This window comes from Spermophilus citellus (genome assembly GCF_964194105.1).
Source record: "Spermophilus citellus genome assembly, chromosome: 5".
In the NCBI taxonomy this organism is placed as follows: Eukaryota; Metazoa; Chordata; class Mammalia; order Rodentia; family Sciuridae; genus Spermophilus; species Spermophilus citellus.
The window spans coordinates 68963169-69035257 of NC_138186.1; the positions used below are offsets into that span (position 1 = coordinate 68963169).

The window sequence follows — 72089 nt, forward strand, 5'->3', positions numbered from 1 at the left end:
CCAGCAATCAATCAATTCAATTCATTTCTGACCCTGTCTAACTGTAGATAGCATCAGATCGCATAGATTAAGTTCTCAGCCTCAAAAGACTGCTCCCACTTCAAATTCCAATCTAAAGTAGGAGGGTAGAGCTGGGGATATGGTCAAGGGTAGAGCACTTGCCTAGTATGTATGAGGCTTAGGATTCAGTCTCCAGACCACCCCTCCATACACACACACACACACACACACACACACACACACACACACACAATAGTAGGGTGTCATCTGTACTTCTGACCAACTGGTTATAAGTCAGGGTTCCACCAATCCCTCTTTAGATTTAATCACTTGCTAGAATGGCTCATAGAAACATTTGTTTATGCATACTGTTTTATTATAAAGGGAAATAAAAAGGATATAGTTGAACAGCCAGAATAAAGATATACATAGGGGAAGATATGTAGGAAGGAATGCAGAGCTTCCATGCCATTTCTAGTATGCCACCCTCCAGGAACAACCATGTTTTCAGATATCTGGCAGCTCTCCAAACCCAGTACTTGTGGATTTCTATGGAGGCTTCACTCTGAAGGCATGTTTGATTAAATCATTGGCCATCAATGAGTAGTTCAACTTTCAACCCCTCTCCTCTCCATGGAGATAGAGGTTAGGCATTGGGACTCAAAGTTCTAACCCTCTATAGAATTTTTTTCCAGTAATATACTTTATAGCAGTCTTGATCTTTCTAGTATATTCAGGTCCTGCATCCTGAATATATACACACCCCCAGCTACCAGTTATCTCATTAGCATCCAAAAGGCACATTTGTCACTCTGGAGATTCCAAGAGGGTTTTAGGAGCTGATAGGAAATTGGGACAAAGACCAAATACATATTTCACAACATTGTAACCACTTGCCAACTTATCTCAAAGATCAGGTACTCACCAGGTTGAATGCTTCTAAGTGTTTTACTTGGAGGAGAAGGAACCCATAATAGCCTCTAGTGCAAGACTGTTGGGGTTGAAATTCAGGTTTTGCCGTATTCTAGCAGTGTAATTTGGGCTGTTAATTATCTTCTCTGTACCTCAGTTTCCTCTGCTATAAAATGAGGATGATGATGATTTTATCAGTCTCCTATGGCTATTGTGAGGATTACATGATTAAATAGATATAATAGAGTAAGCGTTCAATGCTGCACATACAGATTTGTGCCAATAGGTCATAAGGTTTATTCACACTTGGGAATAGATTCTGGAAGGTTAGAATAGCACCTGCCAGGTTTTATCTGTTATGGCAAAGGAAACTCCTAAAAGGGTTGAGGATGGTGAAAATAGGCTCCTGTTCTCACAACTATTCTAGATTTTTCAAAACTCTTGTTGTCAAGACAAAGACAGCCTAAGGAACTGTCTAAATTGAAAGAAACTAAAGAGGCAAGACAACAAAATGCAGTTCATTATCTTGTGTTAGTTCCCAAATTGCTATAAAGTATATTATTGGAAAAATTGGAAAAATTTGAATACCAACTATGTGACAGATACAGGTACTATATCAATTTTAAATGTTTCTAATTTTGATAATTGTCTAAGAGAATGTATTTGTTCTTAGTAAATATATGAGGATTTATTTAGGGGAAAAAGAGCATAATACTTGCAACTTATTCTCATCTGATTCGGGGGGAAAGGTGTGGGCTGTGTATATTTTCACATGCCCTTTGAGAGAGAAAGGGAGAGAGATGAAAAGGGAGATATTGAGAAAGTGAATATGGAAAAATGTTAACATTTGGTGAATCTGGGTAAAGACTATAGAGCTTTTTTACAATTTTTCTATAAAATTGAAATTAATTCACATTTAAAAGTGAAAAAATACTCCTGAGTTTTGATTTGGAGATTCAGTATTCCCATTGCAAGATGAATGGATTTAAATTTATGGGGATTAAGGAGTGATGATAGTATTTGTTAAGTTGCAAATTGGGACATTTTTGAGGAATCTCTTAATTTTTTAAATATGAAATTCCTTCAAATTGTTTAAGGCACACAAACAGATTTTTTTTAAAAAAAGAATAAAAATGTGAGAAGAAATCAATGTTTAAGAAACTACATTTATTGGTTAGAGGTGAATTTTGTTATATCTATTTAAAAGTCAGTGGCATATTGACCACTTGTGTGTTTTGAAGAATTCAGTTTCCTCAAAATTTCCTTGCAAATATCAGACTAACGGAGCGAATTATTGTTGAGTTTTCCAATTCATCCAGAATTCTTTTTTAATATTTATTTTTTAATTGTAGTTGAACACAATATCTTTATTTTATTTATTTATTTTTATGTGGTGCTGAGGATTGAACCCAGGGCTCGCACATGCAAGGAGAGTGCTCCACCACTGAGCCACAACCCCAGCCCCTCATCCAGAATTCTTAATCTAAAAATATTGCTTTTTTGTGTGCCCAAACATGAAAGGATGAAGTCATATTTTTTTAGGTCTGAAATGTATTCGTATATTAATATCAACAGATAAATTTTATCATCTCTGATATATAGCTTATTTTTTTGTGTTACATTCAGTTTATAAGTTTAAAATCATGTTACCAAATAGCAGAGAATGTAAAAAACATGACAAGTTGGTTTCCAGTTTTAAATAGAATATACTCCAATGCAACCTCTTTTAATTTTATATATCTAGACTCATGAATATACTGAAAAATGATGAATCTACATACCCATAAGACTAGAGATGAAGCTTGAGTGGCAGCCAGAATCTTGAAGGAAAATCATTAAGTAAAAATCTTACAAACCTTGACTGAAAATCCCTGTCAGACACAGTCAAAAGCTCTGCCCTAAATGTGAAAAGTCTTTTTAGAAGTTGAGAGAGGCTTCTGTCTGCTCCCTAGTTCAGGAACTCAAGAGGGTTACCAGCCAGAAATCTGGGGAGCCATTTGTCTGCTGTGAAGGTTAAAAATAAAAGATAAACAATATGAGGGAGGAAAATGGAAAAAAAAGGGAAAGAAAAAAGACAAATATAGTAATATTGGTGTCTTCCAAAGCAAAGACAATTTGACAGAAAGTGGATCATAGTGTAATTGATCATAGTGTAATTGACAAAAGATATAATCTACAATGAAGATGTAAAATTTATGACCCTTTATGGGAATATACCCTGAAAATAAATTTTTAAAAAATGTTGTATTTTGCAACAATTGAAAAAATGTAGACTGAAAAACAAATTAACTATTAGACACATATTGAATATTGAATTTTAGAAGTGGAAAATATACCTTTTTTTTATGAATCCATAGACTATTTGTAGCAGATGATTATATTCTGGGACAGAAAGGGAATTTTCTTATATGATAAAAGTAACATGTACAGGCCATACATATATGTTCAAAACTAACATACACTAAAAAAAAGTTTAAACAAGCAAAATTATTCAATCCATGAATTATGTCTAACAATTTCCAAAATGGAAACTTATGTTTTTGAAACTTCCAAGTGTTTTTATAATCTATAGGAGGCTATATACTATAACACTGTTTGTAATAACAAAACTGCTGAAAATAACCCAGATGTTCATCAGTAGTGGAGAACCTGGAAACTATAAATGAGTCTTTCAATATGCTACTATCTCTATATGCTCTTTAGAGAGAGAGAGAGAGAGAGAGAGAGAATTTTTATTTATTATTTTTTTTTTTAGTTTTCGGCGGACACATCTTTGTTTGTATGTGGTGCTGAGGATCGAACCCAGGCCGCACGCTGCCAGGCGAGCGCGCTACCACTTGAGCCACATCCCCAGCCCTCTCTATATGCTCTGAAAGATGCATTGTTACATGAAAAAAAGCAAGATGGAGCAAAATAAATAATATGTTAACATTTACCCAAATGTGAGGCCAATGTAATATTTGCTTACATTAAAAATCCCAAACAACAACTAAAAATAAAGGCATAATAAAACAACACTAAAAAGATATATAGTTACTTATACTGGGAACAATGTAGAGGAAACATGGTTAAAAGCAATTTCTGATTACATCTCACTTTGTAAATTTGATTTTGAAACCATATAAATAAAGATTTTACATAATTCTAAAGTCATATTACAATTTTAAAGTAATTCCTAAAAAGCTGAAAGCAAAATCAAAATTACTGTATTAAACTAGTAGCTTAACTGTATGAAGGAGAATTATTTCAAATAACTTTTAAAAATAGTAATTTAATGTATAAACCTAGTGGAATATATCCTAAGATTAAATAGAATTGGAAATACACCTTAAGCTATTTTTAATGATAATTGCTTTTATATTATTATCACTGTTATTCTGAAACTATGGTATTGCAAATAAGTAATTATACTTATATTATTAAGAACCAAGATGTTATTATGAAAAAAAAGTTGTAAAAGAAAGCATATAAGCTATATAATTCCAAATTTGAATTGAAAACATTGGTGTGCCTACTTTTTCTTCTATTAGGTGTAGGATCTCTGTACTAGTGCCTAAATCTTTGATCCACTTTGAGTTGAGTTTTGTGCAGGGTGAGAGATAGGAGGTTTAATTTTATTTTGCTACATATGGATTTCCAGTTTTCCCAGCACCATTTGTTGAAGAAGAGACTATCTTTTCTCAAACGAATGTTTTTGGTACTTTTGTCTAGTATGAGAACACGGTATTTATGTGGATTTGTTTCTGTGTCTTCTATTCTTTATCATTTGTCTACATGTCTGTTTTGGTGCCAATACCATGCCATTTTTGTTACTGTGGCTCTGTAGTATAGTTTAAAGTCTGGTATTGTGATGCCTCCTGCTTCACTCTTCTTGCTAAGGATAGCTTTGGCTATTCTGGGTCTCTTATTTTTTCACATGAATTTCATGATGGCTTTTTCTATTTCTATGAATAATGTCATTGGGACTGTAATAGGAATTGCATTAAATATGTATAACAATTTAGGTAGTATGGACTTTTGGACAATATTAATTCTGCCTATCCAAGAACATGGGACATCTTTCCATCTTCTAAGGTCTTCTTCAATTTCCTTCTTTAGTGTTCTGTAGTTTTCATGTTAGTTGTCTTTCACCTCTTTTTTTTTAGATTGATTTCTAAATATTTTAGAATAGAAACCCTGCACCTAATAGAAGAAAAAGTAAGCCCAAGTCTTCACTATGTCAGCTCAGGATCTGACTTCCTTAACAAGATTCCTAAAATGCATGATGTAAAATCAAGACTCAATAAATGGCATGAATTCAACTAAAAAAGCTTCTCAGCAAAGGAAACAATAAAAAAAAGTAACAAGGGAGCCTACAGAATGGAAGAAAACCTTTACCACACACACCTCAGATAGAGCTCTAATCTCCAGGATATATAAAGAACTCAAAAACATAACACCAAAAAAAAGTAACCCAATCAATAAATAGTCTAAGGAACTGAACAGATACTTCACAAAAGAAGAAATATAATTGATTAACAAATATATGAAAAAATGTTCAACATCTCTAGCAATTAGAGAAATGCAAATCAAAGCTACTCTAAGATTTCATCTCACTCCAGTCAGAATGGCAATTATTAAGCAATAGTAAATACTGGTGAGGCTGTGGGGAAAAAGGTACACTCATACATTGCTGTTAGGACTGCAAATTGGTATAACCATTTATGGAATGCAGTATGGAGATTCCTTAGAAAACTTAGAATACAACCACTATTTGACCCAGATATCCCACTCCTTGGTTTATATCCAAAGGACTTAAAATCAGCATTTTACAGTGATGCAGCCACATCAATGTTTGTAGCAGCTCAATTTACAATAACTAAACTATGGAATCAATCTAGGTGCCCTTCAACAGATAAAAGGATAAAGAAAATGTGGTATATATTCACAATGGAATGACTCAGTTTTAAAGAAGAATGACATTATGGTATTTGCAGGTAAATGGATAGAGCTGGAGAATATCATGCTAAGTGAAATAAGCCACTCCCAAAGAACCAAAGGACAAATGTTTTCTCTGATAAGTGGATGCAAATTCACAATAAGTGGGGCAGAGGGTTGTTGTGGTGGTGGTGGCGGTGGTGGTGCTAGGGAAGAATAGAGATACTTAGCATTAGGCAGAGGGGAGTGAAGGGAGGGGAGGGAGTATAGGGTAGAAAGAATAGTAGAATGAATTGGACATATATGATTACATGACCAGTGTGATTCTACATCATGTACAATCAGAAGAATGGGAAATTACACTCTATATATGTATGATATGTTAAAGTGCAGTCTACTGTCATGTATAACTAATTATAAAAAATAATAGAAAAATACATTAGTGTGAGCTCATGAGGTATTTTTCTCTTAATGAAACTTGTTTCCTAGCTCTCTTTACTAAAAAAGCTTAGAAGCAACAACCAACCCAGAATCAATTGTCTTCCATAGCACCCAGGCTATATCTAATCCTATTTCCTTGCAAAGTTAGTTAATTCCAGGGCCGGAAGCAAAAATTCAAGTAGGTTCTTGTCCATATTTTATAACAAAATATCTGAGATTGGTTCATTTATAAAGAGCAGAAATTAATTTTTCTCAGTCCTGGAGTCTAGGGGCCCAGGATCAAAGCATTGACAGATTTAATCATCTGGCAAGGACCCAGTTTCTACTTCCAAGATGGTGAGCTGCTGCTGCATCCTCTAGAAGGGATGGATACAGTGTCTTTACATGATGGAAGGTAGAAGGACAAAAGAGCCTTAGTTAGTTTCCACCAGCCCTTTTTCCAGGCACTGATTTATCCTATTCTCCCTCATGACTGAACCACTTCCCAAAAGCCCCTTCCCCCAGCATCACCACAATGTGAATTAAGCTTCAACATATGAACTTTGGAGGAGATACATTCAAACCATCAGTCTTGGAACTTATTGTCATACTGTAAAGCAAGAACATTTCAATGACCACCAAAGTGATATCAAAAAGGACTCAGAATCCAATTTGAATGCCTAGGCAAATTTTATAGGCCAAAAAAATTGAATGATGGATTAAGATATATTCATATGCATGAGTTTTTAAAATTATTCTTGGTGATCTATCTGTACAGGGTTCTGGGAAATCAACTCATAATTCTGAAAATTGGTAATTAAAAGGAAAGGATTAAGCATTTTATCCTATTTTTCCTGTACTAACTGTACTACAGGGTAACCAAATAATTGATGGAGTTGTTTTTTATAGAACTACTACAGCTAGGCTGAGGATGTGGCATAGTAATAGAGTGCTTGCCTAGCATGTGCAAGGTCCTGGGTTCAATTCTAATACAGAAAACAAAGCAAAACAAAACAACCTACTGCTAATAAATGAATAAAGAGTGAGAATTAGAACATTTTCATGCTTTAATGAAATAGTGGGCATAAGCACAAATTTCTGGCATCACACAAAGAAAGACAAATTGGCATTAAATATCTGCTATTGAAAGTCTTGTCACTATCACCAATGATTTTTTTTGGCTAAAATATCTACAACAAGACACTATCCATTAGAGAGGGTGAGAGTGCAGGTAATTCAGGAATGGTGAACATATGGATACAATCAGCAAAACCCAAAGAGTGGAAATTCTACAATGCAAACTGACCCAGTTTCATCACCATATAAATGGCAAGGACTAAGGAGACAGGGAGAGCTACAGATGCCACTGGTGCCTGTCCATATCCTTAAGTATCTTTCACTGTACTCAGCCACCTCCCAAATGTCAGTAGCCACCTCTCTAAGAGCTTTTTTTTCTTTTTTTTTTTTTTCCTGAACCATGGAAAGCCACTCCTCCCAATTTTGGAAGGTCTGAAGTGCCAAACAACCAGTGTTCTCAGAAGCAGTCCCTACCCAAGATTTGGTGATGTGGATGATTAAATACCCAAGCTCCTTTGAATCTCAGGGGGATAGTTCAGAGGTTTGTATGTGTGTTTATACTTTCCCCAAGAATTTCCCAAAAGGATTATGCTTCAGTCAACTCCTGGTAAGTGGTTTAATAGTTTACCTGGTGTCGGTTGCTTTTTCTTCTCTATCATTTTCTGTCTCTTATGATGTCCCTTGCACTTCTCAAATAAGCAACACATACTTGAATCCTTATCTTAGTGTGCATTTCTAGACTAATTCAAACCAAGATGGAGAGTGAACTTAGACTAAAAGGGACTTCAGAGACTTCGATCCAAAGCTTTTGTCTACAGTATTACTGTGTGTATAAACCAGTACTACTTACAGTCACATGGCAGAAAGCAGAGCCTTGAAGAAATGGACCACTGACCACTCTTTATTGACCAGGCCATGGGCATCTAGGGGTGGAGGCCAAGGCAGCCACCAAAATAAGGTGGAGCACTGAAAGAAGCTGAGGAAATAATAGTTTTCAAACTTCACATTTCCCCCTCAATACCAGACCACGTTGGAGCTTGTTTAATTGTAGAAATTAGGCAGCCAGACAAGTCTTTGGGGCAGAGAAATTTTTGTTGAAAAGCTTATTATTTCTTCTGGTTAGACAGTTTTTCTCAATCTAGAATCTTTTCTTGTGTGTACTCTGTAGAATGTACTTGTTTGAATGGGGATATGTTTGCCATAGGTCTCCACATTTTGTTTTAGTTTTCCTCTCCATGTTTCCTAATGTCTCTTTTTTTCCGTTGATCTATCCAGGTATGAAAGAAACCCCTTTTCTCTAGAGTTAAATATTTCTGATGTGAGTAATACTCTGTTAGGCAGGAATGTGTAAGATCTGGTTATAGTAAAACCAGGCAGAACATGAATGACTCCAGACACGGAGGCAAATTCTTAATTGTCACTCTTCATGATGTCTTGTTCTCTGATAGTCAAATAGAGAAGGAAGATGTTCAGCCTTTCATGGCTTTTGGCTGGTGTCCAGCTGTCCTTTTCCTAAGTACCAAGTCAGCATGATCTAGACCAGGATCATTTGTGTGTAAGATTAAAAAACAAACCAAGACTAGATCCAGTAATGGAATTAATGGGGAGGGAGAATGGTGTCTTGAAATCCATTTGCAGAAACTGTATCCAGGTGTCCTGGGAATTTCCCTCCCTCGTGTTGTCTCCCAGAACTGCCCTCTGAGCTTTCGTGGGACTTTTTCAGGAGCTACCTTACACAACTGCTTAAGTTTTTTAAAAATAGTTTTCTTTCTAGCTTCGAGGGATGACATAAAATACTGGCAATAAAAGTCATGTTCATTCACATTCATTTTTTAAATATGTATTGGATCTTATGCTGTATAACTTTTTTCAGGCAAGTGTAATTGTTACATTGAGACTGGATAATCAAGTAGATAATGATAAGGCACTAGAATCCCAAAGAGTTTGGGAATCACTATTGTTGGAGATAGTCAAGTATTCATTTTACCACAAGGCATGTGGCTTCAAGCCAGTATGCTTCATGGTTCATTCTCCTTTATTCTTTTCACTACTTCCTGACTCGTTTTAACCCCTGAGTTTAACCAGGATAATGTATAGTGTAAGATACTTTGACTTACCTTTTTCTTCTCTTCTTTTTTGGCAGTGATAGGGATTGAACCCAGGGCAAATTCTAGGCAAGTATTCTACCACTGAGTTATACCTCCAGTCTTCTACTTAACTTTTTAACATCCAAATAGTTATTTCTGAGATACATGGCAGCTTGTAAGGGTTATGTGTGCTTTTAAAGTTTTGGAGTCTCCTCTTCATTCTGTGTCAAGTATTTGACCATAGGCTAGAGTCATGAAGATCAGACCCAGATGGTAAACCAGTGCATTGTGAACAGCTGTATGAAGGACTATGAATCTGAACAGATTTAGAGTAAGAGACTAAGATCAAAGATATGAAAAGCACATTTAAAGGGAATAGAAACATAAAATACAGTATGTGGTGGGGGGAGAATGAAATGAACTTGCAGTGGTTTTCATTCTGATAAATGCAGGTTAGTCACTACTCTTGCTATAACTATGACCCTGCTTTATTATCCACACTGCTATTTAAATTTCTAGAAGTGGGCCTTGATGAATCTTACCTACTCCCAAAGAGTTTGGTCAAGATAATATTGGGAGTTTCTAGGATGGCTAATGTTGGGCACCAAAAGGCCAAGAGCCAGTTGCAGTGGCACATGCCCATAATCCCAGCTGCTTGGGAGGCTGAGGCAGGAGGATCTCGAGTTCAAAGTCAGCCTCAGCAAAAGAAAGGTGCTAAGCAACTCAGTGCTGGGGATGTGGTCAAGTACTCAGTGGTACTCAGTGGTTGAGTACCCTCCCCCCCCCAAAAAAAAAAAGGCCAAGAAATGCCTGTAGCTAAAGGTCATTTAGAGACACAGATATAAGTAGTTTTTTCTCCCCCTAGAGGATGCAGTAAATTGCAACAAACATTTGGATGAATCCCTTCAGCCATACTTGAAGAGATTTGTGGCTTCAAGCCAGTATACTTCATGGTCTAGAAAAGTTTGATTAGTCCTGTTATTCCAGGGTCCCTCATTTAGAACTTTTTGGTTCTAAAGCGAGAGTAGGACCAACATTTCTGGTTCACTTGTGCATGACCCCAGAGAATGAGCTATGTGAGAGAAAGATACAAATTTTATCTCTTTGGGGGGAGTCTCTTTTAGCATTTCAACTGCTTGGTTTAATTAAGGCATATGAAGTCTAGTTTCTTTGTAACATAAAATGTATCAATTGATCAATTGCTGGGCATGAAAATTATAGTATTTAAGACCTCAGAGTTTAATGGAAAAGTTGGATAGATATTTACAATATTATAAGGGCAACAATAAATCAAGTACAAGATATAAGGACTTTTCTTGGGTTTGTGTTGAACAAACTGTCTCTGTGAGGTCCATTACCTGAAGGCAAATATGGGCCTAATTCCAGCTCCAGCTATTCTAAAACAGACCTGGGTCTAAAGATTACAGATTATCTCATCATGGAGGCATGCCCACTGTCCGAAATTTCCCATTGGCTACCAAGCTATTATTCTGATGCCTCTAGGCCCACTAATTATCATCCATCCTACATTGCTAGATCTTGAGCCGACAATCAACAGGTAATGTTAAGCAAAGTATAGTGTATGTTTATCAATGAAACAGGCCTGTTTCCAGCCTGATTGTTGCCAGAAAACTGATACCTTTTCTTCATAATTTCAACCATACTGCTTCCTGCTGTTTGGAGAACTCAGCAGGTAAGAAAAGAGTAACGAAAACACCTGAAGCTCAAGAAATGAATGCTAATTGCTAAGCACATCAAAATAATGGATGATTTAGCATTACATGAAAGTAAATGACGTTTGTCATTGGGGACTGTGGTTATGCTGGATAAATATACTATCTCTTAACAGTTCTTTTGTGCTAGTATTTGGGGGAAAATAATTCTTATTGCATGCAAAATTATAAAATACATTGTTAAGAAGATGAGAAAAAATGCTTCCATTTTAGAAAAAGCCTGTGAAAGTTGAAGGATTACTTATTTGTTGGCAACACAGAGTTGGTGGCTTAAAAATAAGAAAGATAAATGCTACAGGTATTCTTCCCTTCTCGTTTTACTTTAAAGCACATCTGGAGCTTTTTTCACTTAAAAGGGTAATTTATAGAGATATTTAAAAGAATTACTAGATTAGAATAATGTTAAGCAACCTAAGGACAAATCCTCTTCTTAGAAACAGATGCTGTATTCCAGAAATTTTCTGAATACCACGCAGCATTGAAGAAGTTATAGTCATTGTCTTGGACCTTGATAAAATAACAGCTAACATATTTAGGTGCTTATTATAGTCAGGCAAACTTTTACATGCTCGCTCTATATTATTTATTATCACAGGACAGAAAGGATCATCAGACCCTTCAGTTTCGAGTGTGCTCTAAACCAAGTTAAACTAGAAACAGTAAAGGAAAGACAGATTCAGTTAAAAAAAAAATAGCCAACATATTATATAGATGTCCCTATGGCTTAGTGGTAAAGGCTGATATTTGTGCCCTTAGGGGGAAAATGATGGGGTCAGAACAGACTAGGATAGATCAAGCCTGGTGCTTTTGCTGCAAAGCCTGAAATCAAAGATGATCTGATAGAAAGCCAGGTAGACAGTTTAACTGAGGCATTCATTTCTAGGGCTTAACCCAAAAGATACTATTTGAGTTGAGATTATGGCCTGTAAGGTCCAAGTGAGTGGACTGGGAAAGGAGGTAGATACAAGAAGCAGGGTCTCCAGCACTATTTGGGTACAGCCTTCTGTGGTTTGGTGACCCAGGAAAAGGAGGAGGAAATTTATAAGAATGGCAAATGTAGTTGTGCTGAATTTTATTCCTACATAAAACATGGTAAAAAGAGTACTTTTTAGCCCCTGCTTTAAGCCTTAGAAAGATCTACTAAACCGTAATTTAGTTCTTTCTTTCCTGTCAATTTTGGGATTTTGACTCTCAATAGTACTGATTTTTGGCATCTCCATTCTTATGATTAGTAGAGCTTTCCAGTTGCTTTAACCCTATTTGGCTTCTAACAGTAGGTACTAATGCCAAGCTTGTACTGCTAAGCTCACAGGTTTGTCAAAGAAATGATGATGCCAAATGATTCATTGCAAGTTACTGCCTGTAATCCATGTGTAGGGTGTTGGTGTCTTAAGGTGTTCTGTAGTTCCTAATTCCCTATGTAGCAGTATAAATGAAGGTTGGCAAACTTTTCTGTTAAGGGCTCAACAGTAAATTTTTAGGCCCTGTGAGCAACACTCAACTCTGCCATCATAATGAAAAGAAATCATGGGAAATAAAGTGAGTAAGTGTGGCTGTGTTTCAACAGAACTTTATTCACTTAACAGGTAGAAACTGAATTTGGTACATGGGCCATCATCACTGACCCATGATATAAATGAACAAACAGAAAAATAAATTTCAATCTCTCCATGAGCATTTTTTTCCTTTTAATTGTATTTTCCTAAAGAATAGGGAAAAGTAGGAACTATTTTACTTGCTTAGGGTTGTAAGTCACTACCTTTTCCCTCAGATCTTCCATTTATAACTTGGGAAGCAAATATCCCTAACTCACACTTCTTTCTTACTTTTAAAATAAAGAAGGGGATTGATCATCCTATTCTAGTTTTTCTTGAAAGAGGAGGACCATTTGTTACTCTTCTCCCATCTAGTAAAATTTTTTTGTACACAGCAGGCCCTGATAGGAGGAGTTCAGTAACTTCTCCTGGGTGCTTCTGTTCTTTCTTTGTTCCGCTTACACTATCAATAGAAAACAACTAAAGAGTCTTTATAATTTTACCTTCTTTGTGGTAGCTTACACACAAAGAGTTAATAGATTTAACAGTGTGGAAAATGTTATTTCTTCTAAAATATGGTGAAATGCCAAAGTTAAAGTTCAGCAAAAAACTACTATAACAGAATTATCCTTGCCAAAATCAAGTCCAAAGGTAAAGCATATTTGCCTTCCTTATCTAAGGAACAAAGATGCTCCACAAATGGGCAGAACTTGATCAACTCTAAATTCTCTTTAGCAATTAGTAGATTTACCACCTGGTTAAACTGGTGTGTTGAAATCTGTATTTATTTATTTTAATTAGGTATATATGACAGCAGAATGCATTTTGATACATTGTACACAATTGCAGCACAACTTTACATTTCTATGGTTGTACACTATGTGGCATCACACCATATGTGCAGTCATACATATAAATAGGGTAATGATGACCATCTAATTCCATCATCTTTCCTGCCCCCATGCACCCTCCGTCCCCTCCCTCCCCTTTGCCCAATCAAAGTTCTCTATTTTTCCCATGCCTTCCTTTTCCCCGGATATGTTGAAATCTTAACCGTTGGTACCTGAGAATGTCACTTTATTTGGAAATAGAATCTTTAGAGATGTAATCAAGTTAAGTTGAAGTCATTAGGTTGTGCCCAAATCCAATGTGACTGGTTGTTGTCCTTGTCTTCTTCCTCTTCCTCTTTTCCTTTCCTCCTCTTCCTCCTTCTTCCTCCTCCTCTTCTTCCCCTTCTTTTCCTTCTCCTCCTGCCCTCCCCCTCTCCTTTCTTATCTTCTTCTTCTCCTTCTCCTTCTCCTTTTCCTCCTCTTTCTTCCTCTTCCTTCTTCCTCCTTCTCTTCCTCTTCTTCCTCTTTCTCCCCTTCTCCTTCTTCTCCTTCCCCTTCCCCCTCCCCTCTTCCTCTTCCCCTCCCCTCCCCCTCTTTCCCTCCTCCTCCCCCCCTTCTACTTTCTTGTCTTCCCCCTCCCTCTTCTCCTTCTCTTCCTCCTCCTCCTTCTTTTTTTTTTTTTTTTTTTTTTTTTTTTTGGTATTAGGGATTGAACTCAAGGGTGCTTAACTACTGAATCACATCCACAGTTCTCTGGTTTTTTAATTTGAAAAAAATTTGAGAAGGAGTCTCCCCAAGTTGCTGAAGTTGATTTTGAACTCGTGATCCTCCTGCCTCAGCCTCCTGAGTTGCTGGCATTATAGGCCTGTGCCATTGTTACTGGCTGGTATTCTTCTAAGAAGTGGGAAATTTGGATTTAGATACACTACAGAGAGAGGAAAACACCATTTGAATAAACAAAAGTACATATAGAAGATGGTTATGAGAAAACAGGCATTGAAATTGGAGTGATGCATCTAAAAAACCGAGAAACACCAGGGATGGCTGGTAACCACCAGAAGCTTAGGAGAGAAGCATTCTTCCCTCACAATTCTCTAGAAGGAACCAACCCTGCTGACACCCTGATATTGAGCTTCTAGCCTCAAGAATTATAAAAAGAATAAATTTCTGTTGTTGTAAGTCACTGGTGGTAATTTCTATCGTAGTTTCAAAAAACTAATATACCACCCAAGAACTGAAGTGAAACTTTTTTCCTCTGCTCATTTTTATTAAACATCTTGTCCCTTGCTATTTAAACAACTGAGTAATGGAACAAACTTCATGAGTGTCATGCACAGGCTACCCTCTGCTTTCACTTTAATTTCTTTTACTTGGACAAACTGGGACTTTTAAAGTCAAAAAGCAAATTATTATTCTAATACTTATTCTCTTTTTGTTATGTGAATTTAGGGCCTTTGCCAAGGGCAGTTTGGCAAAGTGTCAGCAACTTATAATATGATGAAAAACCTGATATGTCAGCTATTGTTCTACTGTATTAGCTTCTTTGGGTACTATGAGCTCATGAAATATAACAAAGCACTGTATTGTATAAACTCTTCTGAATATATGGCTAGTGTTCATGTAATTACTATTGCCTTAGTTTGTGCCTGTCAAATGATAATTCTCTGATATCTTTGTTTTCTTTTAGAGATTTTCTACTTAATTTGATCTATATTTAATGACATGGCTATAAAGAACAGCATGTACCTGGGATAGCAGAAGGACACAAATGCACTGCTAAAAGCCATGTTTCAATTTTGCACTGTTACCACCAGCCCACTAGAGAGTCAAAGGTAAAAAGTTTCACAGGAAGAGCCCATTATAATAACTAATATTTATTGAGTGTTTCCCATGTACCACTCTCCTAGGTACTTGGCAATGGATGACTTTGTTTCTTTCTTATAACAACACTATAGGCAGGGGCTATTGGTATCTCCACTTTAGAGCTACAATGATGATAAGTAGAATTTGCCGAAGTCACAAAGGTGGTGTGAACCAAAACTAAGATTATAACCCAGGCCATCTGCCTGCAAAGTATTGTACTTAACCATTACCCTATTGGCTTTCTATGGGAAAATCTCTCACATGGGATCTGAATAGTTTAATGCTTTCTTCACCAAAACCTTTTTTTTTTTTTTTGTCTTTTTCAGATAAGAAAAAATTGGATCTGTTATTTCCTCAAGGTTGCAGAGTCATCCTTGTAGGAAATGGATGGAGTTAGAAAATCACTGGAGTTAAGTTCTAGGAAATTTATGAGTTGGTGATGTTGTAGATGTCCCTCAACCTGTGAATGATCAGGTCATGTGGGCACTAATTATAAGTTTTTACATTTTTCTCCAACTAGGTGTACTTACCAGAAATATTGTTACCAGTGGTGGTCCCAGGATTCTGGTTGTATTGTTTCTTGATTTTTATGTTCTTGCAGGAGAAAATTTCAGGCAAGACATGAAACATAATATAAGTATAGCAAAGTTTATCAGTATAGAAAACTCTCAAGAGGGAGGGAGAGTGAGTCATCTCTAAAAGGACAGAGTCATCTCATGCTCTCTTTGTTACCTAGTGTTTTGGGGGGAGGAGGGGTGGGGGGTGGAGGATGGGGGGTGTCTTAGAAGTTTCTAGGGAGTCCTACCCAGTTACCACCTCTTAACTCTTGATTGACAGTAGGATCATTCTGCCTCTGCCTCTGGGATTACAGGTGTGCTATATCCGTCACAGTGTTTTGTTCTGTTTTATTTTCCCACAGATTAAAATCTTATAGTTGTTGGGTTTTGCTTTTAATTATCTTGTCTTCCTGAGTCTTGGAAATTTTGGTCTGAATAAAGGTCCCAAAAGGTCTCCCATTAGGGTAATTTATGTTCTAATGGCAGGGAGGAGTCTTAAATTCCTTGGCCCTGAGAATAGCCCTAAGGATAACAGGTTGTCTGTCAATAGGAATGTAACATCCTATTGACTTAATCCAGAGCAGGGCCAGAATGGCCTATAGGTAAATTCTTCTTAAAAGAAAACGTGTGGCTGGTCAGCACGTAGCTTCAATCTATAGAATTATGCCATTAACTTCATGATCCTACCGCTCATGTCTGCTATCAATATCACAATTCTCAAAATTAAATGTTTATTTTTTGTCATGTTATTATACACTAAAATTAGTGATAGTGGCTATTTCTAGGTCTACTCAATTCTGTATGGAACATACATTTGGAGTGGGTATCAGAAATCCATGGAGTGGAGGACTAGAATCCTGTACCTCTTTTTGTGAATATCTCAGTCCAGCACTTCCTTACTGTTAGAGTGGTTAAAGGGGAAAGGAATGGGTCTGAATTGCTTCTAGGAAAGGTGTTCAATCCCACCTGCCCCCCAAACATCCTTTTTATAACAAACACTTAAAACTTGTTTTAATTTAAAAACTACTATAATACCTCAACTGAAACATAAAGAAAAATAAGTGGAAAGGAAAGAATAATAAATTAATATAATATCATTGCTCAAGGCTGGCTATAGTAAAGTATAGTCAAATACTTGTACTCATATGTAGAATCTTACAAATGCAGTATAGTATACAGGGTGTATGTGGCTCACATGAGTGGCATTGCCATAGGAGATGAAATTTTCCTAGTGGTGAGCAATCTAGATAAGCATATAAAAGGAACAATGTATAACATTCACCAATTTAAAAAAATAGTTGACAAAATTGCATACAATTTTTCCCTATTTTAGAGGCACTACTGAGATATTCAACCCATATCAAACCAAGACAAAAAAAAGGGTTAATATAGATGATAGAGTTGAGTCATTCATTTGTCACTTGTGTAAAGTAATTTAAAAGTAAAGCAGGATTTGGGACTATTCTTTGTGGTGTGCGACCATCTCATACCTCATCTCATCACCATACCTACCACATCAGACCTTCAATTGTCCTGCCAAACACCAGCACCTTAAATTTTCAGAACATTCTGAGAACTAAGTCTTTAACACATGGACCTTTGATACAGACACTCATCCAAACCATAGCATTCTGTTCCCAGCCTGCAGAGGTTCATATCCATTTCACAATGCAAAATGCAACTCATTCCATCCCAAGAGTCCTAAAATCTTAGCTATTCCAGATTTGCTTAAAAATTTAAGTCCAAAGTCTCTCTGAGACTAAGGCAAACTCAACTGTGAGCCCTTATAGAAATCAAAACACAAGTTACATACTTCTAAGATAAAGTGGTGGGACTAGTACAGGGTAAGCATTCATATTTCAAAAGGGAAGAATAGGGGAATTGAAAGGAGGGATTGGTCCCAAACAAGATTGCAACCCAGCAGAGAGAACATTAAATCCTAAAGCTCCATGCCTGGCATCTGGGGTCTTCTGTGGTGGGATGTGGGCTCTGAAGGACCTGGACAGTCTTGTCCTTATGGTTGTGCTGGTTATAGCCCACATAACTGTTATCTTAGGCAGGTTTTGCACACTGCCTACAACTTAACCTGTTTCTGGCATCTCTACCTTCCTGGGTTCTCCACTGCAGTTTGGCTCCATACCCATAGCTTCATTAGATGTTGTTCCATATTGGGGCTGTTTGAAGGGACTCCAATCCGACAGTAACATTTCCAGGCCTCCCCAGGCTTCCATTTGAAAAAGGAAAAAGGCAGTTTGGCAAACAGCGCAACAATAACATGATTGACAAACCTGATATGTCAGCTATTGTTCTATTGTATTAGCTTCTTTAGGTACTAGGAGCTCATGAAATATAACAAAGCACTGTATTGTCTAAGCTTCTGAATTTATGATTAGTGCTCCTGTAACTCCTATTGTGAAGGTTGCCATGACTCTGTAACTTGTATTCTACATGCCTGAAAAACCAGCATCATGTAGATGATGTCATGTTTCAATCAGCATTTTAGTTTTCTGTACTCTCGCCAGAATCACTCATTAAGCTCCATTTTTTAGGCTGAGCTTTCTTAAAACTTCTCCTTCAAACTTTCAAATTCCTCCCCTAAATCAATTCCAAAGGCTTCTCCACATCTTTAAGTCTATAGCAATGGCCCCATTACTCAAGGGATCATTTTTTGTTAGTCAGCATTGCATAACTATAACAAAATATCAGAGATAATTAACTTATAAAGAAAATATTTATTTTGGCTCACAGTTTTAGAAATTTCAGTCCAAGATCAAGTGGCCCCATTTGTTTTGGTCTCTGGCAAAGGCAACATATAATGGGAAAATGGGCAAAGCAAACTGCTTACATCAAGAGTCAGGAAACAGAGAGAAAATTGGAAGAGGGCTGGCGGGGGGGGGGTCTCACAATCCACTTTGGGAACAACCTCCACCCCCCAATGACCTAAGAACCTCCCATTAGGACTAACCTTACAAAGCACCACCTTCCAAAAGCACCATCCTAGGGGACAAACCTCTAATGTGAACCTTTGGGAGACACTAATCCAAATTATAGCATCTATTATTAATCTTTTTTAATAACACTGTTATGACCAAATATTATCAGCATCACCACCACATCCTCACACTTACAGTTAAAGAAGCAGAGGCAAAGAGGTTGCTAATAAGTAGCAGGGCTGAGATTCAAATGCAGGCAGACTGTCTTGTGTTCTTATCTACCAGTCTAAACTGACTGACTTCAAGAGAGGGAGACGTTTCTGAAAGCTAGGATCAAGAATGAGGGGCATGTGAGTTTAGAGATAGAAATTCCTACAGATGGAGAGGAGAAAAGGATTCTTGAACTTGGAATAGCTAAAGCAAAATACAAATTACTCATTGTCTGAGGCCTTTGGCAGCAAGTTGGGAGCCTGGGGCATGAGGATGAAAGGTGTGCAATCAGGTACTGCTTTCTTCTTTTAAATTTTAGAGATCTGACTTTTCTCCTAGGTGAATATTGGAAAGAATGAGATTTACTGTTAAGCATTTGTAATTAGAATATATTTATCTTTATCTGTTCTGGGTGGCTATTAGAATATTTGTTATAAAGCACCACTGACGTTCCTACCTGGTGCTCTGAGTACTATGCATATAAAGGAATGTTCTGAGGCAGAACTGGAGTTCAAATCCTGGTTCAGCCCTGTTTCCTTGGGCTTCTTTATCTTCCTCATTCTTCTGCAAATCTGAGTTAATAAACCATGCCCCTGCTTATCCTTCAAAGACATTGGAAAACCAAAAAGAGAACAGATGCAAAGCTTGAAAAGAAATGTTCTATGGAATTCTAAAGAGTCTTATTGATTGATTGATTGATTTTTGGTACCAGAGATTGAACCCAGGGCACTTAACTACTAAGGCACGTTCCCAGCCATTTTTATTATTATTTTTTAATTTAATTTAATTTATTTATTTTTATTTTGAGACGGAGTCTCATAGGTTGATTAGGGCCTCACTAACTTGCTAAGATTGGCTTTGAACTTGCAATCCTCCCACCTCAGCCTCCTGAGCCATTGAGATGATGGTATGTGCCACCATGCATGGCAGGAATCATATATATTTTTATTACTCTGGTAAATCTGCTCTTTTAATGCATAGTAGTAATTAATATCGGCCACAGGCAACTCAGTATAGAAATGTCATGATCTAGACAGTATATAGAGCACCATGATGTTTTCACATAACCCATCTAATTTGATATTTATAATCATTATACGACATAAACAGGGTGGTTATGATTCATGATAATTTTGATAAATGTGGAAAGCAAGGCACAAATAATTTGCTTAGCAAATGCTGGATCTGGGTATAATATTTCAGTTTTCAACTCCTCATGTAGATAGCTTTCCAAAGACCATTAAAGAGGCAATTAGCTGGCAGTCTTTGCTAAGTTTTTTGGTAAAATTTGAGAGGCAAGAGAACAGGCTTCATAATGCTTTCTGAACATAGTACACAATCCACAGTACTCCTAAATTTCCAAATCTTTTTTTTTTTTTAATTCAGCTCAAAGTTTCTGCATTTTGCTTTTACCTCTCAGATAAATTTGCCACCCCTTTCTGTAGCAATCTCAGGAGACTCTGCACATATTTTAATATATTAAATATTCTATTTTAATCACAATGCTGTATTTATATAATTTAATTCTACTGGGTTGCTGGAAGTGAAAAGACTGTATTCATAAAAATAATATTAAATTATTATTAAATTATTATATTTTAAATGTTACCTTCGGAATCATAATTCTGTCAAAACCTCAGTAACAGCAAATGTAGCATCAATTACATAACAGCAACAGCAGTCCAACTAGTCCAGCATGGCTCAGTGGTACCATTTATTTATTTGACTGGTTTTTTTTTTGGTACCAGAGATTGAACTCTGGGTACTTAACCACTGAGCCATGTTTCCAGTTCATTTTTGTATTTTATTGAGAGACAGGGTCTCAACTGAGTTGTGTGGGCCTCGCTAAATTGCTGAACTTACAATCCTTCAGCCTTTGCTTCCTGAGCCACTGGGATTACAGACATGCACCACCACGCCCAGCTCAAAGTGACTTTTTTTTTTTTTATTGGTTGTTCACAACATTACAAAGCTCTTGACATATCATACTTCATACATTAGATTGAAGTGGGTTATGAACCCCCAATTTTACCCCAAATGCAGATTGCAGAATCACGTCGGTTACACATCCACAATTTTACATAATGCCCTATTAGTAATTGTTGTATTCTGCTACCTTTCCTATCCCCTACTATTCCCCCTCCCCTCCCCTCCCTTCTTCTCTCCCTACCCCATCTACTGTAATTCATTTCTCTCCTTGTTTATTTTCCCATTCCCCTCACAACCTCTTATATGTAATTTTGTATAGCTATGAGGATCTCCCTTCATTTCCATGCAATTTTCCTCTTCTCTCCCTTTCCCTCCCATCTCATGTCACTGATTAATGTTACTCTTTTCTTCCTACTCTTCTTCCCTGCTCTGTTCATATTTGCTCTCATTATATCAAAGAAGACATTTGGTATTTGTTTTTTAGGGATTGGCTAGCTTCACTAAGCATAATCTGCTCTAGTGCTGTCCATTTCCCTGCAAATTCTATGATTTGTCATTTTTTATTGCTGCATAGTACTCCATTGTGTATAGATGCCACATTTTTTTTATCCATTCATCTATTGAGGGGCATCTGGGTTGGTTCCACAGTCTAGCAATTGTGAATTGTGCTGCTATGAACATCGATGTGGCAGTATCCCTGTAGCATGCTCTTTTAAGGTCTTCAGGGAATAGTCCGAGAAGGGCAATAGCAGGGTCAAATGGTGGTTCCATTCCCAGCATTCCCAGGAATCTCCAAACTGCTTTCCAAATTGGCCGCACCAATTTGCAGTCCCACCAGCAATGTACAAGTGTACCCTTTTCTCCACATCCTCACCAGCACTTGTTGTTGTTTGACTTCATAGTGGCTGCCAATCTTACTGGAGTGAAATGGTATCTTAGGGTGGTTTTGATTTGCATTTCTCTGACTGCTAATGAGCATTTTTTCATGTACTTGTTGATTGATTGTATATCCTCCTCTGAGAAGTGTCTGTTCAGGTCCTTGGCCCATTTGTTGATTGGGTTATTTGTTATCTTATTGTCTAATTTTTTGAGTTCTTTATATACTCTGGATATTAGGGCTCTATCTGAAGTGTGAGGAGTAAACATTTGTTCCCAGGATGTAGGCTCCCTATTTACCTCTCTTATTGTTTCTCTTGCTGAGAAAAAAACTTTTTAGTTTAAGTAAGTCCCATTTGTTGATTCTTGTTGTTAACTCTTGTGCTATGGGTGTCCTATTAAGGAATTTGGAGCCTGACCCCACAATCTGTAGATCGGAGCCAACTTTTTCTTCTATCAGACGCAGAGTCTCTGGTTTGATATCAAGCTCCTTGATCCATTTTGAGTTAACTTTTGTGCATGGCGAGAGAAAGGGATTCAGTTTCATTTTGTTGCATATGGATTTCCAGTTTTCCCAACACAATTTGTTGAAGATGCTATCCTTCCTCCATTGCATGCTTTTAGCCCCTTTATCAAATATAAGATAGTTGTAACTTTGTGGATTGGTTACTGTGTCCTCTATTCTGTACCATTGGTCCACCCGCCTGTTTTGGTACCAGTACCATGCTGTTTTTGTCACTATTGCTCTGTAATATAGTTTGAAATCTGGTATCGCTATACCACCAGATTCACACTTCCTGTTTAGAATTGCTTTTGCTATTCTGGGTCTTTTTTTTTTTCCATATGAATTTCATGATTGCTTTATCAATTTCTACAAGAAATGCCGTTGGGATTTTGATTGGCATTGCATTAAACCTATAGAGAACTTTGGGTAATATCGCCATTTTGATGATGTTAGTTCTGCCTATCCATGAACAGGGTATATTTTTCCATCTTCTAAGCTCTTCATCTACTTCTCTCTTTAGGGTTCTGTAGTTTTCCTTATATAAATCTTTCACCTCTTTTGTTAGGTTGATTCCCAAGTATTTTATTTTTTTTTTGAGGATATTGTGAATGGAGTGTTTTTCCTCATTTCCGTTTCAGAAGTTTTGTCACTGATATACAGAAATGCCTTTGATTTATGCGTGTTGATTTTATATCCTGCCACTTTGCTGAATTCATTTATTAGTTCTAGTAGTTTCTTTGTAGACCCTTTTGGGTCTTCTAGGTATAGGATCATGTCATCTGCAAATAGTGATAATTTAAGTTCTTCTTTTCCAATTTTTATGCCTTTAATTTCTTTCGTCTGTCTAATTGCTCTGGCCAGTGTTTCGAGAACTATATTGAATAGAAGTGGAGATAGAGGGCATCCCTGTCTTGTTCCGGATTTTAGAGGGAATGCCTTCAACTTTTGTCCATTCAGAATGATGCTAGCCTGAGGCTTAGCATAGATAGCTTTTACAATGTCAAGGTAAGTTCCTGTTATCCCTAGTTTTTCTAATGTTTTGAACATAAAGGGATGCTGTACTTTGTCAAATGCTTTCTCTGCATCTATCGAGATGATCATATGGTTCTTATCTTTAAGCCTATTGATGTGGTGAATAACATTTATTGATTTCCGTATGTTGAACCATCCTTGCATCCCAGGGATGAATCCTACTTGATCATGGTGCACAATTTTTTTGATGTATTTTTGTATTCTATTCGCCAGAATTTTATTGAGGATTTTTGCATCTAGGTTCATTAGAGATATTGGTCTGTAGTTTTCTTTCTTTGAGGCGTCTTTGTCTGGTTTCGGAATCAGGGTGATGTTGGCCTCATAGAATGAATTTGGAAGAGCTCCCTCTTTTTCTATTTCCTGAAATAACTTGAAAAGTATTGGTATTAATTCTTCTTTAAAGGTTTTGTAAAACTCCGCTGTATACCCATCCGGTCCTGGGCTTTTCTTGGTTGGTAGTCTTTTGATGGCTTCTTCAATTTCATCCATTGATATTGGTCTGTTCAAATTGTGTGTATCCTCCTGACTCAGTCTGGGCAAATCATATGCCTTAAGAAATTTATCGATGTCTTCACTATCTTCTATTTTGTTGGTCAAAGTGACTTTTAAGGAGAGTGCAGGCACATCTCCTGTGGCTACAGTTGTACAGGGGTTGGTTGCTTTGAAAACTGAATCAGACCTGCAGGTGATCATGGATACCCAAGTTCTACTGGTCTCTTTGAAGGTTTTTACTTGAGTACCTACAGCTTGGAGCAGCAGAAGCATATAAAATTCATCTCACACCTGGAAGTTCTTGGATTTCCTCTTCTGCTACAACTAGGCCTTAAGTTGGAGAAATGTCCCTGCTTTTAGAGGTCAGATAATTAGATTAGACCCACACTGACTAATCCAGGATAATCTCTGTTCCTCAAGATCCATAATCTGAATTATGTAAAGTCCCTCTTGCCATGTAGAATAACATATGCACAGGGTCCAGAGATTGGGGCTGTAGGTATTTGGAGAAGCATTAATTAGCCTACTGTAGAGCTACTTGGGAAAACTGGGATTTAAACTTTGCTTCAGTCAATTTTAATCTGTTGTGACCATTTTTTTCTTAGATCCTTGAGCTTCCTCTTAGTCAAAAAATCTATTAAACCCTTTCTTGAGGTTTGTATCCCTGCCTCCTCCATGGGAAGTAATTAATTCAACTTTGATAGAAGAAAATCACGCCTTACAATTCTTTCTCCTGTCTTTGGTCATCTTCCTGTGGAGCTGTAGTTCCTATTAACACTGGTGATGTATTCCTATTTTCTACTTCTAAAAGATAAACTGCTTCAATTGATTTTTCTTTCAAGTTTCATTTTATTGTCTTGATATCATGCAGTCAGGATTTGAAGTTTTAACTGAAGCTTTTCAACCTTATCTTTAAGCTGGGATTTTTCAGACTTCTTGTGCAATTTGTAGACTTTTCATGGCTCTGAAAGCTTTTCCTTTGTTTTCTCTGTTAAGCCTTTTAAGGGAAATATTTGCATTATCAGCATCAGTGAGTTTCTTCACACTGACTTTCAATTGCTAGTCCACGTGGTCTCCATTTTCTGATCTACTCTTCTTGCCTCATTCCAAATTGCCATCATCTGTGTAATCTCCTAAACATTGTGTTTGAGCTTTCAAGTCATGTTTTACTATTTTTCAGTTTCCAAATCTTTTCTTTCATCCCAGAGCTTTTTGTAAAAGTTGTGGCTACAGATGTGCAGGGTTGCTTTGAAAGTCCATTCAAACCTGCATGTGACCCTGGATCCTAAGTCCTTACAGTGTAAGCCATTTCCATCTGATGATCCAGAGGGTGGCTGAGAGCATTTTCATCCAAATGACCCATTATTTCCCTCTGAAGTTCTACATTATCCTGGATGCCTTCAAGATATACCAGATATCAGTCACTTGAAATTGAAATAATTTTTTAAAAAATGTACCCTTGAATGACAGTGTTTGTCCTTTAAGGTGAGCCATCATTATTCCATGAAATTAAAGTATACGAGTCTTTGCTTTTCTATGTTGAGAAGTTCTACTATGTCTTCAAGTGAAGAGATGTACTTGTTCAGATTTTTGTCCAGTGCTGCTAAACACAGTGCTTGTAGCTTCTGAGGACTAGGCTTCACTGGGGGTAACTTGAGAGCTTCTCAGTTTAATCAAGTCTAATCTTCTCTTTGAATTTACCATATTTTTCTATGTATGTAGGAAATCTTTTGGTTAGCTCTTTTTCCTTTCTTGTAGGATGTTGGCTCTTTAATGGAAAGACAGTAAAAGCAGTAGAAACCAGAATCTCTGGGAAACCTGTGGAATATGGGAGCTGTTTCCAGCATCCAGACATTAGCAGGGCACAGCACAGATTTTTGTGCAATTAGCAGGACCTCCATGGTTCTAAAGGGTATTGCAGCTCTGACTCTGGTTGCCAGTATTCTGTAAGCTAAACATGACTGCATCAAAGAACCCACAGAGTGTTCCATCTCTACCCCAAACATATGCCCAGCAATTAGGGCAGAACATCCAGCGGCTGGAAGAGGTACTATAACATAATGCTCTGTAACTTCACTCTGCCTGTACACAAATGGAAAGAGATATTATTTATACAGTGCTTAAAGAGAAATGGAAAAGGCTGGATGCAGCCATTGGAACCAGCCTGTGAGCTGTGGTCACACTAAGGCCCCACCTGGCCCTGTACATCAGACCTAGAAGGGATCAAAGTAGTGCTGTGCTGTAATCCATTCCCTGCATACAAGCATGTCAGGGCATATTTGTAGCACAAGTTATTGCAGAGGGTTCTCATACCTACATTCTTGGGGGAAGTTTATTCTTCTGATTTAAAGTTTCCTTCTGCAGCTTAGAATTCAAATCTGCTTACCAATGTCACAGGAGTCTCCCTCCCCTGAAGATTCCTTCTTTCTTTAATGTTTGGTACATGAAGGGAGGCAGAGGCAGAGGACTGAAATTCATCAAAAGCACTGACTTACTGAGCTAGATTTTACTTGTATGAATTCAGAAAAATCAGTGGGAATTGATAGTATCTTAACATTTTGTAGATTTTTAAAAACATTTTGCACATTTTTGTTGAAGCCAGTTTATTCCTGTTCAAGATAAAGCATTCTTAGATAGGTAGACTCTCCTCCACTGGTAACTCTTTCCATTTGTGGCCTGCCATCTTCAGCAAGTAGCTCCCAAAGTTTCCCTGGAGTCAGTCTCCATCAAGCCATCTTCAGAAATATGCCTCCTGGAGACCCTCTGAGGCTGGAGCTGGTCCTTCTTGCAAACAAATTTTCCACCTTTTATTTCTTTATACAATATCTAATCCTACTATCTCTGTCAGATTTGGGCCCAGAGATTCGTTGTCTGTCCCCCAGGACTCTGATGAGTAACTTGTTCTCATTATCTCAATCCATAAGGGAATGATAGAACCATCAATGGAGGTAGGCTTGGGGATTCTGAAAAGTGTCAAAGCTTGGGCTGCCAAGAGTCCTCTTTCCAGGAGTTCCTCTATCTGTCTTCTATTCTTGAGGCAGAAAAAGGCCATTGGGTATCTATGGATAGACTCTACCTCAGTTTCTCCATGTCACCAGGAACATGGCAGCTCATGAGAAATATTTAAAGGAACGAATAGTACATATTAATTGGTTTAGTTCTCCTATAGTAAGGTGATGGAATCAGAATGGCTCTTAATCTCAGAATGCAAGCATTTAGCAACATGATGCCATATATATTGTACATATATAGAGATACACACTAATGAAATAATGTGTGTGTATTCACATATATCCATATATGTAAGCACTTTATAGTAAGCACTGAATAAAAACTTACCAGCTAAATGCTGAAGCTAGTCCTGACATGTTTTTGAATATTTTTTTTTTAATTATTTTATTGTTGGTTGTTCAAAACATTACATAGTTCTTATTATACCATATTTCACAGATTGATTCAAGTGGGTTATGAACTCCCATTTTTACCCCGTATACAGATTGCTGTGTCACATCAGTTACATTTCCATTGATTTACAAATTGCCTTTCTAGTGACTGATGTATTCTGCTGTCTATCCCATTCTCCACTGTCCCCTCACCCCTTCCCTCCCCTCCCCTCCCCTACTCTCTCTCCATCCCCTCTACTATAAATCGTTTCTTCCACTTATATAATTTTTCTCCTACTCCTCCTTTCCTCTTATATGTAATTGTGTATAACCCTGAGGCTCACCTTCCAGTTCCATGCAATTTCCCTTAACTCTCACTTTCCCTCCCGCCTATCATCCCTGTTTAATGTTATTCTTCTTCTCCAGCTCTTCGTCTCTACCCTGTCCTTGGTTACTCCCCTTATATCAAAGAAGACATTTGACATTTGTCTTTTAAGGATTGGCTAGCTTCACTTAGCATAATCTGCTCTAATGCCATCCATTTCCCTCCAAATTCTATGATTTTGTCATTTCTTATTGCAGAGTAATACTCCATTGTGTATAAATGCCACATTTTTTTAATCCATTCATCTATTGAAGGGCTTCTAGGTTGGTTCCACAATCTTGCTATCGTGAATTGTGCTGCTATGAACATCGATATAGCAGTGTCCCTGTAGCATGCTCTTGTTAGGTCTTTAGGGAATAGACCGAGGAGGGGAATAGCTGGGTCAAATGGTGGTTCCATTCCCAACTTTCCAAGAAATCTCCATACTGCTTTCCAAATTGGCTGCACCATTTTGCTGTCCCACCAACAATGAACAAGTGTACCCATTTCCCCGCATCCTCGCCAGCACTTGTTGTTGTTGGATTTCTTAATGGCTGCCAATCTTACTGGAGTGAGATGGTATCTTAGGGTGGTTTTGATTTGCATTTCTCTGACTGCTAGAGATGGTGAGCATTTTTTCATGTACTTGTTGATTGATTGTATGTCCTCCTCTGAGAAGTGTCTGTTCAGGTCCTTGGCCCATTTGTTGATTGGGTTATTTGTTATCTTATTATCTAATTTTTTGAGTTCTTTGTATACTCTGGATATTAGGGCTCTATCTGAAGTGTGTGGGGTTTTTTGAATATTTGACAACAATAGAGAGAAAGCAAAAAATTTAAAAAATTTAATAGAGAAATAATTATAGAGATATCAATCCTGTGTGTGTGTTTTAAGAAATCCGCAGTAAAAGTTTGGTTGCATAATTCTTTCTACCCATAATTTTAAAAAATATTTTTACAAATATTGTTGAACACAATACCTTTATTTTATTTATTTATTTATTTTTATGTGGTGCTGAGGATCAAATCCAGTGCCTTGCACATTCCAAGAGGGCACTGAGCCACAACCCCAGCATCCCCATAATGTTTTTTAGCAATTTAATTTATGGATTCTAGGTAGTTTTGAAAAATCCTAGTTACATGGTTGTATACTTTATTGTGCTTACCTCTAATGATGTAATGAGTAAGGGAAAGTGCTTTGCATACAATAGATTCTTTTTTGAAAAAATCTTTATTTTTGTTTATTTATTTTTATATGGTGCTGAGGATTGAACCCAGTGCCTCACATGTGCAAGGCAAGTGCTCTGCCACTAAGCTACAACTGCAGCCCTGCATATGATAGGTTCTTAATGCATATTTGTTGATTAAATAAGTGAAAAATATTGGAATAGAAATTTGCAAGCAGCAAGTCATGATGGTTTATTATTTCATCCATCCATTCATTCATTCATTTGTTTCACAAAACAAATTGACTTCCCAGCGTACACCAGGCATTTTTTATAGACACTGAAAATATAACTGAGAATAAGATAGACATGGTTTTCTCTTACAGGGCATATTCTAAAAGGGGTGGCAAGACGAAAACAAGCCAACAAGGAAATATCTAGCGGTGTTAAACTACGATGTGATAAAGGAGGACAGTGGGAGCTGGAGCCGGGGAAAGGAGCCTCTTGACAGGATCTATAGCTATACAGAGTTACAACCATCCCCAGAAGCACAGCACTGAAGCCCAGAGAGGGCAGGAAAGGGATATCCCAAACACTAGCATCTGTCCTCTGCTGCCTCTGTATCTCCCACTCAATGAATAGGCCAAAGAGTCTGAGTCTGGATGACGCAGCCCCTGGGGTCCAAGGCACATCAGACCACAGCAGAGAAACAGTATGATGACAGACACAAGGCTGGGAAATAAAAGGAGAATGTCCTCCAAATGGAGTCAGTTAGAAACTTTTACCAATTTTAAGCTCCTTGAGGGCAGGACCTGAATTAAGTTTACCTTTTTCTCCACAGGATCTAGAGAACACAGAAATTTGAAAAAAAAAAAAAAAAAAAAAAAAAGCCTGTTAAATTTAATTGCACTTTGTAGGCCTGGTTGGCTCTACTCATCTAAATAAGAATGTGAGAGTGCTCTGGGCATTAGTCACCTCCTGGGGATTCTGGTTGTTTACTGTCCCTGAGAAACAGAAAAAAAAAAAAAATCTTGTTCAGGATGGTAAACTAGAGGCATGCTTGGTGTATGGTGGAGTGTGATGAGCATGTGCTAAACAATGAAAGAACTTTTTGCATACTTCTCTGCTACTCACATGAATAACTGTGATAGAATAAAACATTTCTCAATTTGGAACTCTGCGATATTTGTCTCGTAGCAGTAACTAGGTGCACATACTACTCTTTTAGACCCTACATATGTGTTCTTATCTTTCTAAACCATATGTATAGGGAACTTCTTCATATAGAATGAGAGAAATTAAGTCCAAGATGTAAGTCCAAGATGTATAATTCATTGTCAATCTTGTTCTGGAAGAGGTAAAGTCAAGAATTATTTAGAGAGCTTCTAGAAGTAGAGGGACCAAGGCTGGGAGAAGTGAAAAGGACAACTGTTGATATTAGATGGGTTTCCATGATGGTTTGTGAGGACAAGATTTGTACAAACACCTGAAGGTTTACTGAACAAATTTAATGCATGCTCTAGACCTATAAGGGCACTGAGTTGAGAAATCTTGCTTCAAGAATTATCTGGTCTTGTTCTTCAGAAGAGAAGAACAAGTATCAGAGGGGAGCTGAGTGTATGACTTATGACCTGAGAAAGGGAGAGAACACCATTGGCATGGTGTGAGGAGAGCCAGAAAGGTATGTTTGAGGGGAGGCAGTTGACTGGCCCTTCTAATGCACTATCACACCACTCTAATAAGGGGAAAGGCTAGAGGTGGGCTTGATTATACTTGAGTCTTTAACCTTTCTACTAAGCTTGCCAAATACAGTATGTGCAAAATGGTCATTCCTTTGATCCATCCTAATATGTAATAAGTGTCATTTAATAATTTCACGTGTCTTGAACTGGTTAGATGTGTGTGAATAAGAGAGAAAGTGCAAACATAAAGGGAAGCTTGGAGTTACGTGGAAATTCAAAGAAAACTCAGAGACTTGGGCACGCGCTGATATGCTCAGAGCTGGGAATGTGACACCAGGTGTTTTCTACTTGGGGCTAGTCTAGTCTTTTTACATGGTTATGAGGCTTGGAAAAGTTTAAGGAAAGTATTGCTGCCATTTAGGATTTTTCTAGATATTATTAAGATGGTCTCAGCTGAATGTTATTATTTAAGGACTCAGATCAAAGGTTGAGCTCCTTATGTTGTTTACATTTCATTTGCTCATTTGGAAATTTGATGTGGGTGATTAATGCTATGCGTCTGTACGATAATATGATTTTATTTTCTAAAAAGTCTCTTCATTGCAAACAGTGATACAACTGAGTCTGGGTAAGGTTGGCTGTGATCATAGTGGAAAGGAGACTAGAAAATAACTTTAGTCTGTGACTTCTAAATGATCAAGGCTGAGCGGGCTAGTTAGATTTTTGTCTTTAGCTACAAGACAAGGCATTACTGTTTTATGTATCTTTCCTTTATTGTTTTCAAGCCACTGTAACACTTTGTCAGTTATTTATCATTTCCTTTTGTCATCGTTGTTGTTTTGTTTAGGTGAATAATAATGAAAACTAGAGAAAAACCCCACCACAATCATCACAGAAAGAATATTTAAAAACTTCCCACATTCAGCCATTGACTAAGCTCTTATAGAATGCAGCTTTATTGATAGTGATGAGGTTACAAAATAACACTACCATACATTTTTGTTTGTTGTTCCTGATAAGATACGTGAATGTTTTAACCAAACAAAGAAATTTTCTGCCAAAATTTGTTGAATATATAAAATACTTCTAGGAGTCTCCAAGATAAACATTTTATTTCAAATTTCCTGAGAGGGAAAATTAAATGGTCTTTACCCTCTAAGTGTGCTACAGGGCAAATATTTAATATTTAGAGTCTTTAGTTCTTATAATTACCTAGAGAGGTATGTGTTTGAGAAATTATGCTATAGTGTTTAATCGATATGAAAAAAATACTGAAATGACTTCCTTTTAATTCTGTCTTGTGCTGGAGAACATATTCATCCTTGGTTAGAATGTTTATTCAGCTCATTCAGAAATTACACAAATTCATTTGGTTGTAACTAAGAGAAAAGCAAATTAAATGAATGATTTTTGTCTCTTTTGTTTAGTAACTTGGATAAATTCTATAAATACTTTGCCAGGATAGCTGATGTGGGAAAACAAAAAGATCTTTTAACACATATTTCCAGGTGAAACTCTATTTACATACAGTTTGTAAAATATAGTTACTATAATTGCTATTCTGCCTTTAATTATAGACCATTCTGTCTGTACTTGCTTCCTTATTACCTCAATTATACCTCCTCACTCACAACACTCCACTACCATCTACTCATTGCACAAAACTATATTCATCTGTGCCATCACCACTGACCTTCTATTTGTAACCATTCTTTCAACGTAGGAAGTAAAAAATAAAACTCATTCAGTGCACTGAAAGCAACTAATGCATTTGGTATCACAACCCGCCCCAAGAGTCTTAATTAAAAATAGACAAGCTACATTAAAGTCTGACTTCCTGGAGACTTTCTTATCAGGTCTCTGGCCTCATTCAGAAAAAGAAGCTTGAGTTTTATTGTTTCTGCTGCTGGGTAACACACTTGTTTCTGATCTATTGAACTGATGTGTTTATTTAATCACAGGACTGAGGCATTACAAAACTAACATATCCTTTTCTTTCAGAAAAATCGAAGGAGGCACACAGTTGGATCCTAAGACTTGGGAGTGTAATTGAATACAAGCTTACACCACAATAAAAAGTAAATTTTCAGTTCAGAAGCTTGGAGACATTGTCCTGTTTTTCAGAAGCAGCTGCTTCCAAAGTGGGTTAAAGAATCTATCTCAGTTACACATGAAAAATGACACACATTATTTTGATTTGGCGTACATTCGTATCTTTCAGTTGGCAGTGGTGCAGTGTGTTCCAGGATTCAAAACTTTCACCAACCCTTATGTTCCACACTTCCTACTAACGTTATGTCAGGAAACTTCAGCCTTCTAAACTCGGTCTTCATTGATTTAACTCTTGAAGCAGATGATAAAACTATAACAAATCCAGAAACTTGCTCAGCCCAGGTATGTGTACTTATGAGTCTTCAGATAAACAGTGAGGACAATATTTTAAATGGTAATTTCAAATTATTTATCTGACTTTAAAGTGTCTCCAGTTTTATCCCTAGGAAGCCACTACCAAGTTTTTTCACAATCTATCTTAACAAGCTGTGATAGAAGAAAATGTTTCCAGTTTCAATATCCTCTCTTCGTTCATTTTAAATCATAAAAATCTTACAATTGATTGATTAATTCTTTTTTAATTTTGAGCCCTAGGTTCTCCACACAACATCTCTAAGATCTCAATGGGAAACACATCTGTTAGTGTGAATCAAGGAATTACCTCTCTTTGTCCACTGATCTGTAATCCACAATAAAGCACTTTTTTCCTTCTCAAAATTAACAATATACTATAGGCTTTTTAGTTGCATAAGTGTGTGTATACTAAGATACAAAGATGTCATGGTTACTTTCACACAGGCTTTGCAAGTTATAGCCAAAATAACTGATTAAAAATGAAAAGTTCATTTCACCCATGCTGGTTCAAAAACAAAAGGCTATATATAAATAGGTTGTATCATTGGTAATTTAAGAGTTCAGTAATTAAACTTACTTCATAAACTAATTCCTCGCAGAGCTTTATTTTCCAGCCTGGGCAGAAAAGGGGGTCAAAGGAGCAGGTGCCATTAATCTGCTCCGTACTTGATGAAATGCCTCAATTCTCTGTGTGGGGTAAGGAACTAGCCTAGTGTTTTCACACTAATAACATCTTGTTCTCAATTTGTAGTGTTTATGGCCTGTACCCAAGTGTTACCATTAAATACCCAGAGATAGAACTTTTCATGAGGGGCAATGATATAAAATTGTTCCACAAAGTGTACAACATGAACCACTTTTCACAGTTGAAATAAAATACAGTTGCCCCACAGTATCCTCAGGGAATTGGTTCCAGGATACCACTATCCATGGATGCTTAAGTTCCATATATAAAATGGCATACTATTGTCATGTAATCTACTCACATCTTCTGCTATACTTTAAGTCATCTCTACATTACTTATAAGGCCTAATACAATGTAAATACAATTTAAGTTGTTACACTACTGTTTAGGGAATAGTTGCAAGAAAAAATAGTTTGTACATGTTAAATTCAGATGAAAAAAATTTTTTCAAATATTTTCAATCCATGGTTAGTTGGAATCCACAGATGTGGAACAAGTGGATAAGGAGGGTCAACTGTATTTTAGATATACATAGTATAACTCTAGCAGTAATCTATCTACACAAGGTGGGAGAGGATGGGATTAATGAAAACCAAGTTATATCATTTATTATCTCATATCTAATCCTTTAAACAGTTTATTTTTCAAAATCCAATTGCATATAACCTGTAATTGATTGCCTGCTTCCTCTCCAAAACAATAAACTGGCAAAGAATAAAGTCACAAATTATAAGATAGGAAAATATGTATCATTTACTACAATAATTACCTTTTCCCCAAACTCAGCAAATATGTAAGAAAAAAAATGATATCAGGTGGATGTGCTTTGATTACAAAGCTAATTTGGAGTAAATGAGATTAATAAAACAGAATGGGCACATATTATTTTATATTTCTATGTGAAATGAATGTGTTACATTTTTAACTGAAATCAAGGGGGTAGATATGAAATGGAAAACTATGGTATTTACCAACAGGAGAACCCATTCATCCAGTTATTGCCAAATCCAAGAATTTCAAATATTTCCCTCATTCTTGTTGTATAAGAGTGGGCCAAATAAAATTATTGTTATCGGTTGTGTAACCTTCAGGCAAAGCTTTAAGTTAATGGTCTTTAAAAGCATAGTTTTATTTGACTAATATCAATTCCTTCTTTGAGAGTAGGATTTTATGACAAAATATCCTGGGGCCTGAGGAAAGGAGTAAAAGGAGAATCACAGCTAACCCTGAGGTTCCACCAACCTGCCGGATTTTGAGTAGAATCTCTGTTCCATTCTGGTCTGACTATGTTTTAAACTTTATGACTTTGTCATGGGAGGCCTTTCAAAATCCTTTATTGATTCAAGTATAGTAAAAGAAACTGTGTTGAAATACAGAATTAAGTCTTCATGGATACAAACGATTTGCATTTTAAAATAAAATCTACAAATGATTATTTTCAAATTCTTAAAGTAAAAAAGAGGGAGATCAAAACTCTAGAACACAAAGTTGCTCACTCACATCAGCTTCATGTGTACCAAAGTACAGAAGAAAAATCTCAAATGTGGGTAGTAACCGCTATCATTTAGGACACATGCCACGTTGGAAGAGTGCCTACAACAAACTGTGTCTGCCTGCCACCCAGCGGCTGCTGAAATAAACTTATTCCTTTCGTTGGCCAGCCCTGTATTCTGATTAAAAAAAAAATAGAGGTAGATTATGCCATACCAAGGATTTAAAGCCACCAAGACATATGCCTAGATATATTTTAAAACAATAATTGTAGTAAATGTTATATATTTTCCTTTTCTTAAAATTCCAAGTTTAACCACGTGGCTCTAAGAATAAATACGTGTTCTTCCTGCGTCCCATCTTAATCTACCTGATTCAGATGCTGACCGGCACTGAGGACACCGAGCTGGCTCGGGATTCCCGAGTCACGCTGTTTGGCATTGAGAGGGTGCAGCAGGACACGCCCACGGTGGCCTCGGGCAGCTCGTCGTCCTCTGTCCACTCATTGAGCTCGGGGTTGAAGCACTGGATGCACTTCTTGTACTTCTTCTCGCCCTCGTTCCAGCCCCCTACTAGGTAGGCGCGACCGTGCAGCGCCGAGGCTCCAGCGGTGCTCACGCCCACCAGCAGGGGAGCGGCGTAGCTCCACTGGCCGGTGGCAGGGCTGTAGCACTCTACGGTCAGCACGTCCACCCGTTCCCCGCGCGGCCCTACCTGGCTGCCCCCCATCACATATACCCTGTCGCACAGCGTGACAGCGCAGTGCCAACCTCGAGGCGTGCTCAGGCCAGGCAGCTCCTGCCATGAGTCGCGGGCCGGGTCGTAGGCACACACAGAGCGAGAATACGCGTTGCTGATGTAGCCGCCGGTCACTAGCACCCGGCCATCAGCGACCGCGCTGGCGTGGCAACAGCGCGCCACCTCCAGGGGTGTCTTCGGCTGCCACTGATTAGTGGAGGGAACATAGCACTCCAACGAGGCTAGGCTGCCTTCTGCGTTGCGGCCTCCCACAGCGTAAAGGAGCCCGTTGAACACACTCAGGCTGAAGTGCGTGCGCTTGTGGTTCATGCTGGCCAGGTGTATCCAGGTGTTAAAGCGGGGATCATATCTGGAAAAGGCAGAGGGCAGAGGAAGAATGATAACTTTGTAGGAGATAGCCAGGAACCCATGTTACCCCGCAAACCTTCAGGTGGGAATCCAGACACTATCCCTGCAAGGAAGTGAGGGATCTGGTCCAGTTTCTCCAGAGACTGGAGAGGCTGGTGCTTGTCTCAGCCAGTAAAAAGGTGTGGCATTTGGGAAAGGCAAGGCAGGCTCTATTGACAACCGCACCCGCCCCCAATTCATTGACAAGACCATTCCCTTTATTTAGCTGCTTGGAGAAGAGCCCACAGTGACCTGCCCTTCAGACCCCTTTCCTTCATAAACTATATCGATCATCCATTGGGATTTATGAGATGTTCATGTGAGGGAGATGGAGGAAGCTAAGTATCAGAAGATCAAATTCCACAGTAAGTCAATTCGCCTGTCTTTGTACACCAACCATCCCTAGCTTACTTTCACTGCTTGCTTAAGAGAGGAATTGACTGATGAGATTCTCTATTTCCCAGAAACCTCTTATGGGTACACCTGTCTTGGCTATTGCCACAGCAAAGCTAAGCCACTCAACCAAATCTGTGTTCTGTTGAAATGAGACTGTGGAATTCGTGTCAAAAAGCTTCAACACATCCTTAACTTTTGATACTATTTTATGTTCCACCACTTATTACCAGGTAAAATTTTTTCATATATTGAAATTGGTTTTTGTGTTCAGGACTAATGTTTTATAAACACTGAAATAAATACTGGAAAAATAGTGACTTGACCTTTATACTAACAGGAAATCAGTAAGAAGAAAAATAGCAGTCATAGTGAACTGATGCTTTCTTTTTGCATAGTTCAAAAGTAATATGAATGCAGAATTCACTCCTTCAGTTTGATGTTCATCTTTGTCTCATTTAGATCACAAATAAAAACCTAACCATAGCCAAGGGGTGGCAGACGCCTGTAATCTCAGAAGTTCAGGAGGCTAAGGCAGGAGGATCGAGAGTTCAAAGCCAACCTCAGCAACAGCAGGATGTGGTTCAGTGGGTAAGCACCCCTAGGTTCAATCCCTGGTACCAAAACAAACAAATCCCAACAAAACAACAACAACAACAACAACAAAAACCCTAACTGTATTTATAAATTAAAGATTAAAAATCAATAGTTTGGGGGATTGGGGTTGTGGCTCAGTAGTAGAGCACTCACCTTGCACATGTGAGGTGCCAAGTTTGATCCTCAGCACCATATAAAAACATAATGAATAAAAATAAAAGAATTGTTTCCATCTACAACTAGAAAATTTAAAAATTTAAAAAAATTTTAAAAAATCAATTATTTGGAGTCTCAAATTATGCATACCTATATAATGAAATAATAAAGAATAGCTTTCAAGAAATACTGTATAAATTTTCTGATCTTGCTCATTAGTTGTTTGACTTTATACTACAGTCATGATTTTAAAATGACTGCATATTTCATATGCATGAAAGGTTTTTTGTCATAAGTGTACAAAATAATATTGCATTTGGATTTTGTTCTTAAGCATGCATTATGTTTTTACTTTCTATATGTGTCAAAATATTGGCATTTTCTACATTATGCAGTCTTTGAATATTTAAAATCATTAGCTACCACATTTTAATAATCTCATTCTATTTGCCAGTTATGAATCTGATACTTGTCAGCATCAGTAACTTAAAAGAAATTGTTTATTACTTTATTATTTCTTACCTTTTAGTGTCAAAAACTAAATTTGTAGCTAATTTATTTAAAAATTCAGTATATTATGAATGGTATCTTGATTAGAAATGAGAAAATGTGACAGGTGGTGTGACTTCTCTGGGTATTATGGTTTTTGTTTTGTTTTTGGTACTGAGGATTGAACTCAGGGGGCGCTTCCTAGCCCTTTTTTGTATTTTGTTTAGAGGCAGGGTCTCACTGAGTTTCTTAGGACCTTGCTAAGTTGTCAAAGCTGGCTTGAACTTGCAATCATCCTACAGGCATGCACCCAGCAGTATTATATTTCTTGTATGCAGAATCAGAATAATCATATCTTCCCTGCCCATATCACAGACTTATTTCAGAAATCTAGATTAACAACACACTTGAATGCACTTTACATAACATAAAGTGCTATACCTATGAAAGACAGCATTATTATTATTGCTGTTGTTATTTATTGAACCAATGAACTAAGCCAATAGGCATGATTAACTTACTTCTATGTCCAGGAAATTTCCCCATAATAATGAATCATTTCAGTTCCCACTAAAAGATCAAGTACCTGCAGAAATTGCTGACTGCATGCTTGGCTTGATTTCTTGCATCATTCTGATCTTCACCGCCAGCTACATAAAGAAATCCATCCATCACAGCCACGCACTGATTAAAACTCTTGGCCGGCATTTCTGTAAGCTTACTCCATCCATTTTCAGGGTCTCTATACAAAATGTCTCTACTAAGGGACTTCTCTGTAAGACCTGGGCGTCCTCCAACCGTGGCAAGGACTCGGCAGCCCCCTCGGATTCTTGTTCGCCTAGACTGCAATGTGTTTTGATGATATGGAAGTAAGTGGTAGTTCATAGCATCTACAAGAAGTTTGTGACAATCAGCATCTTGCATCATTCTTGGTACAGACTGAACATAATTGACCAGGTCTTGTGCAGAAATGGTACCAAAGCGAATATTGCTCAAAAGATCCGCAGCATGTTTCACTCTCTTTTGGTCAAATTCTAACCATTTCATTGCAATCTGGAATGCTACTATCTCAGAAGGCAACTGTAAGTCATCATCTATAAGAAGCTCATTAATTTGCTCAAATGTAAGTTTCATAAATTGATCTGATTCTGCAAATTCAAGGAAGTTATCCCGGATAAATTTCTGGGATGCTGCCTTTGCATTTTTCAGGGAGTATGTCTCAGCAATATTAACAATGTACATACAATTCTCAACACTAATCTCCCGAATCAGAAAATCACTGCACATCTTTACAAGAGTATGGATCTGAAGATAAACTGCGGCAGAAATAATGCTTCCTATTGTATACAAGGAGAGGGTCAGCTTTCCAGTGTAGGCATATGCAATGACAGTGGCCAGGCCCAGAGGTGAGATGTCATTGAGATCCACTCTTTGAGTTGATGGGTCTCTTTTTAGGATGTTGTAAAAGTATTCACTGCATGAAGCCATCACTGACTTATGAACATCAAAGGATTTGGTTTTGGTACCAATGACTAAGTCACAGAGGAAACTCTCCTGCCGCATTTTACTTAGGCCTTCTAAGAGGTTAGGGCCATAAGAAGCATCTGTTAATTCAGAAGAAATACAGCTAAGGCCATTGCCTCCCTCTAGGAGCCCGTTCAAAGCATTCAGTTTGTTTAAGGGGCTATCTTCTACAATTATAGTCATCTCATTGATATCTGCTTTGTTCTTTTTGACGGTCTTCTTTTTGGGTGCCATGTTGGCAAACACACTATCACAGGCAAGAGCGTGCTAAAAGAAAGAAAAGAAAGAATGAGCTTGTTTTATGTTACGTGTGCTTTATATTTTGAAACACTACACTGAAAAACTTTTCACAAGATAATAATTTCTTAAACTATTAAAGTAAATTAGCCTTCAAAAAGTAGATCAATTCTCAAAAATAGATTTAAAGACACATTAAACTAGTTACACATTCTATTGACTGTTTACTGCTGCATAAAGTATTGAAAATGATTCAAGAAAGATTCATTTTATGAAATGAGATTTCTCAGTAGGTATATTACCAAATAATTATGCAATAGAAATGAACAATTCATTTTTGATCCAACTATACAATAATTCTAGAATAGTAGTTTACTCTCATCAAAAAGTTAATTATAACTACCTTGAAGGTTTCTCTCAATAAAATACTAATATTTAGGAAACTATTTAAAATTAGAAAAACATAATGAAAAGATTATTTTATTCATAATAGCAATGAAACCTATTACAGATTCTTGATGAGGATTTAGTGATATGCACTATAGGATTTTGCTGGAGGACTTAAAAAGAAATTGCTACTCTTCTATTGTGTTTGTCCCTTTTCCTTTCCATGTAGGAGGAGAGCAGCAGGTAGGCAGTAAGCAGAGAAGGTCTTTTTTTTTTGCCAGGACATTTGTTTTTCTTTCTCAAATCATCATATTCACATTTATATTTCTTTAAAAGGCTAGCAATATATTCTTCTTCATTCCTCTTTGCAAACAATGAAAAAATGTGTTCTTACCTTGTGAGATAGATAGTGAACCCACCATCATTTTAGAGTTTAAATGCATTTGATTTATGTGTTGAGTGTCCCCATGTTGGATTTTCTGTGGGAAATTTTTAAATATTTTGTTCAGCAAGCAGTTATTAGGTGTCTGTGTTGTGTTGGCAGTAATTTACTGGAAATGACGGAGTAGTACAAGATGTAATTTATGTTAGAGAGATAAGACATAACAAATACAAAATGCTAACAAGGAGCTATGTACGCAAAGCAGAGTAAATCTGGGGAGAAAGTTCTGTCTGTGCTCCTAAAAGAACCCAAATGGCTTTTTTTTTTAATGCAGTTCTAGGGCATAGGGCTTGTAAACACCATTGTTTTAGATGAAATCATGAACCTGAGGAGTAATTTTTTTTTTTTTTTAGAGAGGGAGAGAGAGAGCGAGAATTTTAATATTTATTTTTTAGTATTTGGCAGACACAACATCTTTGTTTGCATGCGGTGCTGAGGATCGAACCCGGGCCGCAGGAATGCCAGGCAAGCGCTCTACTGCTTGAGCCACATCCCCAGCCCTGAGGAGTAATTTGAGTTCATAAGACCAAAAAGCTAAATAGTTTATACATCATTAAAAGTTTGTTTTGTTGGTGGCATGTGGGAGTGATATTTAAAATATAATAACTGATAAATCAGGGCATCTACTAATCAGAATGGATTCAGGTGACAGTGCTGGAGCTAGATCCCAGGGGTCCCTCGGGGGTTTCTTTGCAGTTCTTCAGCTTAATGGATTATGAGGCCCAAGGGGTCCTGGGAGAGGGCTGGGAGTGGGAAGGGCTCCAGAGAGGCTCAGGAAAGCAGCTGGTTGGCTATTTATAATTCAGTTTGTTTAATATACAAAATATTTACAAAGAAATCTCAACTATTTCAACACAGTGATGTGCTGGGATTATGGAGGAAAAGGATCCAGAGACTTCCTAATGAAGGAATGATTGTGGACTCTGGGAGCAACAACATCTGATTTCCAGTTTTAAATCTTCCTTTTCTACCCTGTTCCTCTTTATGTCATCCTTAAATGAGGTATCTCCAAGTATCCTTAATAAAATTTTATGAATTATTGGCCAGTTCACTCTGCCTTTAGGAATATCATATCAGGATTACCACTATAAGATAACTGGGGCTGGTGGTGGGGAGAATTAGAAGGAACACTGAAAGACACTAGGAATTGTAAAAAAGGAGAATGATGTTTTTTAGGAAAGTCAATGGTTAGAAAAGGAAGTAACAGGATGAATCTCACCCCCACCAACACACATGTTGACTTTTTTGTGTTGCTTTAACTCTAAAGGCAGGCTGCAAATAGTGCTGTGCAGGAGAGCTATGACTCCAACAGAAAGTATTTCTGGTTCAAGAATTAGAGGACAGAGTTTATGGGCAACCATGTTCACTGGAAAGCAAGGTGGGAATTCTGGAAAAGAGACATTCAGAAAGGGGAAGCCCAATAGAAACTTGAATCTTCAAAAGCTTCAGAGATGATGAATAAATGAAAGAATATGGAAGATTATTTTCTCCCTAAATTTGTTTCAAATAAAAACATGACTCTTCACAGTAAAAGTGATAACATTATCTTGTGAGTTTTACAATGTATGCAGATATTGTATATATGAAAATTACAACATAAAGGAAGGGGTGACACTGGTGGAAAAAAAAAACTAAACAATTGCAAAATGTCCTTTTATTTTTTCTTTTGCAGTGCTAGGGATTAACCGAGGCTTTGCACATGTTAGGCAACCACTCTACCATTAGGCTAGATCCTCAGCCTGGCTTCCATATTTTATGTGAAGTGATTCATTTGATATTAACTTCTGTCATCTGTGCAAATTTAACTTTGCATATTGTAATACCTAGACTGGCCTATAGAAATATAATATAAGCCACATATGCAATTTAAAGTTTTCTAGTAGTCATGTTAGAAAGATAAAAAGCAACAGATGAAATAATTTTAGTAATACTTTTATACAACCTAATTAATATAAAATATTGTTTCTACATGTAATATAAAATTATCAGTGTGATATTTTATATTTTTTGCAAGTATTTGAAATACCAGGTGTATTTCATACCTGCAGTGCATCTCACTTTGAATTAGCCACATTTAAAGTGTTCAGTAGTGACATGTGAATGATGACTATTGTATTGGAAAATAGAGACCTAGAACAAGCACTTAAAAAATGCAAAGTAGCCTGTAAAACCAGTAACTAAATTTAAATGGAATCAAACAAGGACAGGAAAGTTAGAACACAAAAACACAAATTGGAAAGGACAAACAGAAACCAATTTAATAATAAGTCTAAATTCAATCATATCTGTAATTGTATTAAATATCAATGGACAAAGCATTCTAAGTAAAAGGCACAGATTGCCTGAATGGATAGGAAAAGGAAGATTAAAACATTCTGTCTACAAGAGACAGACACAGAGAAGTAGAAAATAAATGTGTAGAAAAGGCTTTACCATGGTAATAAATATAAGAAGGCTCTAGTGCTTATATTGGTAGCAGATAAAATAGATTTCAAGAACAACCTTGTCAGTGCCAGATGGAATTTAAAAATGATACAAAGATCAATTCAACATGAAGATGTAACAGTCTTAAAAATTTATGTGCCTACTAACAACTTCTATAACAAGTGACAGAATTATAGGAAGAAATAGGCAATTTCAAAATTATACTTGAAAATGTAAACTCAGCAATTGATAGAACAACTAAACAAACAAAAACCCCTCAGTAGCATTATAGATTATCTGAACAACATTATTAATCACTTTGACTTAGAACATTACATCCAACAACTGAAAAATATAAATTCTTCTGAAGTGCACATTGTTCCTTTACCAGGTCACCTCCTGTGTTTGGCCACAAAATGAGTTTCTGCAAATTTAAAAGCCAGGCAGAGTACACTATCTAATTACAAAGGAACTAAATTAGAAATAATAAAATAAACTATTGTTATTACTAATTACTGTTAAATAGTATGCTTCTAAATAGCTCTTGAATCAAAGAAGAAATTAGACAATATTTTAAATGGAATGATAATGAAAATATAATATAAATACCAACTCTACTACTTATTCAAGTATGACTTTTGGTAAATTACCCAACCTCTCAGAGTTTCTGTTGACTTATCTCTAAAGTGAAGAAAATAATTGTTCCCACCTCATAATGTTGCTAGTGAAAGAAAGATCTGAACAACATTTAGTAGAGTACCTGGCAAAAGTGAATGCTCAAAAAAATTGATCCAATTTCACTGAAAGCAATAGCCTTGTTAGTTGTGTCTTTGTTAATAAAGGAAGAAAACTGTTTGAGCTTCGGGATAAAACAAATCAGAGAAAGCCACCACATGGTGGAGAAATAGTAATGAGGAACAGGGGCAATAAGGGTCATGCACATGTAGTGACCTAGAATGAGGGTTGGAAAACAGCAACAAGGAAGAGATTTCTTGAACATACTTCTAGGGATTTGGAAAATACCAGGGAGAGAAATGAAATTCATGCAATTACACTGGCGTAGGAGCAGAATATTATTATTTTATGAGTGGCAAGGATAACTCTGGAAATTTAGAAAACTGGGATGTTTGGTTATAGATTAAGTAAGCAAAACCCAGAATACATGGAACATATTGAGTCCATTGATGTGCTTGGATTTAAGGGTTAAAACTAAAGAAAAGATTGAATGGGGTGATGTTAGGAGGAGAAGGTTTGCAGATAACCTAAGTCTTACTGAAGGCTTTTATGAGTAGGTATGTAAGGGAGAAGGTCAACAAAAGTGGAGGAAATGCCTCAAGCTGAGGCAAGGAGGCACAACTCAGCATGCTGTGCATGGACTAAAATGGTGGGGTTCACTAGGAAAACATCTGGCAAGTAATGTTAGGTCTATGAACATAGGATGTGGGAGGCAGGAAGGGTTTGAATTTGATAAGTTACTCTGTATTCAGAAGTATTATGAACTCACCAGCAAAGGAAGGGTGACCTGAAGCTAGACAAAGTAGTGAAATCAGTTAAAATTCTCCCTTAAGTTTCTTTCTCTTATTTCCTGTTGATGCTCCTCTTTCTTCTGTTGTCTGTCCTTCAGGCTGCTCCTGGGGTTTCCTCTTATGAGCTGACCCTGGACTGCTGCACTCGTGGGAATTTCTATGAATCTCTCTTTATCTAAAACATTCTTGCCCTTATAACATTTCTCTAGGGCTCCACTGGATGATGCATTAGCTAGTCTTATGAATCCAAGCTAATCAGTTAATAGGCAAATCTACTCTACCTCTCAGATATGCATGGTCTTTGGTATGTTTTGTTTTGTGTAAGTATGTATTTTTCTATTACTCACATATACATTTCTAAGAGAGTAGCCTTTTCTTAAGAGCCCATGAAAGCACAATGTAGAGGTAACTGACTTCTTTAATTCTCTATGGGAAAAGCAGAGGAGAGAAATAGGCAAGAGACTATTTACAAGACTATTGACATCAGAGCCCTGTAGCCAACTTCCTGATGGCCATGTTTTCCTAGATAGAAATCCAGTCTTTATTTATAGAACTGCCTCACATCCTACTTTGGGGGCTGCACCTCTCAGGTGAGGCTATCTGTTCACCTGTTGAGGTATTCTCAGTCTGTGCTGTGTTAGTGGATGAAGGTCACTGTAGATCCCTCAGAGGAACCTGAGGATCAGTGTCTTCTTTGAAGCTGGGAAATGCTCAGATGTTGTTATCAAAGCTGCAGAGATGTTCACTGGTTCCTGTGTCCCAGTAAATGGTTTCCTCTGTCCTGTTCCTCCATTTCCCAAAATCCACTCCTTTTCTCAACTTAAAGAGGACTGCAGGCCAGTAAGAATGAATAAGAAGAGCAGCTGCACCCTGATTTGGGCCCTGTTACACAGAAGACTAGCTCCCTTCAGGGGAGATCAGAGCCCATAGAAAGAAAAAAGAAAACGAAGACAGGGAATCCTCCAGGAGACTCTCCAGGCCCCTCTCACTGGAGTCTTTCTGGGAAGTACAGACACAATATGTACAACACTGGGTGCACAAGCATGTGCACACACACACACACACATATACACACACAGTCACTTAAGCAACCAGAACTTTCCTACAAACAGGTAGAAGTTAAAAGAAGGGCAGTCTCAAAGAAGTTATAAATAGGAGTATGAAAGGAAAGTGGAACAATTTAACTCACTTTCATTTACTCATTTGGTCATGGTGCTGGGCTTTGAGGCTGATTGTATGGGTTAATTAAGGGTGATTGGAAAATAATTGAATATTTTAAAAAATTATTACTCAGTAACTAGGTCATATGTAAGCATGTAGTCAAGAGTAATTGGTATAAGAACTCTCATTGCTTTTTTCTACAATTACACAAATGTTCACAATGTACCCTTGATTCATATTGTAGCTGGTCACCAATGATAGTCACAATGACAGTCAAAATTTGTCTGCCAGGAAAAGGAGTTACAAAAATGAGTTATATATATATATATATAAAATCTGGAGAGTATCTTAGATGCTAAGCAATAAATTTGGAAGTATTCTTTTTGATTCAGCATACATTTTAACTGGAAGTTGGATGAGGGTTTACTTATAGTTTATTTTAAATCTCTCTCTCTCTCTCTCTCTTTTTTAATAAGCCAAGTGAATGCTTTGTGGTCAGCTGATTAGGGGCACCAATAGCTAGAGCAATTGCCATGGTTTGACATACCATAGGGAGGGCTTTGACTCTGGTTACAGTTTCATGGTGAGGAGTGCACCCTTGTTAAGCTGCCCTTGGCTGGAAAAGTTTCCATACAATTTCTTTACAATCTATTTTTCCTGAACCACAACAGGCTTCAGTCTCACTCTGTACCCATAGGGGCTCTGACAAGGTACCCCCCTTTATGATAAAAAGGAAGAATTTACAGGCCTATCTTGGGACTTCGGGTGGCTTGCACTTTTCACCTGGCCCCTACCATAGTAGGAAATGCTGGAAGGAGGAGCAGATCTAGCCACAGCAGCTGAGGTTGTGTAATGGGATGAGCAGCTATTCAGAGGCACTGCCAGTCCCTTTCTGTCCCTTCCCTTTTTGGGTCAAAGAAAAAACTTTGCAGAGGGTGCAGGGAGTTGTGGAGAGGTTTCTATCCTACTGGAGTTATACAGCCATTCTATGAAGTAAGTCCAAAGAAGTCCCCTTCCCTGCTTGTGGATGCTACAGTCTCTTTAGTTCCTTATTCCAGAATAGCTTCTTGGGTCCCTCAAGAGAGCTGCGTACTAGAATTTGGAAGGAGGGTAACAGACACAATCCGATCTTCCCCTCCCCATTACCCACCACAGATCCTGGCTCTTGGGTCATTTCCATGACAATGGTGTCATGTATTCAATGTAGAACATCATATTTTCATCATCTTTTGTATTTGTCAAGTATAGTAATAATTCCTAAATAGAAATCATCAAACATGAATCTATATTATGTTTTAAAATTAACTGATATCTCCATCTCTATCTAAAATAATAGTTATCTAGCTAGGATTTATCAGTTGAGATTTTACTATATACTGAACCCTGGGTTATTTACTTTACATGACTTAATTTTTAAAATTTAAATACCATGAAAATCCTAAAGGAGAAGTTATATTGTGATAATATTACAAATGAGGAAATTAAGATTTATAAAGAAGAAAGAAAGAAAACAATAAGGTCACATGAAGAAATATGTATGTGATTTGGAGCAGAATCCAATTCAGATAGAACCCTGACACTCCATTTTGTCTTCCTTAAGGGTAGACCTATAGTAGGTTAAAAGTTAACTTTTTCCAGCATGAGAAAAGAGATTAAGTGAGGTAGAGCTGAGTTTTATAATATCAAATTTTGGATATGGAGAACATAAAATGGTTCTTGCTAACTCCAAATACTGAAATGAAAGAGTTGCCTAATGTATAATAAATTTATTTGGGAACATAAATTCTATCAATTTTTTTATCCTGTTAAGGGCAGTAGGGATATGAAACTCCAATAGGTTGGGTCAGCAAAAATATAAATAGGTTCGAGGAATGCTTGCATGAATTTGTTGACCAGATAATCAGGCAATTCCTTGTGTTAGACTGAATATGAAATTAGCTTTGTTGTTGTTTTTGTTGTTTAAAAGCAATTAGTTGTTACAAATTTCATATGGCCCAACTTAAGTAAAAGCTATATGTAGCAGCATTGTTTTTTATAAATATTAAGACTTTACACAAAGTTAACCATGATTCTATTCCTGAGCCTGTATATTGGACATAAGGACCCCATGCAAATATTTTTAGTTTGGGTTTTGTTGAAAATTTTAGTAAAATGTCTCTCTTTTCTTGTCTTTTGTGTTGGTCAAAGGAAAGGAGACTGAATATTGAATTTTTAAGACTTATGTCTCTTTGATCATCATAAAATTGAAAACCTAGGTTTTGGTATTCATTCTTCTCTAATCATTTGATAACACTTGGAGCAAAACATCCAACCTGTTAGAATTTCAGTTTAATTACTGTTAAACAAGGAGATGTGGCCCTTTCAGTTCTAAAATTTTTACAAAGTTAAGAATATATAACTGGCTTTTGCTGCCCAAATTGCCAAGATTTGGTCCTATATCACCTCCCCTCAATAGGACTTTGATAACCCTAGAATCAACTCACGATTAGATAGGTGTGAATCAATTAAGACAGGGTTCTTTACTTGGGATCTCTGTGTCTAGGGTTAATTCATCAGATTTGGCAAATAAAAAATACAAGACATCCAGTTAAATTTAAATTTCAGATGAACCACAAATCATATTTGTCCAATATATGTCCAACATACTTAAACTAGAAGTCAATTTGTGATTTATCTTAAATTCAAATATAGCTGGGTAACCTGTATTTTATTGGAACTCTACTCTGGGTTGGGATTCAGGTCGATCCTTGAGCCCTGTGGGATATTCTGAAACATACTGTGTCCTTATGTGTTCTGCAGAGTCTCTCAGAGCTACTTTCATGAGGATCATGAAAGGTCCAAAATCCAAAATAGAATCAGAACCACAAGACTGAGAATAATGTTGCCAAGAAATGGTAACACAATGATACCCTCTCCTGTTCAGTGGGTAAATCCATGTGAAATTATTGCCTTTACATCAAGTTCTTTTGTCCACAAACCCATCCCTGATGAAAACTTCTAGAACTGATTCTAGAAAAGAGTTGTCACTTCATATTTAAGAATGTGCTTCTTCCTGCAGCCTGCCACCCTTGACTTGAGACTCTACACAGGGCAAGCTAAAGTGTCACTGTCACTCTCCTGCCAGACAGAGCTGGGATCTCAGAATGTCTTCTTGCCAAGGGTGCGAAATCAGCCGTGCCTGCTCCCTGTCCCTGCCACATTCCAATGGCTGCATTTGTCGAGGCTCATCAGTACTACCTCCCGGAATAGAAACAGGCCTGGCTACTGCTGCTTGCCATTTTAAGTCCAACTGAAGGGGGGTTTTCCACTTCACCACTCCATTCCCAACATGATTTTTTATTTGAAATGTATATCAGTATAGCTATATGTGCACATTTAAAACAAAACCTGTTTATTAGTCGAATAGCAAATTTATGGTAATTGCAGAGGGATTTCTGTTTTGTCAATAGGTTGTTTTTCAGAGAATTCAATGAGTTGTTTGATTTTTGTGTGACCAGTTTAATGAAAACTGATAACATTATATCTAAACCTGACAGCTCTCCAATGTTTAAATGGTTCTTGATAATGAAAAGATGGAATTCTAAACTTTGCGAACAAATCCTGAGAATTTTTTTTTCTCTCTCCTCTATAAAATAGTGGAAGGAAAGCACAATATAAACTTTAGATAAGGGCAAAGGGGAGGGAGGAAAAGGAAGGGGGCACGGAGGTAGTGGAATGAGATGGCTATCATTACCCTAAGTACATGTATGAAGATAAGAAAAGAAAAGAAAAAAGCACAACGTAAGTTTTAGAGAATTAAAATTACACTTAGAAACTACAAGTCATTTTACTTTTATAAGGGGCCTTACTCCTATGCATTTCTGTTGCTGTGCCAGTCTCCTAATTTATCACATTTCTCAAGTTCCAAGAAAAGATTTTCTACCTCCCAACTTCAGTTCAGGGACATGAGAAGTCTGACTCAGATGGAGACTCCCTTCAGGAAAACAGCTCTATAACCACAAATGCTCAGACAGCCCTCTCCCGTCCACACAGCTGTACACACCCCAGGATCCAGAAGACAGGAGTTGGTGAGTGTAGTCCCAGCTCCTCTCCCTCCTGTGTGAAGTGGCAGCTCAACTTGCAATGAAGAAGTTTCTGCTGTAGACTCCTCTTGGGAAGTGATCTGTGAAGAGAGAGAGGGAGAGAGAAAGAAAATCCGGTGGGGAGTCACCAGCAGCCACCTGACAGGCCCCAGTGGCAGCAATTTTTAGAATAACCCCTGGATGAAGCAGGCTGAGCCTGCGCTCTGGCCTGGAGCAATTGAGCCCTCCTCTCCCCTCTTTGGCTTTCAATTGCAGGCCATCTGGGGGCAGAGGGCGGGGTTCTGGTTGGTAGAGAAGGGTTGGATTTCTTGACCTGGTCATTTTTTTTTTTCCATTTAAGTCAAGAGCTCAATCAACCTGGCTGTTAGGAAAGAAAATAACTAGGTGGGTGTTTAATTGTTGGAAGCAGGGATTTCAGTAGAGTAACTGGAAGGGAACGTTGTGGCGAAAAATTAGTTTCTAGAAAGGTAAATAGACTGTGTCACCTCAAGTCCTTTGAGAAGATTGTGGCTATAAATAGATTGTTCTTTAGAAGAGAACATGTTTACTGAGATATGGTACTTTCTACAGCACTTCAATACATCACTAGTATTTCACAATTTAATAAATGGGGTTTATAGCAGTGCTGATTATCCAGTGATCTGCATAAGGTCTGAGACAAACACACACTCTACCACACATACATATTGGGGACTGTCTACTTTGGAAACACTTCATGTGAGAAAATAACCTCCAATGGTTATAATTGACCACAAGCTTTTAATAGGCACCAAGAGTGTGAAATGGCTCCTATAAATGTTAACACAATAATCAGCTGTAATAATGGAAAAAAGATAATGGAAAATAAATGTTCTAATTATTCTTCATTAGATAATCTGTTAAGCATTGTTTTGCCACATTGGCACATAGATATTATTCTGCATCCTGAAAAAGATAGGGATGAATAAATCTTCAGAGGCTGTGCCTATAGGGGACCATCGAAGACTAAAAGAAGACTTAGGATAGGTGAGATGAGACCCTTGAGAGCAAGTTTTGTGGGAGCTGTTATACAACAAGGGGGTTCAGTTAAAATTTTATAACCTATGAAGTCAATAACTTCTACCCAAAAAGGGTAGAAAACTTTAGGAAAACAAATTTAAAATAGGGAAGAACTGGGTTTTATGCATGAAAATGGCAGCCTTGAATAGGTTTGAAGTAAAAGAAGCCATAGGACTGGTGTGACATAGAAGGGACCCTTGCTATGACTGGGGAGTTACACTGGAGCATCTCTGATATCTTTCCAAGTCTAAGGCTCTATAATTCTACATATGCTGAACTTTCGTTCTCCCAACACTTCTCAACTCATTGGTAATAACTGTCTTAGTTACCATTTCTGTTGGAATTCCGGCTGGATATTGTTTTAGCAAGGACAACTCTTTTGAAACTTCTTGCATTGTTAGTTTTTTGTTTGTTTGTTTGTTTTTTGCTTCTACTGATGGATCGCCAGCATAGAATGTGTCAGAAGGAAATCAGAGAAATTTATTTTGAGTTTTACTTTCAAGTGATATTTTGTTTTTAAGATGGGGTCTCACTATGAAATTCAGGCTGCTCTTGAACTGGGCTCAAGTCATCCTTTCTCCTCAGTCTTCCCAGTAGCTGATGCCCACCACCACACCTGATTTGAAGAGATCCTTCTTGATTCTACTTCGGTGACTCAGATAAAGGGCCAGAGCACTAAATTCAATTTTTACTATACAAAAATCAACCTTCTTTCAGTATTATGATATTGGTGATATGATGATGAAAAGGGTCTTCAAGAAACAATGATTGGTATTAGCATCTTCAAAAGTCTAAGACTGTTAATTCCACTTCTACTAAGACAGTACTGAGATATTACTTTCAACATAATGTTGTCTGGGATAAAGATATGAAAAATGAAAAATCGAAGTGATATTTGAATCAAAAAGTTTCAAGAGTAGCTACCATATGCAAGCACTCAACTATGCTGTGGTTGATATGCTGAAAACAGGGGTATGGAGCATTGTTGGAAAAGGAACCTGGACAGTAGGCTATAGAGTATATTAAGATTTTTTGTCTTTATTATGAAAGCCATGAGGGTCTACTTTTTTTTTTTTAACAAGTTCATTTACTAAAAAGGTGTGCCATGATGAGATTGGCATTTTGAAAAGAATCCTCTGGTATTTGGAAGTATAACCTTAGCAGGATTTTGAGGATTTAGATTGAGTAATTATTTGTTTCCCATCAACCTCCCCCTACTCTCTGCCACAGGGCCAGCTCAAATGCAAGCTCCACGAAGACAAGGATCTTTATCCATTTTGTTCACTGATGAATCCCAAGTAACTAAAGTAGTGCCTGGCATATAGAAGATGGTAAATCATTATTAATTAACCAAATAAGTAGATGAGCCAATGAATACATTCATATTGAATGAGGTGGGTGAGATGAAGCTTAGGACAAGAGAATCGAGGGTTTATACAAGGAAGATTTACAATGACAGATCATAACACTGAGCTGAGTAAGGAGGAAAATGAGGTTCTAAGGTAGAGAATCTTTGTCTAGAGCAAGGATAATACCTAGTATTGGGTAAGGGAACTATGGCCAGCTTCTTTTTACGGGGTTCTTTCTGCCCTGGGGAATGTAAGCTGCCGTAAAACTACAATCTCAGATAATTAGCAAATAAAAAAAACATAAATACTCAGAAATACATTTACACAAGACAAAGTCCCTAATGGATCTAGTTCACATGGGTTCTGGAACTAGACACAAGGAAAATGGCTCCAGTGGCTTATTTAAGGGGGTAGATTAAAGGCAGGGATAAGGTTTCAAGGGTGGAGTCTGGCTTCATGATCTCTTGCAGTCAGAGGTTGATTGACATTTTAGAAGGTCACACCCATCTCAGATGCTGTGTGTGGGCCACGGAAGAGCAGGAAAAGAGATTCACATTGTTCCTGGGCAATTAACCAGAGGAAATGTCCACTGGCATTCCTAGATACCAGATGTCTCTATCCACAAGACTTCCATGTGTGGTGACCCACATTCAACCCATGGACAGCTTGTGGCAACCTGGCTTGTAGTAGGTACTCAATAAGTTATTTGTTGAATGAAAAAAAGGTAATAATGATGACATAGTAAAATCCAAAGATGGGAAGTGTTTTAGTCAGGTTTTTCGCTACTGTGACTAAAAGATCTGACCAGATCAACTGTAGGGGAGAAAGGTTTATTTGGGGCTTACAGTTTCAAAGTTCAGTCTGTAGACAGCTGGCTCCATTCCTCGGGGCTTGAGGTGAGGCAGAACATTATGGCAAAAGAGTGTGGCAGACGGAAGCAGCTCACATGATGATCAGGAAGCAGAGAAAGAGAGAGAGAGAGAGAGAGAGAGAGAGAGAGAGATCTCTGCTTGCCAGATACAAATGTATACCCAAAGCCACGCCCCCAGTGCCTCACCTCCTCCATCCACACCCTACCTGCCTTCAGCTACCACTCAGTTAATCCCATCAGGTGATTAATTCACTGGGTTAAGATTCTTGTAACCCAATCATTTCTTCCCCGAACCTTCTTGCATTGTCTCACACATGAGCTTTTGGGGGACACCTCACCTCTAAACCATAACAGAAAGTATTGTGACATTTTGCTTTTTAATTAGTTAGTCACATCTTTTTTTTTTTCTTTTTTCCTTGGTTCTTCTTAGTTATACATGACAGTAGAATGTATTTTGACAAATTATACAGACATAGACTATAACATTCTATTTAGGATCCCACTCTGTGGTTGTACATGCTGCGGATTTACCCTAGTCATGTATCCAAATACAAAGCTAGGAAAGTTATGTCCAATTAATTCTGCTGTCTTTCCTCATCCCCTCCCTGCTCCCATCCTTTCATTTCCCTTTGTCTAATGTAATGGATTTCTATTATTCTCCTCCCCAACCTTCCTTGTTTTGGGTTAGCATCCACAAATCAGAACATTTGGCCTTTGATTTTGGGGGATTGGCTTATTTCACTTAGCATGATGTTCTCCAGTTCCATCCATTTACCAAAAAATGCCATTATTTCATTTTTATTTATGGCTGAGTGGATATTCCATTGTGTATATATACCACATTTTCTTCATCTATTCATCTGTTGAAGGATACTTAGGTTGTTTCCATAGGTTGGCTAATATGAGTTGAGATGCTATAAACATTGATGTGACTGTGTCATAGTATGTTGTTATTAAGTCCTCTGGATATAGACATAGGAGTGGGATAACTGGGTCAAATGGAAGTTTCACTCCAAATTTTCTGAGGAGTCGCTGTACTGCTTTCCATAGTGGTTGCACAAATTTGCAGTCCCACCAATAATGTATGAGAGTACCTGTCTCTCCACATCCTCACCAACATTTATTGTCACTTGTGTTCTTTATAATTGCCATTCTGACTGGAGTGAGATGGAATCTCAGTATAGTTTTAATTTGCATTTCTCTGATTGCTAAGGATATTGAGCATTTTTTTAAATATATTTTTTAATCATTTGTATTTCTTCTTCTCTGAAGTGTTCAGTTCCTTTGTGCATTTATTGATTGGATTATTTATTTTTCTGGTGTTAAATTTCTTGAGGTTTTTTTTTATATATCCTGGAAATTAATACCTTATCTATTGATGCTAAGGATTTTCTTCCATTTTGTATAATCTCTGTTCATGTTCTTAATTGTCTCATTTGCTGTGAAGCTTTTCAGTTTGATGCCATCCCATTTATTGATCCTTGATTTTGCTTTTTTGTGCTTTAGGAGTCTTATTGAGGAAGTCAGTTTTGAGGCCTACCTTTTCTTCTAGTAAGTGCAGGGTCTCTGGTCTAATACCTAAGTCCTTTATCCACTCAGAATTGAGTTTGTACAGGGTAAATATAGGGGTTCAATTTCATTCTATTACAATGGATTTCCAGCTAGTCATCTCTTATAAAAACTTTTAAGGACTTTCTAGTAAAACTAAGTTTTTAAAAGGTCTTATAGCTAAAAGAATAGTTGAACTATAAAACTCAGGGTTCCCAAAGTATACCTGTCTGTTGTAGATTATAATTCTGATTACTTGGTTGGTTCTCAAAATCTCTCACCAATAGTAAATCATTTAGAAAGCTACTTCTCAAACCAACATACACAGAAATTACCTGAGGACCTTTTAAAATATTGATGCTAATAAGGTAGGTTTGGGGTAGGGTCTGAGATTCTGCCTTTGTAACAAGCTCACAGATAATACTGATATTTCTGACTCAAGAGATACACTTTGGATAATAAGCATTTGGAATGCTTAGCTACTCAACTTCTGAAGGAAAAGATTTCTTAAAAAACAAGAGAAAGCCAGGTGTAATGGCACTCGCCTATAGTCCCACTCCTTAGAAGGCTGAGGTGGGAGGGTCAAGTGAGCCCAGGAATTTGAGAATCTGAGACTAGTTTGGGCAACATGGTGAGACCTCATCTCAAAAAAAGAAAAAGGTGGAGGCAATAGAGTCGATTCACCCAAACACACAAGTACAATTTTCCAATACCAAATTTACAAGCCTACCTTGAGAAAGTCTCCAAGCTTTCCTTCTTTGTCTGCTTAAAATGGAGCAGTCCCTTCCCTTTCCTGGCCTTGGCCTCTCCTAGTGCTTTGGACTGCAGACAAATCTCCAGTTCAGGAACCTGTCTGTCAGTGCTCCCTCTTCTTTTGAGCCCAACCCCTTCACATCTACCAGCCAATTGTCACCATCACTGAATGGTATTCACACCACATTCACTCTCCTGCCTTCAAGTCTTCATACTTTCTGTTCTAATTGACTGTCTTTCTCATTTTCATGTAGAGCCTTCCTACCTCATCATTTGCATCTTCATTTAAATATCATTTACTCAAGAAATCCTTGCTTGAACGCTTCCATGTCACAGTTTAATAACTACTCTCTAGACTGTAAGTGTCATAAATAATAAAATATAGCATATATTAGAGTTTACTCTGTACCAGGGCTTTGTGGTTGAAAGCATCTAAAATTATCCCAAATGATTTCCATGTGTCAGGATTTATGGCCTTATATAATCCCCTGGTTTTGAGTAACTTGCTTCTAACCAATAGAAGCTCAAAACATTGAGGAGATTTCTTCTGTGGTTTGCTCACAAAAAGTTCTGACTGCCATCTTACTAGCAGAATCTCTTCCTTGACGACTGATGAAGCCCAGTGCCATGTTGGAAATGCCCAGGCAAGGAAAAGCAAGCTGGGAACTGAAGCCCTTAGTTCAACATCCCAAGAGGCATGAGTCCTGCCAACCATCACTCAGTAAACTTGAAGGTGGGTCCTTCCCCAATTTAAACTTCACTACAAGAAGCCCTCTCTCTGTAACATCTTAATTGCAGTCTTGTAAGAGACGTTAAAACAGAGGACCTAGTTAAGTTCTACCTGAATCCCAAAGAATCAATAATAAATAAATAAATAAATAAATAAATTTATTTTATTAGCATTTAAATTTTAAGCTGCTGTTATGTAGCAATAGATAAATAAAATAGTACCCTTCTATGCATTTTTCATCTGTAAACTAATTTAATCCTCATAGCATCTTTGAATCCCTATTTTATACATAAGAAAACTGAAGTAATTCAACTTTCCCACGTCACAAGACTAGTAAGGGATGGAACCAATATTTGGACCTGTCATCAGGCTTCAAAGTCTGTGCTGTTAACTCCTTCACCTTGCATGAATGCAGTGGCTGTATCTGATTTGTTCATACTTGTAGCTGCATTCTCAGGTACAATTTTTGGCACATAGTAGATTCTTTATAATTGATTGATTGATTAATTCAGAAAATTGCTAAGTGAATGATGAATAGATTTGTTGTTGCTGTGCATGCAATGGAAATTTATGAGTGTTTTTTGGAAGTATAACTGTAACTGTTTGCTCTCCAAGGACTTTTTGTTTTGTTTTGTGATATAGACTCTTTAGATGTAGAATGGAATATATACTAATTGACTGAAAATTACAGGTGCATTTTATTTTAGTGTGTCAAATAGCGTAATATAAACATTATGGAAGTCATGTATGATTTTAAATTACATGGAGGTTACATTAAAAGAAGTAAAAATGAATCATTAACATTTACTTTAATGAATTGTTTTATTAAACCCAATACATTTATATTATTATTTCAAATGTAATCAACATAAAAATTAATGATTTTACACTCAGAGGAAGTACTAAGTCTTTAAAATCTGGTCTGTTGTGCTTTCAGCATATTTCAAGTGTGAAAGTTGGATTTGCCCTATTTTAAAAGTGCCCAATAGGCACTTGAACTGTCTTGACATAACAAGAACTTGTCATGACAAGAACTGTCTTGACACATGATGACAGTGCAGGTGTCAAGCAAACCCAGAAGGAAGGTTCAGCCTTTGGAAGTCGGCAGAGCTTCCATTCCCTTCCATTCCTCTTCTCTGATCTCAGGATACACTAGAAACCATTCAAAATAAAAACTGAACTTCAGGGACAGAGATTATCTTAAAGTTTCCCTTTAAATTGCAGATAGAAAATAAATAACTTCTCACTTTGAACAGTGGCCTGAGAAAGGGGTTTGAGCATGTGCTATTGTGTTTCTAAAATTTGTGTTACCTAAACATGCCATTTCATTTCAGGCAAAAAGAAGGAAAAGTTAGGAGAATGGAACTGCCAGTTTTTATGTTCTTGGAAGTTGACATAGAAGATGGACCTTTTAGCAAAGACCATGTCCAATCTTTGATTGTACAAAGTCATCAAAAAGTCAGCAAGGCCAGGAGCCAAACAGGCAGTGGTCAAGTGAAGGAGATAAGTTTTTAATTCCAGCTAACCCTACTGGAACCCCTTTCTTATGACTGTGGATTTTTCCACTGTATGAGGTTGAATGGGAAGTAGAGTTTGTCTTTTACCATGGAAGCCAAAAAAACCCAGATGCTTAATTTGTCAGGGTTTTTGCAGCTTTGACATGGATAGTCACAAGATACGGGCTAAGCTGATTAGATGTCTGCACTCCAGAGTAGAAATTGGGGTCTAATGATACAAAGAAGTGTGCAGAGAGGAAGCTGTTCTGGCATACGGAGGTTGCACTGGCTGAGTATCAACAACATCCAGTTTGCAGGAGAAAATTGGCATTGAGGTTAGTGGTGCCATTTGGGTCAAGAGTCAGAGGCTTTGGGACATCAAGCTATGGCTTCCATTGTTCTATAGGGCGACCTATGTTCTTCAGAGCTTTTGGCTTTGGTTCTGGCTGAGCCTTCTTTGCTCCTCCCTTTTTGTACCCTAGTGTTCTCTTTATCTAGCAGTGATCCTGTGACTGCCCAAGACCCTGTCAAAAGACTCTTTTTCTCCTTAATTGCTCAGTTGGCTAACTTGAGCTTAGCTGCTCTGCCTAATAAATTGCAGGAGATCTGAGGGAGAGAAGCCAACAGGAGACAACCTGATGGGAGTTGTGAGGGAGACCTGACATGAAGTTGTAGTCTGTGGGGACAAAAGACCTAGTGAGGAATTTCTGATGTCTGCATGCTAAAGGGCCTAAAGATCCATTTTCAGCTGTCTGCATTTCTGTGCTGTAAATTCTCTCTGTGGCACAAATGCTTCAGTAGAGTTTGCTATACATAAATGCTGTGGGTGGTGTGGGTGGGTGTTTTCAGAGATATGGATGAGAAGTCACCCAGGTTAGTACAGAGTAGACATGATGGGGAGCCATGGTAGAATAGGAATGGGGAGTTCAACAAGGTTGTGACAGTCACAAGCCTACCGTACTGTGCAATCTCCTGAAATCCTGGCAAAGGCACCATAACTTCCAATGCCTATAATTTAGAAAGGTCAAGCCAATTTTATTTTAAATATCAAAAAGTTTTGGAGAACTCAGCCGACCTGTGAGTTATGCCAGTATTAATCTATTTGTCTTCACTAAGACACGCTGGCTCAGGGATTGGTCACATGAGGCAGTAAATGCAGTTTCTCATCTTTAATGCAGTAGAAGTAATCTCTGCTTGAAAGAGGAGCTGTTGGTGCCTCCCCAGAACAAATGGGAAGAGAAAAGATGGGAGAGTCTGTGTCCCAAGAGTGTTCAGATAATTGGCCTGAACCATAGCCTTTTCAGGTGAAACAAAGGGGTGTGCTTTATTATTTCAAGCATACATATAGGCTTTAAAATGGAAACATTGGGTAAGATAAGTCCAGCCAACAACACAGTGTGTTCAAAAGTCCCATCAAACTCTTAATTTGAGAAAATAGGCATGAAGCCAATCAACGAAGTAAAAACTTTCATGGAAACTGCAGCTAATTCAGTGATTCATACAGCCTTTCAACAGCATGTTAAAGTGCCAACCAAATTTGGGCTGTACTTGATAGAGTTAAGAGGTTCTTGATGTAAGTGGACACTTGCAAATCACATGCTCTGTTGTGACATTTTGAAGGCAGCAGTACTTTTGGTATGAAGATACACTTGCAAAGGTGAAAATACTTTATTGCAAGTTCTTCTAATAGTATGGCATGGTTTTCAAAACACAGAATATGATTCTCTAATGATGATAGTAGTAAATCAAATTTGCTTGTAGGTATCAAGTAATAAATCTACACTTGAAATTTAAAGATGCTCATTGACAAGTCAGCCTTTTTAAAATGCAGAAGCCTATTATTCAGAGAACTTGCTTTCTTGGCATAGTGCTTGGCTTTATAAAGGTCAAAGACTGGCTCACAGGCAATGTTGAGGTAAAATGATATAAATTTATTTACTAACAAGTTATAGTGTATCTTTTACACTGTTTGCCTATTTCTCCTGAGACTCCTTCTCTGCTTGCCTGGCTTCCCCTCCCCTGCCCCGCTCCCAGGCACCTGTGTTAGGTGCCTTTGTCTCTGTTTTTATAACACCAGGGGTACTGCTGACTCTCCTGGCACTTACCACATTGTGACAATATGTTATCTCATCCTTGGCCTATGAGCTGCAGAGAGACAAGGTCCTTGTGGTGTGTTTTGTTCGTTTGTATTTTTGTTTGTTTTGTATCTCTGTACTCACACCACGGTGCCTTGTATATGGTCAGTCCTTAAGAAAGCCTGCCACTATAGTGATGATCCATTTGCTTACATTAATGACTCCCTTGCTCTGGAAATAAAACAAGATCCACACAAGATTAAACAGGACCCTTAATTATATTGTCAAATCACTTTAAAAACACAGTTAATAGCTACAAAGTTCCTTTACTCATGGTCCTAGATAAGGGATGGCCTCACCCAATGGTTGCCTTCATACTCTTGGTTTCCACCCACTTAACTATAGTTTGAGCTTTGACTCCATTAAAATATTTATGTTTTGCTTTACCATCACCAAGAACTATATCATCATTAAAGATTTACAGAAACCAAAAACAGGCATGTGGTGCTTTTTTTTATGAAGGTTTAGTAATCATTTTTCATATTCTTGCTCTTTTTTTTTTTAATTTAAAGAAGGCCCCAAATCAAAATCTTAAAACCATAGAGGCTTTAGTTTATCCAAGTTGGGATCAAGTATATGTTGTCTTAAAATAGTTTTTATACAGCAAAAATCATTTTTTGAATGGAAGAATTTATTAAAAGTTGTGAAGCCTTGATAATCTGTCTCTGAGTTCTTTCAGGCAACATAATGACTCTGTACTTTCTGGAAAGCAGTTGAGAAAGAGTATGATATTCAAAAAATAAACCTTGGCTGTTAAAATAGATATCGCAAGTTTTTAATTTTGAAATCTATGCTGTTTTTACATAGGTGGTCCCTTCATGTTCTCACTTAATGCATTTTAACTCTATTGTACATACTCTAGACAAGTTGGTTGCTAAGCAGGTCAGAAGACAGGCACAGTAAGAGATAACTGGTTAACCAGAATGGAGGCAAACTAATTAAAATGTGCGTAGGAATCCAGAATTCTTCTGTCTTAGATCATTTAGGTAGGGATACCCATTAATGAACACAAGAGGACTTAAAACTTCTGCCTAGTGGGCCAAATTTGGCCTATATGAATGTTTTGTTTGGTCTTTACAGTGTTTTATGGAGCTAATATTAAAAAATAAAGAAGTTTTTCATCAAAGCATAAATTTTTAAATTCTCACATATCATAGAATCTTGTGGTACTGGACTTGCTTATCTGAGTGAAAACAGCAACTAAAGTGAGGTGGCAACTACTTGCTTTTGATAGGGCACTTGTCTCTTTTCAGTTTCCATCTTCCACCCATTTTTGCCGTGGAAGGTTTTACCCATTTCTGCCTATCATGAAGGCAGCTGAGTTTCATGAGGAGCTTCACATGAAGGTATATTTTCTTATTGCCATGCCATTATGAAATTAGAAGCAACTTAATAAAAGTGACTCTTGGGTACAAGGTCACACTCAAACACCTCAGTAGGCAGTCTCCTCACCTTACCACTTCTGTCCTTGCAGGGGCAGGGAGTCCTCCACTCCACCAAGATTTTCTTCCCTCTTTGTTTTCCTTCTTTGAATTAGCAACTTTTATTTATGTAAAATCCAAAGTATTTTCTATAGAAGCTTCATTCCAAGGGATGTTAAAATTGGTATTAGATGAAATACCAGAATATCTGGAAAAAGAAAAGTTTTAGCAATCAGTTTTTTTTTTCCTGAAACAAATTTATTAAGAAACATCTCAGAAGAATGGGAGAAAGGACAGAGGAGCAGGGCAGGGACAGTGTCCCAGGGAGAACAGTCTCTGATATCTTCTGCAGGTGGGGGCAGAGGAGACCCCTGATGTCCAGGTGGATGTAGAAGTGCTCTCAGCTAAAACCCAGGCAGAGGAACCTGAGGTAGTTGGCACATGTTGCTCCTGTAGCTGTTCAGAGTTCACTGATGAATGCCCACACAAGGTGTCAGGATCCATAGAACACAGGTTCTCTGGCTGTGCACTGGTTTAGTCTGGTCATCTCATCCCTTCATTGGAGCCACACTCTATGAAGCTGGCAGGTTTCTGCCCTCTTACATTGGAGTCAACTTACTGGTGACACACGGCATGCAACAGCACAGTTGCTGGACACAGGTAGCAATCCTCCCAGTCACCCGCTTCCAGAACTTTCCATTGGCATGGGGTTGCCCAGAGTAGGTCTGGGAGGCTAAATCAGGTGTGGGGGTCCTTGCAGGTGGGTAGCAGAAATGGCTGGCTGCCGCAGTCTGGCTGGGCACAAAATAACCAAGCCGCCACGCCACATAGCCTTGTAGGTTCAAACATCAACCTTTATTCCCAAACTCTCACCGGCACTCTACACACACTTCCCAGGAATACACTCCCTCCACCTGGCTCCCTCAGAACCCCCGAATTCAACGGGAACTTCAAAGTAGTGGGTGCCCAGGAGGCAGCAGGATCCACCCTAATCCCAGCAGGATCCGCCCTAATCCCTGAGCTGCCCTATCCCCCCCCCCCCAGGATCTGCCCTAATCCCTGAGACTCCCTAATCCAGGAGCAGGGTTACCTTTCAACCATTCCCTCTAGCAAAATGCCAGGCATCATTCCAACTAAACTGTGGCTCTCAACAGCTGGCCCTTCTGATGTGCTTCTGCCCTGACTATTGGGCCTCCTCAGGCAGCGGAGGTTCACAGGGCAAGGGGAAGGGGTAAAGGGCAGGCTCACTTGAAGTCCTCTTTGGGAGGACAGGGGAATTGGAAAGATCCAAGGGGAGTGGGCGAGGCTTAACCTTTGGATGCACAGGCTTCTCCTGGAACATGCAGCCTGCTCCCTGGCTTTTCTGGTGCTCTAATATAAGGTGGATATCCATGGCAACCTTGAATTTTCTCTTGGTCAGGGACACCCAGGTCTTGTGTAGATCCTAACCCATATCGAACATTACTGTCAGTATTTCAGGGTCTGGGTGTTTGGGAAGGGCCTCACCATAATCATGGGGTAAATACTGCTCAACCTGTGTCAGCCATGGGTGTTGAAAGATCTGCTTGGCTGTGGACCACTTCCTGGGGTCCAGGGTCATTATTTGGTGGGTGAGTATTTGTGCTGCCACAGAAACACAGGGAGGGACATGGTAGGTTCCAAGCACGATCTTCCTTAGCATCTCCTTAGTGGTGGGTCCCATAAATGTGTGCCTCCCTGTCAACATAAAATACAGAATGACACCCAGCCTCCAGATGTCCACTGGGAGCCCCTCAAATGTTTGCCTCAGGATAATTTCATGGGCAAAGTATGAGAGAGTGTCCCAAAACTTGTGAAGTTTCTGCCCAGGCATGACCATGGTACTGAAGCCAAAATTTGAAGTGGCCTCTAGCATCCAGTATTATCTTCTCTGGCTTCAGGTCTCAGTGCACAAGGCCCTTGTCATGGTGGTAGCTCACAGCACATACTATCTGCAGGAAAAGTCTGTGGGCCTCCTTCTTCTGCATGCCACCCTGCAAGACGTGGTCCAATTGTTGCCCCCAACTGTGTGCTCCATCACCAGGTGGATATTTCTGTGGGTCTCAACAACCTGAAATAACTGAATCACATTAGGATGCTCCAGGCTCCTCATATCTGATTCGGAGAGGACCGTGAGGTTCTGCACTGTCTTCGGCAGGACTTTCACTGCCACCTCTGCCCCCATGGGGCAATGGTGAGCTAGTTTTATCTGGCCAACCCGCCATGCCCAATGTCCCTCAAGACTTCATACTGGTCCCTCAAGATTTCCTTCTTGCGGGAGGTGGGCCCCGGCAACACTACACTAATCTCACTACTCTGGCTATATATCCTATGCAGGAACACCACCTAAGGATGCTAGCTTAAAAAACACAACAAAACAAACAAACAAACCAAAACAACAAATCTAAATCAAAAACACAAACAAGACAAAACAACAAACCCAAATCAAAGAACCGATATCCAAAGACCACCACAACCAACCTAATCCTACATGATGAAGATTTGGGCCTACTTTTTCTTCTATTAGGTGCAGGGTCTCTTATTTTTGTGTAGATTAGAGATAGAGGTTTTAATTTCATTTTGCTACATATGGATTTCCAGTTTTCCCAGCACCATTTGTTGCATAAGGTATCTTTTCTCCAATGTATGGTCTTGGTGCCTTTGTCTTGTATGAGATACCGTATTTATGTGGGTTTGTCTCTGGGTCTTCTATTTTGTACCATTGGTCTATATGTCTATTTTGGTATCTATACCATGCCATTTTGTTACTATGCTTCCTGCTTCACTTTTCTTGCTAAGGATTGCTTTGCTACTCTGGGTCTCTTATTTTTCCAAATGAATTTCATTTTGGCTTTTTCTAGTTCTATGAAGAATGTTATTGGGATTTTACTAGGAATTGCATTAAATCTGTATAACAGTTTTGGTAGTATGGCCATTTTGACAATATTAATTAATTCTACCTATGCAAGAGCATGGGAGATCTTTCCATCTTCTAAGGTCTTCTTCAATTTCTTTATTTAGTGTTCTGTAGTTTTTAATGTAGAGGTCTTTCACCTCTTTTGTTAGATTGATTCCCAAGTTTTTTTTTTTTTTGAGGCTATTGTGAATGGAGTAGTTTTCCTAGTTTCTCTTTCAGTAGATTCATCACTTATGTATAGAAATGCATTTGATTTATGAGTGTTGATTTTATATCCTGCTTTTTTGCTGAATTTCACTTATTAGTTCTAAAATTTTCTGGTGGAATTTTTTGGATTCTCTAAATATAGAATCATGTCATTGGCAAATAGTGCTTGTTTGATTTCTTCTTTTCTTATTCATATCCCTTTAATTTCTTTCATCTGATTCTACCTAGACTTTCAATGACTATGTTGAATAGAAGTGGTGAAAGAGGGCACTTCTGTCTTGTTCCAGTTTTTAGAGGGAATGCTTTCAATTATTCTCCATTTAGAATGATGCTGGCCTTGGACTTAGCATAGATAGCTTTTACAATGTTGAGATGTATTCCTATTATCCCCAGTTTTTCTAGTGTTTTGAACATGACGAGGTGCTATATTTAGTCAAATGCTTTTTCTGCATCTATCAAAATAATCATATGATTCTTGTCTTTAAGTCTGTTGATGTGATGTATTACATTTATTGATTTCCATATGTTAAACCAACCTTACATCCCTGGGATGAGTGCCACTTGATCACGATGCACTATCTTTTAAATAAGTTTTTGTATGTTATCTGCCAGAATTTTATTGAGAATTTTTAGGAATATTGGTCTAAGTTTTCTTTCCTTGATGTGTCTCTGTTTGGTTTTGGTGGTACTAGCCTTATAGAATGAGTTTGGAAGGGTTCCCTCCTTTTCTACTTCATGGAATAATTTGAGGAGTGTTGGTGTCAGTTCTTTTTTGAATGTCTTGTAGAACTCAGCTGAGAATCTGTCTGGTCCTGGGCTTTTCTAGATTGGTAGATTTTTGATGGTATCTTCTATTCATAAATCTGTTTAAATTGTGTATAGCCTCCTGATTCAGTTTGCCTAGATCATATATCTTTAGGAATTTGTTGATGTTTTTGAGATTTTCTATTTTATTGGAGTATAAATTTTCAAAATAGTTACTAATTATCTTCTGTATTTCAAGAGTGTCTGTCATGATATTTCTTTTTTCACCACAAATTTTAGTAATTTGAGTTTTCTCTCTCCTTCTCTTTGTTAGTATGACTAAGGGTTCATCAATTTTATTTTTTCAAAGAACTAACTTCGTTTTGTCAATTTTTTCAGTTTTTTTGGGTTTTTTTGTTTCAATTTCATTGATTTCAGCTCTGACTTTAATTATTTCCTGTCTTCTACTATTTTTGGTGTTGATTTGTTCTTCTTTTTCTAAGGCTTTGAGATGTAGTGTTAGGTCATTTATTTGTTGACTTTTTTATTCTTTTAATGAATGAGCTCAATGCAATGAACTTTCCTCTTAGCACTGCCTTGATAGTGTGCCAGAGATTTTGATATGTTGTATCAGTGTTCTCATTTTCCTTTAAGAATTTTTTTTATCTCCTCTCTATTGTCTTCTGCTATCCATTGTGCATTCAATAGCATATTATTTAGTCTCCAGGTATTGTAGTAGCTTCTATTTTTTATTTTATCATTGATTTCTAATTTCATTCCATTTGATCTGATAGAATGCAGGGTAGTATCTCTATTTTTTGTATTTGCTAAGAGTTGCTTTGTGGCATAACATGGCCTATTTTTTTTCTTTTTAACTATTTTAATTTGAACCATTCTAAATCATGTGAATTAGAGGTATCAGGATCCATTTTTTTAAAAAAAATTATGAGCATTTCTTATATATCTGCCAATTTTTATATCATGTACATGACATTTATGGATAACAACACAATACACAGTGTTCACACATATAAAAGTAAAGACCTTGTAACTTTTTACAGGTGAATCTACATACCAATGTTACAAATGTTTAAAAACTCCATACTTGAATAAAATTCAGAATTGATCAGAAAAAACATTAACCTAAGTGCATAGGACCAAAATCATGAGCTCAAAAAAATATGGAATTTAAGAAAAAACAAGTCTTACAAAAATGACCAGCTGGTAATCATTAAAGCACCATACAATGTAATTTTGGTTTAGTCTAATATAAGTTCAGATAAAAGGCTCTTACTTTTTTTTCCTTAGGGTCTGATACTGGTCTCCTACTGAGCTTCCATTTGCATTTCAATGTCTCTGCTGAGGTTCTGAAGGAGCTAGGGAAACAGAAGTTCTGAGCAGAAACCTCATGCCTAAGGCATTTTAAACATTTTTTTTTTCCTAGTTGGTAATTGGACAGGTTTGGATGTAAAAACATTATGATACTTTACTTTCTATCACTTTTGAGAACAAAGCTACAATAACATGGTCTATTTTAGAAAAAAGATCCATGTGCTGCTGAGTAGAAGTTGTAATCACTTGATGATGGATGAAATACTCTCTATATATCTGTTAAGTCTACATCATTGATTGTATTATTGAGTTCTATAGCTTCTTTGTTTAGTTTTTATTTGTAAGATCTATGCAGTGGTGAGAGAGATGTGTTAAAGTCACCCAGTATTATTTGATTCTTGAAATTGAGAAGGATTTGTTTGATGTGTATAGATGCTCCATTGTTTTGGGCATAAATACTTACAATTGTTATGTTCTGTTGATGTATGATTCCCTTAAGCAGTATGAAATGTCCTACCTTATCCCTTCTGACTAACATTGGTTTGAAGTTCACTTTGTCTGATATGAGGATGGAAACCCATGCTTGTTTATGTAGTCCATGTGAGTGATATGTTTTTTTCCCAACCTTTCACCTTCAGTCTGTGGATATCTTTTCCTAAGAGATGAGTCTCTTGAAGGTAACATATTGTTGGGTCTTTTTTTTTTTTAAATCCAATCTGCAAGTCTGTCTTTTTTTTTTTTTTTTTTTTTGAGAGAGAGAGAGAGAGAGAGAGAGAGAGAGAGAGAAATTTTAAATATTTATTTTTAGTTTTCGGTGGACACAACATCTTTTATTTTTATTTTTTTATTTTTATGTGGTGCTGAGGATCCCGCCTGTGCTAGGCAAGCGATCTACAGGTGAGCCACAATCCCAGCCCCAAGTCTGTGTCTTATGATTGATAAGTTTGGGCCATTAATATTCAGGGTAATCATTGAGATATGATTTGTATTCCTGGTCATTTTGGTTTGTAACTTTACTTAGTTTCTCCTTTGATTGACCTTTCCTTTAATGTAGCTCTTCCATTTGCAGGTTTTCAGTTTGTTTTTTTCATTTCCTCCTCATGGAATATTTTTCTGAGAATGTTCTATAGTGCAGGCCTTTTAGTTGTGAATTCTTTTAACTTTGTTTATCATGGAAAGTTTTTATTTCATCTTCAAATCTGAAGCTTATTTTTGCTGGATATAAAATAAAAATTCTTGATTGGCATCCATTTTCTTTTAGAGTGATATATATTATTCCAAGACCTCCTTGTGTTGAAGGTCTGGGTTGAGAAATCAGCTGAAATCCGAATTGGTTTCCCCCTATATGTAATTTGATTTTTTTTCTCGAAGCCTTTTAAATTCTATCCTTATTCTGTATGTTATTCATTCTTATTATAATGGGCCTTGGTGTGGGACTGTTGTAATTTTGCACATTCATTTTGTCCTGTAAGATTTTTGTAGTTGATTTTCCATTTCATTCTTTAGATTTGGGATATTATGTCTTTGAAAAGATTGTCCATTCCTTTGTTTTGTATTCCACACCTTCATCTATTCTGATAAATCCTAAATTTGATCTTTTCATATTTATCCCACATTTCTTGGAAGTTCTGTTCATGGTTTCTTACCATCTTCTCTGTGCAGTTGACTTTATTTTCATAAGTATATATTGTGTCATTGTCCAAGGTTCTGTCTTCTAAGTGGTCTAGTCAGTTGGTGATACTTTCCATTGAAATTTTAATTTGGTTTATTGTTTCTTTCATTTTGAGGATTTCTGCTTGGTTCCTTTTTATAACCTCTGCCTCTTTATTGAAGTGATTTTTCACTTTCTTTATTTTCTCTTTGATACCATCCTTTATTTTGAAAATCACCTAACTAGGTAACTTCTAAACTCCTTCACTGAAATTTCTTATACTGTGTTGTCTATGGATTCTATTGTTGGGACATCTTGGTTTGTTTGAGGCGTTTTGTTCCCATTTTTTTTCTGGTTGTTTATGTGTCTTCCCATCTAGCAGTATGGATCTGAGGCAGAATAGTTTCTATCCTGAAGCCTTATAGTGTCCCTGAAGGCTTCTAGTACCTCACCTTTAAGGGGGAGACCAATATTAACAGCACCCAATGAAAACAATATACACCTTTAAACCAAATAGCTCCTGTTAAAGCATCTACAATTTTGTTACAATAGACAGAATGATGTGTTCAATTATTGTCCACATATAAACAGTAAGTTTGTAAAAGGTTTTACCATTTCTAATGATAGACAACAAGGGAATAGAAGTAGGGTAATTTGTGGGGTTTATGAGGGAGAAGGAGAAAAGATAGAGGTAAAAATTTATAGTAAAGTGAGGGAGTAATTAATAGAGGTTGGCTGTTGGTATGAGAGAATTGAGAAGGATAATCCAGGGAGATAGATAGGCGAGAGAAAAAATATATACAGATTAAAAAAGAGTGAAAGTATAAGGATACACAACAAAACTGTGATATACTATTCAGATGTCCCATTTCTCAATAAATTGATGCATGAAAAATACTTGGATTTAAATATGGTAGAGATATGAGAGAGAGGGCAAAAGAAAAAAAAATAAAAAGGAAAGTCTCAGTGGAAAATTGAACAATAGCTTCAGTTGGGTTTCAAAAATTTTCTCAGCTTCCCTTTTCCTCAGATAGGTGGGATTGTCTGAAGTTTGATGGAAGCTCCAGTCTGTTAGGTGCTGAACCAGTTGGGTGGGTGAGCTGATAGGAAGATGCTCTCACATGCTTTCCCAGTCTTCCCACCCATTACAGCTGGCCCCTTCTCTCCCTGTGCACTTCAGAATTCCCTGACTGTGGAGAGCCCATTTTTTCCCACTTTGTCCAGCCTGCCCCCACCTGCCCCCAGTTCCTCACAACTGCCCCTAGTCTCTGGCTTGCCACAAGCTTGCTAAACCCAGACTGGTGCACACGAACCCAGGTGCAATCCAACAGACTTGGGCTTCAGATTCCCCAGGCTCTGCCTTGCTGCAGTCCCAAGATCTCCAAGCTATTTCAACCTGCAGAGAGACCACAAGGGATGCACTCATACAAAGAAGCAACTCTGCAAGAAGCAGCCAGATGGTGGCCACTAGTACACCTAGCAGAAAGATTTAGGTGCAACCAGACCTGTAGGTACCCTGACAATATATCTCCAAGCCCTGGGTGGTGTCCCCAGACTGAGGTGGCCACACCATGAGATGGTGGCAGTAAACCTGCAAGCCCTGGCAGGTGTCCCAAGATAGTGGTGGCCACATATAACCAAATCTGCAGGTACTATGACAGTGGACTTCAGGAAGCAGGGGGCAGCAGGCAGGGGCTGATCTGCTGGTGGTCTGTGGAAGGTCTGCAGGCAAATGGTGGGCAATGGGCAGGCAAGAGGCGGGCGAATGGGCAAATGGCAAATGATAGGCAACAGTCAGCAAGCAATCTGTGCTCAAAAGGTGGGCGAAATGCTGGTAGACAGCTGTGCACAAATGGGGGGTAAAGAGCAGTAGATCAGTGGGCAGCAAGGCTACCTTGCAGAGAAACAGTGTTTCCTCTGATTGAATCCTGAGTCAGGGAGTGACAAGGAATGCAGACTCCCTCTAGATCGCCATCTTGCATCTTCTCAGCACTCAGTTATTGTTATATATATTTTTACCAACCAAGATAAATCACATTTTTTAAAGTGAAAGAATTCTCAGAACATTTAAAATGCTATTATGTATTGACGATCCCTAAAAGATGAATAAATATGCAGTTTTCTTACACATACACCACACACACACACACACACACACACACACACACACACACACACACATAACACATTTGACCATAAAATCTTTTTTTTAATGGGACTATGCTGTGATATAGTGTTCTATAGAATAACCTTGCAGTGTGTATTAGGAATTCTAGGGGATTTTGAACTTTGCTATTTTGTCTTATTATTTCTGAAAAGTCAGTCAGAAGCAAACTAAAACAACTCACTCAAGAACACAGAAATTGTGGCTGTGATGAAATTAGGTCAGAATTCCAGAATTCTGTCTTATAGTGGGATTCAGTAGAATGTTTCATAGGATATTATACACTGATCATTAAATTAGGGAAATATTGGGAATAGACTTAGTTAAATCAACAATAGTGAAGGAAGAAAGTGTTGGCCTCTGATCTTGAATGTCCCACAAAGGCCTGTGTGTTGAAGGTTTGGTCCCAACCTATGGCTCTATTGGGAGCTAATAGAACCTTAGGAGTTAGGGACTAGTGGAAGTTAGGTCATTCAGGGAGTGCCCTTGAAGGGACCCTGACCCCTTCTTATCCCTCTTTGCTTCCTGGTCAACATAAGGTTAGCAGCTTAGTTCAATCACACACTCCCTGCCATAATGTTTTTGCCTTTCTACATGCTCAAAAGCCACAGATACCACCAACCATGGACTGAAACCTCAAATTGTAGCCAAAAAAATCCTCTTTTCTCTTTCAATTAAGTTGATTTATCTCAGGTATTTGTTATAGTGATGGAAAGCTGACTAACTGTAAACTTAAAAGAGGAATGCTCATGTTAACAGAATCAATGATAATAAAAATACATGGCAATCACATGTATTAAAATAGGAGATGAGAAGGAGCTAAGGAAATAATTATTGGGGCTCAGCCTTATTTTCATAAACAGCTTTTGTACTACTTTCTTTATTGTTCACATTTTATATAAAGTCTAATACATGTTATAAACATATCCTTCATAAAAACAAGCCAAACATTGGTTACGGTCTAACTTCTATCTCCTGTTAATATAAAGTCCTAATTATGAGAAATTGAATAGTATAAAACAAAATTTTCCAATATCATCATTAGGTTAACATTATTAAAGACAAGCAGTGCAGTTAATAAAGGTCTTTTTGTGGTCAGAGTTTAATATTAGCATTATCATCACTTCTTTTAGGTCAGTAAAATAGTTAAACAATGGTGGAAGGTTTGGTAGCTAGAAAGCATATATTACAAAATTCCACCCCTGTATCACAGGTATTATCAACATTGACATTTATTTCCCGCCAGTAGTTATTCCTGTCTACTGTGTTTTTTCTGGTTATAATCATATCATAATCTTTTAGTGGTAAAATATACATCTTTTAAGTGCATAGTTCAGTGGCATTAACAGCATTCACATCCTTGTGTAACCATCTTCACCATCCATCTCCAGAATGTTTTCATCTTCTCCAAATGAAACTCTGTACTCAATAAAATAAATAAATAACTCCTCATTGTTCCCTCATCCCAACCCCTGGCAACCACTGTTCTCTTTGCTTTTTCATAAGTCAGTTATTTTGTTTCGCTTTGCTTTTTGTGGTGCTGGGGATCAAACCTGTGGCTTTATTCGTGCTAGGCAAGTGCTCTAGCAGTGACCTATACCCCCAGCTTAAGTGAGTTCTTTTAGAAATTTGTTTTTGGTAAAATCTTTCTTCCTTCTTCCTATTGGAAGTAATTATATTCTTATGGATCTACCCAAATGTAAATAATCATTTATGATCATTTTGGTGATCCAATTATTCTTCTGTATCCAGAATAGTTGATAGTTTATTTATTCTCTCATTCATTCCACAAAATCTACCGCAACATGGTTTGATCTGAATTTCCTTAAAAGAAGAGCCTGAGACAGGTAATCCAATTGGGAAGTGTTCCCAGGGAGCAGGAGTGAAAGTCCAGGAACTAAAAAAGAAACATGGGGTATAAAAGATGCATCATGGAGTTGACCACTGTGGGAAGTTACAGTGCTCCATCTCTGGGACCTCCTGAGAAGCTTTCTGAAGTACATCTACCCCAGAGGCCAGGGGTGGCTTCTCAGGCCTTAATACCCTGCAGTCTGACTATGTATGTT

At 37.6% G+C, this 72089-nt stretch overlaps 1 protein-coding gene across 2 annotated transcripts; it reads right to left on the minus strand.

Moving 5' to 3' along the window:
• Window positions 1-31440: 31440 nt before the first annotated feature.
• Window positions 31441-49805, minus strand: KLHL31 (kelch like family member 31). 2 transcript variants are annotated; one of them, XM_081295774.1, is made up of 4 exons: window positions 49610-49769; window positions 38453-39657; window positions 35456-36193; window positions 31441-32864 (listed from the first exon to the last, which is right to left on the minus strand). In XM_081295774.1, the coding sequence occupies exons 2-3, from the start codon at window positions 39622-39624 to the stop codon at window positions 35461-35463; spliced, it is 1905 nt and encodes a 634-aa protein (XP_081151900.1). In that variant the 5' UTR covers window positions 39625-39657; window positions 49610-49769; the 3' UTR covers window positions 31441-32864; window positions 35456-35460. The 2 variants fall into 2 exon arrangements, with proteins under 2 accessions (XP_081151900.1, XP_081151901.1); XM_081295775.1 differs by having other exon boundaries at window positions 31441-36193; window positions 49610-49805.
• Between the last annotated feature and the right edge of the window lie 22284 nt (window positions 49806-72089).

Bases quoted from the DNA above. Each gene is read 5' to 3' on its own strand.
- KLHL31 (XM_081295775.1), bottom strand. From the start codon at position 39,624: ATGGCACCCAAAAAGAAGACCGTCAAAAAGAACAAAGCAGATATCAAT. The intron at 36,194-38,452 runs GTACTTGATCTT...TGCCTTTTCCAG, and splicing joins GCAGTCAGCAATTTCTGCAG to ATATGATCCCCGCTTTAACA.